The sequence below is a fragment of the Gymnodraco acuticeps genome, unplaced genomic scaffold (genome assembly GCF_902827175.1).
Source record: "Gymnodraco acuticeps unplaced genomic scaffold, fGymAcu1.1, whole genome shotgun sequence".
NCBI classification, from domain to species: Eukaryota; Metazoa; Chordata; class Actinopteri; order Perciformes; family Bathydraconidae; genus Gymnodraco; species Gymnodraco acuticeps.
The window spans coordinates 6,080,176-6,152,264 of NW_022990590.1; the positions used below are offsets into that span (position 1 = coordinate 6,080,176).

The window sequence follows — 72,089 nt, forward strand, 5'->3', positions numbered from 1 at the left end:
CTGAACATTGTTTTCCATAGAGCTGAAAATGTAGGGAGATTCCCTTTGTTTTTCATGACATGAAATGCTGTCAAAATATATCAAAAAAAGGCAGCAGTTCCACAATATGAATCTGAACAAATCTATTTTTAATTTCCCTTTTCATTGTTTGAACTTGAGCTGGCTGCAGTGGCTTGACTTTGGTTTCTCTGTTGGTTTGGACAGGCTGTAAAGGCGAGGCAGGTCGTAATCTGACCGCAGAGACTGCATTTCTGAAAGCATGCATGGAACTGCTCTCAAAATGTAATATGAGACTGAAATATACAGAAAAATACTGAAATCTGTGGAGCAAGCATGTTAAACGTTAAAGTGATATACTGCATTTTTTATGGTCATACAATTCAATAAAAAGAGCAAAGAGTATTCAATGATCCATGTGTGGTTGTGTGTACCCAAAACCTTATGTGTCTTATTCATCTGTGCAAGAAAGATCCAAGTACTAAACATATAAAAGGGTCAAACCATTTCATTCATAATGGTTCGTTCATAACTATAATGTTTGTAGTTATTTTGAGATATATTCCTTCTGTCCATTCAACAGTTTTTAATCGTTAGGCTGTCATCCTATGGAGTCTTATTTATATCACTTTTATCCTGGATAAAGCCTCCTTTATTTTGTAGATCTCAGCACAATGCTCCCGTCGTCATAATACCAAAAGTGTGTAAATAACTAAATAAATAAATAGATGTACTTGCTAGCACAATATTCTGCACCTGAAAAAACTTCCCATAAAATGATTTCTGTTTTAGTAACATTTGCTAGCAATCACATTTCCCAAGAGTGTAAGGAAATGATGGACAAAGAAACCTTTTATGAACAAATGTCAGTGCCACAAACATGGTAGGAAAGTCGTTAAATGAGAGTCAGACTAACACATGGTTGGTTTTGGTCTTTTAAAGGGATGTGTGCAACAACTAGTGAAGTTCCAGTTAACATTCATTTCTGATCTAAATGTCATTGCTTCATAATTTCATCCTATTTTACTTTGTTTGAAACTGCCATAATTAGTAATGAATTCTTAATCCAGGGCCAAAATGATGTTTTATGAGTTCATAGTCACCTTGACCTTTGAGTCAAAGTGGACATTTGTGCCCAATTTGAAGACATTTCCTCAAGGTGTTTCTGAGTCCTGGCATTCACTAGAATGGGACAGACGTGAGGAGACATTGACCTTTGACCACCGACATCTAATCAGATATTTCTTGAGTCCAAATTGACATTTTTGCCAAAGTAAAAGACAATTCCATCAAGGCGTTTCTGAGATACTGTGTTTATAAGAACGGGATAGAGACGAACCTGGAGGCATGATAACAAATGTCAGCCTTATCTCTTAAAGGGCAAAACAGCAGTGATTGAGTGCAAATAAGTACTTTTTTTTACACTCCACTACATGCAATACATTTTTATAAATACAAATGAACCAGAACAGTATGGTAGTTGGAAATTGACTCCAGCTAGAAGAGCTAAATGTGGATAATTATATATAAATGCACAACTTCTACATGTAATGGACTGTTATTACTGGTAAAACCGCTTTGTCTTGAGTGAAAAAAAAAAAAGTACATGTTTGAAGTGTAGGCTGTTTCTTCCTGAAGCTCACTTAACCTATTTTATTCGACCCCAACCTCCTTTTTACACAGCTACTGTCTTCTGAAGCTGGCTGAAAGTAGTATCTTTTCACAACGCCTGATTCTGACTTGCATGAATATAAGACTAGAAAAAAAAGCATCCATAAAAGGGTAACAAAAAACTTGTGTCAATGTCAAGCTTTAGTGTGCATTGCAGAATTCCACATGTATGGGATAAGATTAATAACAATATAAAAATGTCTTCATCTGTATCTTTTTAAATAGCTTAAAGCAAATGTGTCATTGTTGAATAACTAGGGACTAACACAGCAGTTATTCTACTCTGAAATCCATTTCAGTTGTGGCATTATTTTCCTTTTGTCATATGTCGCCGTTTATTTTAACTTTATTCCAATTATAAGACTGAATGAATAAATGACTGGGACCAATTTGTAATTACATTTAGGTGTTTCATTGTTTATTAAGGTTAAGGTGTTTCGTAGTTTCTTATGGTTAGGTGTTTTGTAGTTTTTTAAGGGTTAGGGTTGGGTTGTTTTGCAGTTTCTTAAGGTTATGTGTTTTGTAGTTCTTTTGGGTTAGGTTTTTTGTAGTATTTAAGGATAAGAGGTTAGAGGTTTTGTAGTTTCTTAGGGTTGGGTGTTTTGTAGTTACTAAGGGTTAGAGTAAGGTGTTTTGTAGTTTTTGGGGTACAATGTTCTGTAGTTTCTAAGGGTTGAGGTTAAGTGATTTGTAGCTTCTACGGGGTTAGGGTTATGGTATCTGCTCAGTGTCTTGGCCCTTTTCTCAAGCATTAGATATCTTATCAGGGTGTCTTATTTCACATTCTGTCTTGTGATTGTATTTGTATATCTCACAGTTTGGGATGAAACTGAAATACATGGAATACTAACATCCAAAGAAGGACACAGTCCATTAATTTAGTGGGAATGCTGATACAGCATTCCAACTACTTGTTCTTCTACGGACTAATTCTTTATTCTTATTCCGCCTGGGTTATTTTGCCGCTCTTCTTCTCCCACATTCCACATCGCAGAAACTCCATTCAAACATCAAAACGTTCAGCTCGATCGGGAATCGATGGCTATTACTTTTCTCATTCATAACTTTCATAATTCCCGAGTTATATCCCATAATTCATCAAATTTTTAACATGGAAGTCAATGGAGAAACTCTTCAGACTTGAAAAATCTTCATGTGACTTCAACTGCTAACTGTTCCTTCACACTTTCACTCAGAAACCTCGTTACACATCTTTCTGACATTATTCATATTAAACAACTTTTAAATCAGATTCATACTTTTAGAAATATTAAACATTGTTCAGACCCTGGTAAAGAAGCCTTCTTCAGATTTGAACATTGGTGTGTATTGCGCAGCTCGTTAAGGCTAGAGTGCGTGATGTAACAGCTAGAATGGAGGACACCTTGAAATTCACCTTCATATATTTTTTTAAACCTGCCATAATTCCCAAACCCTACACCCCTGAGACATCATTTTTCATGAGAAACGTAGGAAAACATCTCGTAGCTTGAACAAAATAAATAAATCGAAATAATTAAACAAAATGCCTCTTGAGGGCATGAAGTGACACAAACTTTCAACATCAACAGCCTCAACAGCTCTACGTCAAATCTGAGATCTCACCATAGCCTGTTGACATGGAAACGCATCCCTCGCCATAAAACAAGATGTTGTCGTAATGCCTATGCAAATGGTCAAAACAGCACCAGACTTCAGATAACGGTTAATGGTCCGGCCCTCAACAGCTCTATGTCAATTATGGGGTGTCATCAATTGATGTCACTGTAACTCCAATGGACACGGTCCGATCGTCCCCCACACTTCGCTTGTATATCACCGGTCCATGCCTCAACAGCTCTACGCCAAATCTGAGATCTCACCATAGGCTGTTTTCATGGAAACGCATCCCTCGCCATAAAACACGATGTTGTTGTAACTCATGAAAATTGTCAAAACAGCACCAGACTTCAGATGATGGCTAATGGTCCAGCCTTCAACATGTCTATGTGCCATTAGTGAGTTTTCCTCAAAAGCTGTTGCCATGGCAACGCATCCCTCTGAAAATTGTCTAAAAAGTGCTGGAACTTCACGTGTGCTAACAGCAGAGGTGTGGACTCGAGTCACATGACTTGGACTTGAGTCAGACTCGAGTCACCAATTTGATGACTTTGGACTCGACTTGACAAAATCACAAAACACTTGCGACTCGACTTGGACTTGAACACCAATGACTCGGGACTTGACTTGGACTTGAGCCTTCTGACTTGAGGTGACTTGATCATTTAATTCAGGAGTCTCCAACACGCCGATCGCGAGATGCCGCTAGAAGGGCAGACTCCCGTCGGGGAGAGCAGCATCTTCAGCCGCTCCAACTCTTGCTGTGAATCCATGCAGGCAGGGGCGGGGCTTTATTTTGCTGAGCCACCATGCGGCCAATCATATGCGAGGACACACTAGGATCATACCATTATGTGAAAGAAGGGTGGGGGGCAGACGCTCCAAAGACAGCAAGTGCTGCACATTATCCCTTGCATAAAGATAGATTGTGGGTCCCTTATAACATGTTGTACAAAGTGGAAATAAACATTCTGGTTGCCTCAACATCAGGGATCTTATACATTAAACTCCTTCTGAATCAAACCGTCACGGTAGCCTTACCTTAATAATTAGAAAAAAGCACGTTACTTTACCAGCAGAGAGAAAATGGATTATTAAATTATTAATGTGACTAATAAAGAGCAGTTTGATTATTAAGTATTTTTCTGTTGATCGATGTCATTACATTTGTTGAAAAGCACCTAATGACTTGTTTAAGACTCGTTTTGTCAAAGTTTAGGACTTGGACTTGACTTGAACTTGCCCATCCTGACTTGAGACTTGACTTGGACTTGAGCGCAAAGACTTGAGACTTGACTCGGACTTGCAAAACAATGACTTGGTCCCACCTCTGGCTAACAGTCCAGCCGTGACGACATCTACATGACAGTTTTGAGATTTATTCGAATGCCGTTGCCATGGTAACACAAGGCTCGCCATGAAACACGGTTTTCTCATAACTTCAGTGAAAATGCTCCAAACGGCCCAAACCTTCACAGGTTTAGTAACGATGCAGCCATCAACATATCTAAGCGTATTATGGGGTGTCATCAAACACCGTTGCCACAGCGACAGATCATTCGCCATCAAGTTAGTTCAAAAGTTTGCAGTTCAAATATTCTGCTGCTTTTCCAAGCCTTTTCATTTTTTTCACACATTCAAGTTCCCAGTGTTCATGTATCATTTCAATCTAAATTCTTCACTTTCTTCTTACACACTACATTTCAGCATAGTAGTTTGGCGTCACCTTTTCAGCATAAAGCATTCCCACTAGAAATGTCTTCAGGAATTGCATTCTCTAGTTTCCCCTGTTAGTCGATTCAAGAGGCTCTTAACATCGCCTGCATGTTATCTTAACAGTACCACCCTGTGCAACCTTAGACCCTGCCTCTCCATAATTCACTGTCCTCCCCATACGAGCCCTGTGATTGCCTCCCTGAGACGCCATGCTGCGTGTGTATCATGTCTGACAGCATGTTCTCCCACAGCAGCTCAGTTGTCGCGGCGTGTAGAGGAGGACGCTTCACAAATGATGCACCCTCAACAGGAGCGTCCTGAGGATCTCTACAGTGGCAATGGAAGAGTGTTCTGTGACTGCTGACTCTTTATACAGTGGTTCCCAACCTGGGGGGCTTGCAACTAAAGTCTTATTTAAGAGTTGATTATATTTACATATATATATATACACATCATTAATCCTGATCTGTAAAGTAACTAAAGGTATTAAATACATGTAGTGGAGTAAAAGTACACCATTTACCTCTGGACTGTAGTGGAGCAGAATTACAAAGAAGCAAAAGTAGAAATACTTAAGTAACTCAAAATAAGTTCAGTGCTTGAGTAAATCTACTTAGTTACTACTACCACTGCAGGTATGGTATGTGTGCTAGCAGCCCATAATCCACACAATACATAAAATAAATCAATGTTAATTTTGTTTTCAATTTGTTTAGTTTTTCCTTTAAAAAAAAAAAAAAAAAAACCTACAAAAATACTGTTAAAGTACCGGATTGATAAGCAGTATTTGCAATTGTTTCAATTAGGCCTCATTATTTCACAGTGGCACAGGATCATCTGCCAATACAAGCACTTTCGTTCATGTTCAATCCATAATAACATATTAAATTATATTTTTGTCTTGTTATTATTAGCAGAGAAAATGTAATGTTTGTACAACTATATACAATTAATTCTACCAATCTCGGTGGGAACAGGGTTAGGGGGGTCTCGACAATATTTCCAATTACCCAAAGGGGGCCTGACTGAAAAAGGTTGGAAACCACTGCTTTAATGTATCCATCTGCCATGCGGCAATATGCCATCCACTCAGCAATCATTCAATCACTCGCCCTGGAACGCCAGATGGCATCACCTCTGATAAGGCTGATACACTTCTTGGCCCTGCAAAAAGTTTGGAGCTTTACGAGGATCTGTAAACAAACTTAAAGTGCCATTTCCAAGCCGGAATAAAGATATCAATGTGCCATTGCTTGCGAGCCAACACTCAGCGTTGGTCTGAAGCGTAGCCAAAGCAACAGAAATATGTCCGTCTCTCGCTCCTAATTGAAGTTTCGCGAAACAGACGCCCATTGTCGTGCTGAGGGCGATAATGAATTGAAACTCCGTGGTCTCTCCTGCAGGTTAATTATGCTGATTTGAGGGGAACATTTTTTTGCGGGAGAGCTCGCACCGCTTTTTTATTACGGCTATATTTTCCAGAACATTAATTCTGTAGGTTCTCTTGTTACAGTATGAAGTGAAACCGGAGAGGATACAGTATACTGGCTTGTGTGAAAGTAATTTGCTAATGAGAGCTCGTAAATAACTGAGATGGCAAGGGCCAAAGCGATTTTGGCTGTGGATACATTTACATAGCTCTGTGGCTGGAAATCTTTAGCACCACAAATTCATTTAGATTCTATGACTTCTACTGCTGCCTGTGTGTTTTATATTATTAGTTTTTAGAGGGTACATTTCATAATGGCCTGTAACTTACAGGCTGAAAGAATAAGTGGTAACATTGCCATTGGGTACTACTTGAGCAAATGTGGTGTATTAACAGTGTGTGATTTATATCAGGAGAAAAAAAACATGGTGAAAAGATTAAAGTACAGCGAGTTATGTGTGTTTCACAAACACTTGTTTCCAAGGGAGATCTCTGAAGGGCATCCGAGACAAATGTTCTCTCTGGTATCTGTCATGTAATAGTCAACTCCAAGACTTTGAAAAACAAAAAGCTGTAAAAACAAACAGCAGCTTACACGGTGTCACATCTGACAGTGATCCAGCGGCCCCTGTGGAGTATCCGCAAAATCTAATTATTTGCAGAGAAAAAAGGGGCAATTTTTGAAGACATCCGGTACCAAAACAAACTCTGACGATGCTAAAGACACTTGGCTAACCCAATGTCAATATCATTACAGCCTTTCAGTCTCTATACATTATGCAGGAGTCATATTTCCTTTCCCGTTGGACCCGGGCCAAGCACATATTTGAGATGTACCAATGTACACCTTGGGTCATTTAGTATTCATGGTTGAGATGATTTCCTTTAGCACCCCTGCTGGAATCGCTTAAACACTTTCCTCTCAGCTCTCTGTGAACAGTCGGGCCACACCTGCAAGTCGTGTTGTGTTTGGCATCAAGGAGGATCTGAAAGTGGCAATCACGGGGTAAGGTAATCCCTCAGGAGGTAATTTAATTCACACATATGCAGTCCTATTTAGAAGGAGCTGCCAGTGAAAGGTATCCAAGACGTAAGGACTAAAAAAGAGCTCGTTTTGGACAACAACTCTCAACTCACACAAGAAATGTCTTTTATGTTTCAGAGTTCTTTTGTGACATCAAGTGCCCGTGCATTTAATCCATTTATATTCCCCTCATTCCAAGGCTACACAGGATGTCAGTGCCGGTTATATTTGGACACACTTTTTTCTGTCCGAAGCACACATTCAGGTACTGTTGTGGAAATCAGTTAGACAGTACAAAGAACGGCTTGCATCTGGTTGCATTAATGCAGAATTTCAAACAAAAGCTACGGTGGCTGTGAGAGCACCATAACTGAAGAAAACACGTGCAAAAATACAATCACATAACGGAAACATTTTCATGAAATTTGATAACGCACATGCAGCGTAACAAAATGTATGCAGTAAGGCACTGCAAAGTCATCCCAAGCAAATATAGAACACCCAAGGAAAAATGATTTGTTGCACAGGAAAATGGAACTCTTAAATACTGACTGTGTTATATACACTATATACTCTTTATTTAGCCCAAATCAGGTTTTTCTCAAAGATGTGCTCAACAAGGGATACATGGACAAGAATAGCAGCAACACAGTTTCAACAAATAACATTAGCGCAAAGACATTAAAACAATCTCAATACATTTACCGTAGTTTTATACCTGTTTATCATTATTATGTTTGAAGTTTAAGATCGGTCTGTAGGTTCTTTCATGACAGACAGAACATCTTAAAGGTTTCTTTCCCAGTTCATTTCTGCCTTTGATAACAAAACAAAAAAACTGATTGAGGAGGCATGTACATCCATCCATCCATCCATCTTCTCCCGCTTATCCGTGGTCGGGTCGCGGGGGGTAGCAGTTCCAGCAGAGAGCCCCAAACTTTCTTTTCCCTGGCGACATCAACCAGCTCTGACTGGGGGATCCCAAGGCGCTCCCAGGCCAGCGAAGAGATATAATCCCTCCACCTGGTCCTAGGTCTACCCCTTGGTCTCTTCCCAGCTGGACGTGCCTGGAACACCTCCCTAGGGAGGCGCCCAGGTGGCATCCTAACTAGGTGCCCGAACCACCTCAACTGGCTCCTTTCGACGCGAAGGAGGAGCGGCTCAACTCAGAGTCCCTCCCTGATGACCGAACTTCTCACCTTATCCCTAAGGGAGACACCAGCCACCTAGCGGAGAAAACCCATCTCGGCCGCTTGTATCCGCGATCTCGTTCTTTCGGTCATGACCCATCCTTCATGACCATAGGTGAGGGTAGGAACGAAAATGGCCCGGTAGACAGAGAGCTTTGCCTTCTGGCTCAGCTCCCTTTTCGTCACAACGGTGCGGTAAAGCGACTGCAGTACCGCTCCCGCTGCTCCGATTCTCCGGCCCATCTCACGCTCCATTGTTCCCTCACTCGAGAACAAGACCCCGAGATACTTGAACTCCTTCACTTGGGGTAAGGACTCATTCCCTACTTGGAGTGGACAGGCATGTACATAATGCAGGTTAATTCACTTTGGAGTATAAAACACAATGGTCTGTAATGAATGTCAGAGCCCTGTGATACATCTGGGGGCCGTGAGCAGAAGCATACATGTTCAATACATCTTCATCTTCTTGGCAACACTCAAGATTGAGGATAGAGATATTCCACCCATTAAGACAAGTGGTTTATTAGAAATCCCTAGATTTAAAAAAATTGAAAACATCTTTTTGGGGGGAATTTGTCGTCCATTTCTGGGAACTATTTTCTTGCACGATGCTAATCTCAATGTAGAAAAAAACCCATTTCGAAACAAGTTGCAACCGACGAAGCTGTTCTTGTACTTTTTCAAGTAGATTCTCAAACTCTCATTTAACAGTAGCCCTATATGTTATTTACACTACTGGTGCATTACTTTTTTTGCGATAATATCAAAATCAAAAATCATTGGCACATTTTCTAACACATCATCGTAGGGGTGTAACGGTTCGCAGAATTCACGGTTCAGTATGTACCTCGGTTTGGGGGTCACGGTTCGGTACGGGTTCGGTACAACAAGAAAAAGCAAAAAAAAATCCCAAATACATAATTCCAGGTTTGTTGTTATTTATTTTGAACAGTAGTGCAAGTTTCAGTATACAAAATAAGTAACTCTAACATTTTGAATAATTAACTGTATTACACAGTTAAAAACAAACCACAAACAGTACCACACACTGAGTGTGTGATGGCCGTATTATCTGTAATGGCTGATGTCAAACAAAAAGGTTTCATCAAGCTGTAAAACTAAAAAGAATGTCTTGAAAATATTACAAAATAAATAATAAGAAAGTGTTTCAAGGGCGCATAGTCATTGAAAATCATATGCCAAAAGCTTCCGTTATTTATTTTGGTCTCTCGGCTCTCATGTCTATTGGCTTCTTAAAATCAGCGGGGATAAGCTGTTGAACTGCTGTTGTCTTTTGCCGGGCTCCGGTGATTTGCAAATCTGGGTGATGCCTTCTGATATGATTTAGCATGTTTGGCATGTCTTACCATTAGCATACCGCACCGCTATCGAACAACGCCGACACACCGTCCTCGTCCGATCCACAACTCGCACTCCATCGTTATTGTAGTCCATAGGGAACCCGATATTTTCCCACACAGCTGATTTAAAAGAAGCAGGTGGGTCTTCTAGCTCCTGTGTGTTATTTGAACTCGCAATACTAACTTTTCTTCTTCTTGTATTTTGTTCGTTTTGTTGTGTTTTCTTCTTGTTCTTCATTTGTTGTTTAAGGGCGGCAGGCAAACAGCTTTTAGGCACTGCATGTGCCGAACCGTGACGTCCGAACCGCGACGTCCGAACCGTGACGAATACGGATACCGTTACACCCCTACATCATCGTAATACGTTATGTTGTGTTTATATTTTGTTAAGTTGTCTGAATTTGTATTAATTTTACTTATGTTTTACTTGTCACCAGCACTTTTTGTTAATGCTAAATTAGCTCATAAGCTACTTTCCCTCCACCAGCTTGTGTTCTGCTGGTTGCCATGTCTGTGTCCCTGCAGTGTGTTGAGTTTTCAGGGCCACAGTAAACGGTAGATATATGTGGAGGCATAGACCTTCTCACCTCAGCTGTATAGAAATTGATTGATGTCAACACAAAAAACACATCCAAATGACAAAACCGATCCAGTCCCACGTTGTTTACCCTATTATCTTTCAAGGTTGCGACATAAGATCTGGCAACTTGAGTGACGCCTGTAGAAATTCTTCATGTCTCCTGTTTAGATAGACACGGACGAGACTGTAACCTTGTAAAAACTGACATACAAGTAAGGCAAGGCAAGGCAATTTATTTGTATAGCACAATTCATACAGTAATGCAATTCAAAGTGCTTTACAGGATCAAACAGAGCAAACACAATACATTGAGAAGAAATACAAAACACACAAAATAATTAATTAAAAGAAAGAAAACCATGTTTAACAGTTCGGAAATTAGAACATTTAAATTTGAAAAGCCATATTAAAAAGAAATGTTTTTAGATCTGATTTAAATGATTCTAGAGTGCTAGCCATTCTCAGATGTTCTGGGAGTTTGTTCCATGCATTAGGAGCATCTATGCAGAAGGCTGCTTTCCCACGCTTTGATCTCACAAATGGAACAGTGAGCTGGCCTGCGCCTGAAGACCTAAGGGGTCTGCTGGGTTCGTACCACTGAAGGAGGTCCTTGATATATTTGGGTCCTAGCCCGTTTAGTTCTTTATATGTGTGCATTAAAATCTTAAAATCAATTCTCTCACTAACTGGAAGCCAATGCAGCGATGTCAGCACTGGAGTGATGTGATCTGTTTTCTTTGTCCGGGTTAAGATTCTGGCAGCAGCATTTTGAATTAGTTGGAGTTTACGGAGTGATTTTTTTGTGAGGCCTGTAAAGATGCTGTTGCAGTAGTCAAGCTTGCTAAAAACAAATGCATGTTTTTCAAGGTCTTGCTTGGACATAAGGTCTTTAATACGCGAGATATTTTTTAGATGGTAGTAGGCTGATCTGTTGATTGCCCTGATGTGGCTGTTAAAATTGAGGTCAGAGTCTAAAATTATACCTACGTTTCTTGCTTGACCTTTCGGTTCGAGTAATAGTGATTCCAGGTGTGCAGAGACTTTAATTATTTCTTCTTTGGTTCCAAAAACAATTACTTCGGGTTTTTTTGTGTTGAGCTGTAAGAAATTACGGCACATCCAGTCATGTATTTGTTTTAGACATGTGATCAATAAATCAGTAGGACCGTATTCATCTATGGAAAGTGATATGTAGATTTGGGTGTCATCCGCTTGATTATGATAAGAAATGTTGTTATTTCTAATTATTTGAGCAAGTGGCAGCATGTACAAATTGAATAGAAGGGGCCCGAGGATCGACCCCTGGGGAACTCCCCAAGTAATTTTGGTTCTGTCCGATGTACAGCTACCAATTGAAACAAAATACTCTCGGTTTTCAACATAGGATGTAAACCATTTTAGGACAGTGCCAGACAGACCCACCCATTTCTCTAGTCTTTCTATTAAAATGTTGTGATCTACGGTGTCAAACGCCGCACTGAGGTCTAATAGAACTAGAACTGTGGATTTCCCACAGTCGGTATTACAATGAATGTCATTTAAAATCTTTAATAAAACCAGATTGGAAGGGGTCTAAAATGTTATTGGAGGTAAAAAAACTGTTAAGTTGAAGGTAGACAACCTTTTCAATTATTTTGCTTAAAAATGGTAAATTTGAAATTGGCCCGTAATTACTGATTGTCAGTGTATCGAGGGTGTTCTTTTTTAGCAGTGGCTTAATAACTGCAGTTTTCAAGCCCTTAGGGAAGTACATCTGAGGCAATAGACATTTTTAAAGAAGTTTGTCGGTAGGAGCATTATAATTCATAAAAGCGTCACAGGCATGAACAGAAATGTACCGCTGTTAGGCCATAAACCCGTCCACAAAGAGGCATGTTTGAAAGTCTGAAAAAAATTCATAAAAACCAAAATAATAACACAACCTGGCTAAATCACGTCCCACCGAGATAGGCTTTTAAGTGACAGGGAATGGAGGTCTCAGTGGGATACGCCATTTGGACGTTTTGCAATAACCCAGCGAGGCAGTGGCTTATTATCTACCCGCAGACAGTGTTTCTCCCCACTGGTTGCCCCCAATGACCACAGCTGTTTGTGTGTCACCTCGCTGTCTGCCTCATATCTCGTCTGCTCAGCCGCAGCAAAGATACCAACCCCCCCTCCCCCCTCGCTGTGTGTCTGTGCACATCTCTTTGAAAAAGGTAGGGGGGTGGGATAGTGCTTCGTCCCAGTGAGCTATATCACACTTTAAGTGGCATTTTAGCTTGATAGTTGATCAGGCAAATATCAGGATGAGCTTTTCATCTCATCCATAATTCACCTGCGGGGGAGTCAGCTAAGAATAGCCGGCTTTTTGTGCGTTTGGCAGACACAGAGAGACAGCAAAGAGGGATGACATGACGTGGATGGGAAATGGGTAGCAGTGTTTGGCTGATTTATGGTAGGCTGCGTATCCCATTTTTCTTATTCATCAAAACCAAGAGTAGGTCATGTTCCGTTTTCTTAAAGGAGAGACTATAGGTGAATAGGGTACAAATATAGCCAATAGATATCACATTGCAACTTCCCCAATCTAGCTTTAAGTGCACCAGATGTACGCATACAAAAAATCAACATTAAGGTTGAAATGTTCTGTAATTATTCCTGTGATATTGTAATACATATTGCTTGCAGCTCTAATGTATGCATGAACCGGATTATAGTTCAGTGTGAATTGAAAGCAGTGCTCTGTTTGTTTATGTCAAAGTGCAATACATTATATTTTGTCACAAATATTAAGCTTGATAAATAATTGTGCAGGATAATGTTTATTCAGTGAGTACAAATACTGTGGCTTTTCCATCTTCTTTAGCGAGATTGCAAGTGAAACTAGCAGTTTAAAAAGTCATGGAAAAGATTTGATATTTGAGTTATGTTATTGTTCAAGAAACAATTTAATTACAGTTTATTGTAACTCCCCCTTTCTGTCAACACAGAACTACCGTAAACAGCTCCAATAATGTTGTTGCATTTTGTTGACATAATAGAGTCACATTAATGGTTTTGACGACGGATTTTGGATATCTCTTTATATCACTGCATAAATCAGAAAGTACTGTCAATAGCCATAAAAAAAGTTCATTTTCAGCCAGGTTTATTTGTGTTATATAAATCTGGCTATGAATAATATATGATCAATAACATTCGGAATAAAGATAGGAAGGAATCAGTCGGGTTTGTTGTCATGAGAAAGTGGAGATTCATGGCAAGGTGTCTGAGAAAAAAATAATTCTCTTAAAGAAATGCATTGTAAAATACTGGAAGGTGAATATGGTGACAAAATACTGATACATATTGCCAAGAAACGAAAGAAAGATTTACTAAGAATTTCTTATAGAGTAAGTGTTCTCAAATGTTATGTTTAAATATGCAATTGAGGTCCTATCTAATGCTAACTCTTGGTGAATTTAGGAGAAATCCACAGGCGCATTAGATAATGTATAGAAATTAGCCCCAAACTCTCAAAATTGACTAATGCATGAACAAAAACAATTTATTTGCCAGTAGTGTGTTATAAAGTGAACCCATCTCCACCCTCTTTCCTGTCTCATTGTGATTTGTCAGTCAGGAAACAAACAATTAGACAGATGACTAACATTTATTTTGAGTCTCATGACATTGTTCTGCCCTTCCCCTCTTGCCCCTCGGTCAGCCAAAGTCCCGTCGCTCACTTCAGCCAATCTCATATCTCGTACACACATTGCTCTGCAGGATGTGAGTTTGTGAACTCTGGAATATACAGAGGGGTTGTTTGTCTACCCAGAAGAGTTGACTTCATCAGAAGCCAAGTCTGCATACATAAGGGACGGCAGACAATGAGACTGGGTTGGACAGCTCTGTCCCTGGGGGCCGTTCTGCTTTTGTCCACTCAGACGCTCCCTTTCCAGGGTGACGATTTGGACATATCTTACCATTAATATGTTTGGATGAGATGTCAGTCTTTGCATGCCACATCACTCCACTTTGTGGCTGTGGGGGGGGGGGGGGAGTCTGACAAGACAAGAGCACTTTCTTGCCAGAGGAAGACAAAACAAACTCCCAAATGTCTTTGGCCTTTTTCTCTCCCAGCCAGGGGACATGGTGACCTTTTTTTGAGCCACACGCCCTATTCTTAGCCAGCAAAAGGCTGGCATTTGACCTGAATAAAAATGCACATATCTGCTCTTAGTGCTGCAGTGTTGGCTGAAGAGTCACTCTGACTGTAGAACCCTCTCATCATCTTGCAATGTCTGAATCAGCACAGAAAAGCCAATCGACTAACCGCACTGCTCTCACAGAGCAATTCTCACATTCCAGCCGCGGAGCAGTGAAAGTGTGATATTGTACCGAATGCAAATAGGGCGGACAGAGGGAAAAAAGTCAGTGAATGGGCCTGTCTCTCCACCCTGATGGAAAATAATGATAAGAAAATCGGGGAAGGGTTTGGGAGGAAGTTAGTCAGGGAGGGCTGAGAGCTACCACAGACAGTGCTTAATTCATGCATACCGGGGCCATAATGTGACAGTAATGCAATGTGTTCTGGGCCAAAAGCCCAGTCGCACTAATCTAACTGTAAAAGGCTTGATTTGTCTTTTTACCCCTCCTCTCAGGCCACCATGCATTAAAGAGGCCTCTCTACTATCCTCGCCAGGTTGGAGGACAGCGCCCTTATTAGATGTGACTGCATGATAATGAAACGGCGTAATGCAATGTCAGAGCAGTTGACACGACACAAAAGGCTAAGGCTGGTGAAATTCCTAATCAGCTCAAAATGTCACAGAGCTCACCTTGGGTCTGAATCACAGCCGCGAGCAGATTAGTTCTCCACATCGATGTCAACCTCAAGGATGCTTCTCCTCTTTGGTCTGTCTCAGAAAGTCTCTCTGACTTTTCACTCACTCCCCTCTTTTCTCCTCTGTCTCCTTGAAGTCAAAGAACAGTACATTTAATAAGTGAAATAGTCGCTGAAAGGCAAATTACTGCTATAGTTCTGTTTTTAAATATGTATGCCCATATTTTAGTTAGCAAGGTTAACTGCTTGAATTGTTAACTGTACTTGGCAGATTTACAGGGCTACGACATTCTTTGAAAATGAAATAAATGGTGTGTTTTAGAAAGATAGACAAAAGCAGACATGTTATTGTTAGCCCGCAACTGGACATTTCTATCTCTAAAAGGCGAATGTTGTTAGCATATTTCAGTTAGCCAGCTGGTTAAGCTAACATTAGCTTAATGAATTGGATAAAAAAAACACTCCCCAGCTGCTAAATAATATAGCTAAATTACACATCCTGCATAAAAATGTACAGTTTCATAAATACATAAAACATAAAAATACTTCTTTCACCACTGGCAATTCCATAGTTAGCTCAGCATGCTAACGACGAGAGCTTAGTTATAGCAGATCGACAGACTGGTTAATTAGTACCTTCCAGAAAAGCTAAAAAAAATAAACACTTAAGATACAGAATATTTGTCTTACTAAAGTGCTATGCAGATTGTTGAAACATTTTTAAAAAGTCTGCAGGCCTGCGATACCTTCATTTTGGTTGCTAAGCTGAGTTTGGATGAACACTATACCGGAAAGAGGTTTCACAAATGGTCAGTTCTAGCAGTTATTTATAAATCTATAAAGTTAAATATTTTCCACTCTATTTAGTAGGGAGACCAGGGACAGTTGTAACGCCTTCAATATCTCCAATCACAAACAAGCTAGAGTGATGAAACTCACTCTGCACATGCACAGTTAGATGGAAAGATCGCTGTGAAAAAAAGGAGCCACATTTAAATCTCTCGCGAAAGATATCAGCAAAAGTGTGTTTCTGAGGAAATTAACAAAAATTATATGATGTATTTTTTGGATACTTTCTTGAGGTCAAATGTCTAGGAATCCAAACTAGTATTATTAGAATCACTGTTTTGTAAGCTAAAAATATAACTAGCTAAATATGGGTCAAGCTAGCAATCAGGCAGGTTCACAGGGGGTGAAAACATGACTGGTGGTCCTGGGACGGTTGTGACACGGACCACCTGGGACGGTAACATGGCACATTTACAATGATGGCTCATTTGCTCGAATGATCAATATTGTTGATTGGTGTGCATTGTCCCTGTAAAAAGAAACAGAATAAAATACTGTACGTAAAGTGTGAACGAATTTGACAGCTTTCCCTCTTTTTTGTCATGTAGTGTGAACAAATGTAACCGTTATTAACATGTTACAACCGTCCCTGGCATGTGTTACAACCGTCCCTGGCATGCGTTACAACCGTCCCTGGCATGTGTTACAACCGTCCCTGGCATGTGTTACAACCGTCCCTGGCATGTGTTACAACCGTCCCTGGCATGTGTTACAACCGTCCCTGTACACTGGAATGGTTGTAACAGTTGAGTTTAAAAAAAAAAATACATTTTCCAACCTGTACTTATTTCATGAAAAACATCTAAAATACATTGTTTCAGTAGTTGACACATTGATAATGTATAATATAGCAAAATGGCTATCCTAGTGTAAATGGTTTTTTACTTAATGGGGAAAACCCAAAAAGTGTTACAACTGTCCCTGGTCTCCCTATGCACTTAAGAGTGGAGACCAAAGGCAGTGTTTCTGTAATGCAGTTAGAACTTTCTCTCTGTTCTATAGTTGAAAAGCTCTCAAAGGAACTAGTGCAGTGAGAGATGTAAGGCATTTGCAATAGTTCAACATCCCTTCTAGTGTATGACAAATATGTGTCTTCTTGACTTTGCCTCAGGGTTGAATTTACCATCAAATCAAATCAAGTTTTATTTATATAGCACATTTATAAACGATTTTTGGTCGAGCCAAAGTTCTGTACATATAATAAAAAAATAGCATCATACCATGTAGATCAGTGGTCCCCAAACTAAGGCCCGCGGGCCGGGTACGGCCCGCCTCCACATTTGGCCCGGCCCCCTGAACAATACCAGAGACGCATTATGATTTTTTTTTTTTTTTAATTTTTTTTTTTTTTCAGTCTGGCCACGCAAATCCTAGACTAGCCCCTGTCAAAATGTTGTGACCTGCTCTATTGAAATCAGTCGCATTGACCCGAAGACACCTTTTGAGTTGTATACACTGTTGGAAAGAGGATATTCCTAGCTTTCTAATGATATCAGGATTGTTTTTGTACTTCAAATATTAAGCGAAATATGTCACATTATATAATGACTGTCACCGAGTCATCATTTTGAGAAAAAGGCCTTCAAAGTTGTCTCTTCTCTGGAATCCATCGATCTGATTGATTATTAGCGGAGCAAATTATCAAAATACTACCGAGGGAAGATATTTTCGTTTGGAGGGGAAGCTCGTGAGTGTGTGTGTGTGTGTGTGTGTGTGTGTGTGTGTGTGTGTGTGAGTGAGTGTGTGTGCTTGTGTAATTTTGCATTTGTGTGTATTGTGTTTGTTTCCCGGGGAAAACACTCACGAGAAACACCGGCTGTTGTTATGCCTGCCGTTCTCCGCTTGTAATTATGCCGAAGCTTCAAAGTTGTATTTATCATCTGAATTTGCCGAAACAAGTTTAATATTCTGAAAGCCAAGACTTTGTTTAATTGAAATCAGATGAAAACAAACTGTAACGGACCCTGCAGTGTTATCTATGATTACTATACTCTTACATTCATAATTTCAGCGGAGTGAGGGGGGGGGGGCGGCGCTGCGGAAGAGCAGATTGCGAGTGAGAAATAAATAGGAAATACAAGTTTCATATTCTGAAAGCCAAGACTTTGTTTGTTTAAAATCAAACAAAACACCCGAACCCCGAAAAAATAGGTTTTTTTACGTAAATCCACGTTTATTTTGAGAGATTCTGCTCTGACAACTAAGCTAAACTTTTACCTGTTAAGATTGTGCACGGCACAACAGAAAGTTACAGTAATTTTCAATGGACTTTTTTCTGTGAAGAACCCAGAGAGGGTTATTTGGTTATTATTTATTTCATTAATAGTGTTATTATTTATTTCCTGACTTTTTTTCTGTGAAGATCCCGGAAAGGGTTATTAATATTTGGTTATGTGTGGCTTTCTAGAAAACAATAAATGTTTACGTTTAGACACCCATGCGATCGTCACACTTTTTCTGTTACAAACTGACCCGGCCCCCATCAGAGAAGGGAAAAGTTATGTGGCCCTCACAGGAAAAAGTTTGGGGACCCCTGATGTAGATACTCAACGTCTCCCCACTTCCCAATGAAACCCCCTGTGGAGAACAATATGTAATATGCTAATATGAGATCTTCGGTAACCAGACTGTTCACCATGAGCACTTCTGTAGAATCTAGTCTGCTTTTGACTGCTCTGATATAACAGAAGATCATGGTATTACATCATGCTCTGTTTATTTTATTTCACCCTCAGTCACAATCCATATCTGCAGTCCTGCCATCACACCTCATTAAATACCAAATCTGGATATGGTTATTTGTCTGGCTACAGTTCTCTGCCCGCTTTGGTCACACTGAAGCAGGACAAAAGACAGATCACAAATCTACAGCTGAGCCTTCATCGGCCCACTGGTCGATGCAGAGGTAATTTAGGTAAGACTAGAGAGAACTATTTTTTTGCGTTGAACAGCACAAGTGATCCTGCTTTTCAAAAGCTGCATGTTATTTAAAGCTATTATGCTTCTGGGGTTTTCCCTTTCCTGTAGCGTGTCATATTGGTTTGTATGCATGTACATGGTGCGCCAAGGCTACTTCTAAAACAAAGAGTACATGATAGGCTGAAGGACGGGACATCTCTAAGCATTTGACTCATCACAACAGTGCCAGCAAGCTAACCAATCATATAGTAGCAGACTAGGCAGTATGAGAAAATAAATACCTTTTGAACCATGAAGATTAAAGCGTGTAATCATGTCACAGTAGAGACACAGAATACAGAAAATGGAAAATTATAATAATCATAATAGGGATATTAGATAATAGCAAAATAAGGCCCTCCTTATAATCAGCAGTGAAACCGTTTTCAAACTTTCTTGTTTGAAGGTATATTAATGCTATTATAAATGAGTGAGAGAGCAGTTTTACCACGTTCTGGACAAACTACAAAGCTAAAGCTTTTAAATATCTTTGTGTAACTATTATTGCTGGTAAAGAGAAAATGTATTAACATGCACCTCTTTAAATGAGGGTGATTGGTATTCAACGTCATATCTGAATGAAGAAAAAAAGAAAGCTTACAGACAGTCGGAGAGACTCATTTTAATTCAAAGAAGAAATGGACATTAAGCGAAAAACGGGGGCATTCATCACAACATGCAACAGACTACAAAGAGATACAAAATGACTACAAAGAGATTGCAAATGAGAACATATAGATGCAAACAATACATAGAAATGTAATACAGAGATATACTAAATAACTACAACAAGATAACAAAAGAGATACAAAATAAATTCAAATAAATACAAAGAGATGCAACATTTCTAAAAGAGACAGATGCCATTCAAAACAAATAAAGACGTAAAACAACTTCAAACAACAAAGCTTTATTAGAGAATGCATTACATTACACATATATTGTATACCTGAAAAATGATGACATTAGTGATACATTTACTTGAAGCTTCACTAGAAGAGAAGTGGAAGTGAGTCTCCTTCCCACTCACTGTAGTCATTAAATAAGGCATCAATGGAACAATAAGTTTAAAATCCACCTGTGATGTAGCTTCAGAGAAAAACAGGATACACTCTCCTCCCCTTCATATCGTTACAAGCTTCTACTAACGGATGTTAATGCTACCGCTTCCTACTGCGCACCTGGAGCCAAAACATCTCTTTAATGTTCTATCATATCTGAGCAAAGCTCTACGGAACAGTCATGTGAAAGTCACATTTGCCTGGATGACAAACTCCAAGATAAAATAAGTAAAACAAATGTATATCAATGACCAAAGGGCAGTATTGAATGGTATGAAAATTAAGAATAATAGGTCATCCCCATTTATAATTTAGATTATGGTTTAATAATTCTTAATCTCCTGAAATATAAGAGATGCCCCAAAAGAAGGAAAAAGATTTCTAACTTAAAAGATTCCTGAACCTTCATAACAAAAAAAAGAAAACAAAAACACAAGCCTCTGACCAGAGATCATGTAACTTTAAACAGGGAGAACAAGGCTAACCCAGTTAACCAAAAAGGGCTTCTCACTCTATAGTGTCCACAATAACACATTTGCCAAAAAGGCACACACAGCTCTCAAAACATAGACCCAAAATGCTGTCTCTGTTGGGAGCAGGCAGCTGGAAGAGGGGACAGTGTTGTCTTGCTGCTGTTGAACTAGAACTGATGTCAGCTAGTCGACCAATCAGCAAAACAGGCACCACCTGCATACTCTCTCTCTCACACAAACAAACACACGCACGCTGTGTTTCTCAATGTCGAGGACGCTTCCTTGGTAGCACATGTCTTCCGAGTCACTTCCTTCAGAAGGGAGGCAAGAATCCTTCCTAGCCTCGGAAAACGAAGAATGGTGGAACAGGCTAACAGGTGGGCAGGTGTGCGTCATATGCGAGGCCCCGCCTTAAATGGAGCGCGATTTCCGCCAAAGATTTGGGAAATTGGTCCGTGCGCAAAGCATTGTGGGGATTTTAAGGCCGCGGAGGATACACATGTGCAGCCTCGACATTTCCGGGCTTGGTGGAATTCCAAGGAGCATGGACATTGGAACAGTCCTTCGGCGGGACTCGATGACGTAGCATCCTTGAAATAGTGGCTCTGGAGCATCCTTCCTTGACATTGAGAAACACCCACACACTCATAAGCGGAGGAAAGAAAAACAGAATGACCTACGGCATCTCGAGGGTACACATACTCATGCAAGGCATTTATTTGTAGTTTTCCCCTCAGATTTTGATATAATAAAACCACACATTTTAGCTAGAAAACTTCTCTCCGCCTTCTGGACTTTTTACAACTTAGGCCCCAGGCACTTAGGGTTTACAGTGATCTTTTCCAAAAGCCATTGACATCCACAGGCTCACCCCAGGGGTGTGTCCTGTCCCCATTATTGTAATCTATATACTCAGTCAGCTCCAGGACAAACCAATCGATCATGGGCCAGTTGTGAAAGACTAAGTGGTGAAACAACCACTTCCTGAAGTTAAATGCTCACAAAACTAAAGATGCTGCCATCAACTTCGGAAAAAACCTCCCACTCAACCTTCCCAACTATAATCAAGGGCTCACTTGTGAAGAGAGAGTAGAGTTCTACAAGTATGGAAGGAGTGATCGACAAGATCTAAACCATGACCTCCACACATCTGCAATGTGCAAAGTGGGCCTACAGAGACTTTAATACTTTCAATGTGGACAAGACAATAAAAGGATTTGTAAAATAATACTGTGATTGAGTCCTTTTTTTGTATTTGTCAGTAAGAGAACCTTGTAGTTCAAAGCAAGTTTTTTTCAACATGTTTAAAATTGACAGCAAAAGTGATTGGCACGCAGCCCCTTTCTATAGCAGATGTGTTTGTCGGAAAAGGTAGATCGTAGCCGGCTCGGACCACCCACTCTTGGAGGAATTCATTCTTCTTCATTCAGGGCGGAGATGCATATCCCCCAGGGGAAAAAGCAATAGGTTTAAATTGTTCTTCGTTCCAAGTGCAATACATGCATTATATTTGCACTGAACCTTGACTGCACTGCAAGTACTTCATCGCCACTAGTCCAATGGTTTGATACTTTAAACGTTGATATATATTTTGTAAAAGATTGTTTGTTCTGGTAATTGCCTCTTAAAGAGGACAGATTCAAATGTTCAGGATAATATTTGTATTTAGCTCCTGTGACATGTCTCCATGCTTTAATGTTCAAAAAGCTCTTTATTTTTCTCATACGGCCTGTGCTGCAGCACCTCTTTTTACCCTCTGTCTGAAACCAGAGCCCAGTCTGCTCTGATTGGTCAGCTGGCCAGCTCTGTTTGGATTGGTCAACGTAGCATGTAAATAAAATGTCCCACCCCTTAGTCTATTGTACAATGTGTTGGAGGGCTAGCCAATAGAAGCGCAAATGTTACATAGTGATGTCATTATGTTACGGAAGAAAACAAAGGAGTTAAATAGGGGTGTTTCAGGCAGTGTGTTGGAGAGAAACTCCCTCTTAAGAGAACTTGGGGATTTTTGCATATTCAGACCATTTACATGCACAAAAAGCTATTTGACACACTACAGGAAAGGGAAAACCCCCAAAAGCACAATAGGGCCTTTTTAACAGCTTGATGAAGCCAGCAATGTTACATTTCACTATTATTTTATCAAAAAAAACGTTCAACACACTACCCACATTAACAATTTCACAGAACCTGGGCACATTCACTCTGTATGTAGCAGAGATATTCAGAGACAATTGAATTAATAGTAAAAAGAAAAACAGTGTTACATGCTTCCTCCGTTACTGAAATAGATTTTTCAAATGCTAATGTTATTGGTGCAGAGAGTTTGTCCCAAACATAATGGCAGAGGCAGAGCTAACAGAATGGCTGTGGTGTGATTGCAGCTGTACACTGGGGAGCTGTGCAGCCAGGAGTGGGGTCTTAATTCCTTAAAGCACTGGCCTTGCAGCAGTTGCCTCCCTGATTGATACTGCTATTGGACCTCTCTGGTTAGCCAGGGGAAACCTCCATAAATTCCAGGCCCATTTTATCGTTAAGCTCAATAGCCCAGGAAATAAAATTAGCTGTGTCCGGCTAGCTTTGGAAAGGGCTGTATAACACTATAAATAACAATTTACGGTAGGTGATAAAGGAACACAAATGGAATTAAAAAAATAAATACAACTTGGTCGGGTAAGTTTGTGTGCATTTTGAGTAGCTTTCACTCATATAACCCACCATTGAGATATAATAATTAAACTCTTATTGCTTGTGCATCATCCAGGCAATTTGCTTTTGTTGTCAGCACATAAAGCCGGACTGTAAGCACGGCCTTAACAGTGTACCACATGCCAAAGGGCCCATCACAAGGGGAATGACTGATGACCAGGCGTTTTTTTGCCATGTTTCTCCTGCCTGTATATATAGCACAGGCCCGCGGTTTGTACAGCGAGGCAGAAACAGCAACTATTCTTAATGTCAAATGAACATGTTAGTGTACTTTATCATTTCTGACTGCTTCTTATTGCTAAATCTTGCCGGTTTTGCTCTGCCTTCAGAGTGTGTTCGGATTGAAAGCGAAATCCTGCTGAGGAGGGAGCAGAACTGACACGAAATAAATGTCCCAAATCTCCCTGTTTAGGTATGTTTTCACAAAGCCCTTTGTGTGTGTGTGTGTGTGTGTGTGTGTGTGTGTGTGTGTGTGTGTGTGTGTGTGTGTGTGTGTGTGTGTGTGTGTGTGTGTGTGTGTGTGTGTGTGTGTGTGTGTGTGTGTGTGTGTGTGTGTGTGTGTGTGTCCAAGTGTAGAGCTATGTTTGTCTCATGGTATCCTCCCTCAGCGGACAGGGTTCTCTCACTCACCAGCATATGTTTCTGATTACCATCCTGCATTCCTCTCTTCTTCTCCGCCTGGCTGCCGGAGCGTCGCGTCTCTGCAACTGCTGCCGATGGAGCTGCGTCCCATGAAGCCGATGATGAAGCTTCCCATGGCCGTACAGCATGTCTATTTGTCCGTCGTGGGAAGCTCTATTGTTAAAAGATGGTAATGTAATAAGCTAAACTTTTGACCCCAAAGTAGCTGAGATGCAACCCCCTTTTCATACTGGATGATATGTTAAGTGTGTCCAGGACAGCTTGTCAACAAACACATAGGGGAAGCCAATAAATGGCGCGCGCTGTGGTTGTCTTAACCCCAGCAGGGCAAAGCACATTAATCACAGTTAAGGCAGTGACGATGATGAGGTGTTTGGTGGTCGGCTTGAAATAGCTGGTAATGGAGCTGCAGTGTGAAGAGGTGTCTCGTTATTGGGTCCTCCTTGAATGCAAATAGTTGACTGGCAGATGCAGCAAAGGCCTTCAAGAGGCTACTGCCATGCTAGCAGCTGTGTGAGTTGCACAAAGGGACAGTGGGGCTTTGAGCTAGATGCTAACAACATGCTAAAAATGGCAATCCTAATATGCCGATTTTGGTTGAAAGGTATTCAACCAAGTATTATACAGTAAATTACATTTTATTCTTGGTTTGATAAGAATAGTATAAGCTTAACTGTGGCTCTGGAGAAGATTTCTAAAGTCTTGAAACTGTTATTCTCAACCTATGCTTGGGACTTTTCAAGAGAAAGCCTGCATTACAAACTGGAGGTGTTGAGTTAAAAAATAATTGCATTTAGGAGACAGGAAATCTAGTGAAATATGCTACATAGCTGCATGGGAATGGTGGGATTCTGAATTGTTGTTGTTTGAGCCATACTAAGGAATACATTTCAGCACATAGTGCCCTTCTTCTGGTTTAAAATAAATAAATAAATACAAATATTTCTGGAATATTTTTGGAGACACATCTGCATACTTAGTGGTGGGGACCGAATCTCTGCATTTTGCCATTTTGAGTTATCCGGCGGCCTGCTTCAGTTTTGACAAACTTTTTTTTTGTTAGCCACCTAAATTATTGGAAGGGTAATACAGAATAGCCCTTCAAGCAGGAAATTGGACACATTGTAGTTGAGGCTCCAGCTTTAGCAGGCTAACATATGCTAAGTAGTGCCAAAGAATCGGACACATTTTTATCAAGATTTTGATAGTAGTGCAATATGAAAGTTTAAAACATTAATTACGATTCTTCCTGAGTTGGAAGTGAATAACTTAAGTACTCCGTTCCAAGGCAGTTTATAGCAATATTTGGTATGGAGATATTTCACTCAAAACCACAGATTTTGGAGCTAGAGAAGGAGCCAGTGGATAACTTAAGTTGCTAAGTTCTAGGGACCATAAATAATCGTGCTTAAAGGTAGGGTAGGTAAGAATGGAGAATCCAGCTCGCGTAAGCTAGAATTTGAAAGTACACAACCAAAAAAAATCTGCCCCTTCCTTCAGACTTCCTTACAGAGCCCCTCCTCCAACACACACGAACGCGCACATGACCAATGAGGGCACGGGATACATTTCTGCACGAGATGGAAGGCTGACAGGCAGGTAGGCCATCCAGTTATCCGGGGCAGATAATTGGTCTTGCTTTTTACAGCGCCACGGCTTCCACAGATGAAATATTTGTATATATTTATTGTCAAAGTATTTAATTTATTCATTGCTATCGGGATGTTAAGAGCATTCCATGGAATATAACAAAAAGTGTTTCTGACGTGAATCACCTACCCTACCTTTAACTTTCCTGGTAATCTTTACAACAGTGCTTGAGGTATTTTAGTCTGGACAGAAGTGAAGAAATGATAAACTGACTGACAACATTACCTCCCTAGAGCCACATCAGACAGACAAAGAGGCTACAGCAGTGCTTGTAGCTCTGTGAGGTTGTAGCCTACTAAGCAACAACAGTGCTAAGGGCTAAATACTACCATCAACATGCTACCAAGCTCCCAATGACAACGCTGATGTTAAGCAGTAACATATTTCCCAGGTACCTTATTTCATGGCTATCCCTTACTCGAGGCATGCTTCAAGCTAAACTGACAAAAAATGAAAAGTGTGCATGCAGTAATTTCATGTGTGCAGAGGAATGATTAAGTGCTGTATCGGTCTTGGAGAATCCTTGGAGTGTTATTGACCCATTACATCACTCAGCAAACTGCATAACACCACAGCGGGCGCATATTTCCACACTGTAGAATTTAATATCAGATTATTTATATTGAACTGAGGAATAGGTTACCTAGTTCATTCAATTATGATACTACAACCGCAGTGACATTTAGAAAGAGCAATTATTTTCAGATCTGCTGTTACCGACTGCGGCTGCGATGCAAATAAGCTGATCGAAATCTGAGCGCTGTCCAATATTTAATATTTAAGACGTGCCAAAATGATGAACCGTGGCGAACGGTTCAATGACAGAGGCACTTGGGCAGGCAAATACAAAAAACATGCAGATTTTGCTTCTTGCTTTCCTCTAAAAACAAAACACCTCCCAGGGTCATACGTTGCCGGCAGCATTTGGCATTCCAGGCGAGGGCAAGCTGCCTTACCACGCAGAGCAGGTCCTGCTGCAAGGTCGGCACACGTGGGCGATCGGTTTCACGGTGAATACCAAATGTAGGAGCTCGTCCAAACCCTGAGAGATGAGAGAGGACATTAAAGCTAAAGTCCCCCGAGGAGGGAGGAGGTTTAAGATGACGGGAAGGGAAGAGCACCGGGGCAGAGAAGAAAAAACAGGTGGCAGCACTTCAAAGCAGAAGAGTTTTGTGAATTATGGGAGTTAATGTGACTGGTGACTTCTAAAAGGGGGTCCCAGTGGTGCTGGGTATCTTTCCTTATGGACAGTAGAACACATGTTTGTCTTTTCTTTTTACAGAGCAATAAATAATATACATTTCCATGCTATCTGAGGAGTGAAAAAAAAAGCAGCCCTGTCTTCTTGGAATTATTCCGGCAATGATCTCAGTTCAGTTACGTGTCATATTTTAGATAATGAAATATTTTCCTCTTTCCGTGTTGGACGGAATGAAACGACCAGCAGCCAAAAATAATTAAGTGATTCATACATCACATCCATTAATGCTGTAGCACCAATCATTTTTCTTGGACAAGCTATTATTACATAGTTTATTTTAGAGAATCATATTTGAAAGGTTGAAAGACAAGGACATTCATGATGTGTCGGACACGATGATGTGTGTACATTTTTTATGAAGTGTTGACTACATTATGAGTTCTTATTGTTCTGTTAATGTCCATGTGAATGTCACTGATATGTGATTCCATGCACCTTTCAATTTTCACTTAGCTGACAGTCTCCGGGTAATGATTACTCACTGAAAGCACCACATTTTCCAAAGGAGGATTCAATCAAATTAAAGATAAAAAAGATGAATGAGTTTAGTCGAAAGGTCTAGACGACGTGTAACAGCCGGGTTTTCTTTGTACATTCATTGTTTGTATATTTAAATCACTCAATGACACATACAGCATATTATTACCTCAGCCAATAAGGTAATAATAATTTGAATGGCACGGTTCTCACAAACGATTGAAACAATTTTATGAAACATGAGGGAAAGGTTTAGCGAATGACAGGGCAGATAAAAAATTATAATTGATAACTTTGCGAAATGAGGTTTTTTGGTATTTGCATTTGTCTGGTCTCTATAATCGGCCATTTAAATATAATAATAAATCACAAGACAATTGGGGTAAAACACAAAGCTACCATCTTAAATATTTTATTTCACTAACGTAATAATAATCCACCGCCATGCCTGCAGCTATTTTGGACTGTACTGCAAGCTAAATGTTACCATGCTAACATGTTCAGAATGACAATGCTAACATGCTGACGTTCTTGTGCTCTCGGGCTAAATAGACATTGCGATCTTGACACAAATGTAAAAAGAGAGTTCCACTGATTCTAGCAGTGTATATTTGAATTTAACTGAGTTATGACCATGAGGCTCTGTGTCCAATGTGGAAGTGCCTTAAACTTGCTTTCCAGAAGGGGGCGACTCCAATAGGCGCTTTCACACCAAGTAAATTTCCCACGAATAGTTTGCGGAACTTTTCCCCGGAACTTTTATTTCCTGGAACTATCTAGTAAATCGCGTTCACACTGGAATAAGTCCCTGAGGGAGCCGCTGACGTCACTTCGGGTTTACTGGCAGGCCGCAAACGAATTCACGGTGTATACTGCCACCCGAAGTTGGGGACTGGCTTCAGTAGAAGCCTTCCGAGTAAATCGCCAGAAGCACCGACACCTCCTCATCACTCCACTGCTCCCATGTTTTCTTTTGTGTTGCCATAAGTTAGTCTCTCTCCGTTGGTGCGCTGGGCTAAGGCTAATAATGCTAATGCGAGCAAATAAAATGGCGGCTTCACAAAAACTGTTCAGAATTTTACGGGTCGTGGTTTGCAATTCGCCCAACCAATCAGAAATTGGAACCTTTTTCTCCCCAGGAAAGTCCCTGCTCTCTAGCAGGGACTAAAAAGGGGTGAAAAGGTTCGCAAAATAAAAAGTTCTAGTTTTCCACTTTTTGGTGTGAACGCAAAATCCCATGAATTATCGTAACTATTCCTGGGAAAAGTGTGAAAGCACCTATTGGTTGCAAAAGAAGTCCATGGAAGTTTATGGTCTCAATTGTCAGTTTCAAGTCTTCTACAATACAGGATTCATTTTGTAAATGATGTTCCCATTTAGAGTAAATAAATGAATAAAGTAACATTAGCTTGAGGGTGTGGCTACCTTGTGACTGACATGTAGCTACTATTTAGTTTTTCAGACTTGGTGCTCTCTTTAAGTCTTACAACTTCAAATTGTGTTTTTTAATTGTAAAGTGTTGGTCGCCATAAATATCTTGTTAAGCATTCAGTTGTATTTTGCCCCGCCATCTTATGTTGCTTACAGAAAACCAAGATGGCAACGGCCAAATAAAGGAAACTTGAGTCTTCAAAGACAAACTTCACAAAGCAATTGGTTACGTCAAAGTGTCCACATCCACTTTTTATATAGTCTGTGATTATGACTATAAGAATAATTGGGTGACTTTTGTGGCACATTTTGTCAAATATTTGACAGGTAGAAAAAATATTGTAAAAATGTAGATGCTGATTATATATTTTGAGAGTGCAATCTCTGGTCTTGTGTAAATAATGCATTTGTATTCATTTATAGCCCTACTATATAATCTGGGTGCTTATAAACAATGACCCCACAAGCACTTGTTACTAGCCGATCATTAGCTTATAATTCCTAAATGCTAAGAGAATTATTAATGCATTTTCTGCTCTGAACTGCACTCCAGTTCCACGATAAAATGATTTGTTGGTGTATTTGTTTAGCATGTCTTGTGCTGTGGTTTATGATTACCCAGCCTGTGCTACAAAGTGCAAATTCTCCATCATGCACAAACATCCATTATGTTTTTCTACACCAGCTTCGAGCTTTAACTTTGAAGGATATTTCTAATCCTCTGTGCATGTGCTGCAAATGTATTCATAAATCTTCTGCTCACACTTGAAGCCCAACTCTAAAGTTGCAACAAATAATGGTCCTAAAATATTTACAGAGGCCAGTAAGCCATTTGTTGCAATGAGGAGGAATAGAAGATATAAATGATGAGGCATTGAGTGCATTTGGTTTTATTCCTTCTTGTGTAGTGTCATTTGTATTTCCAGCTATAGTTTGTCCGCCAATGATACCTTGGGTGGATAAATCAGGGTAATAGAAGATTGATGACAATATTGGATAATGATATACACAGTAGGCCTGCGGTACACTATGACTTCCATTTTTCTCCATTGGTCAGTTTTTGTTTCTATTTCAACAGTTTATAAGTATACCAAATTATAGATTGAACACATGAATCATAGAAAACAAATATGGCCGCCCAGTAAGTGAAATAAATAGCTGTCATTGTAATGGTTTCTATGTTTCTGATGGCAATAGAGGTCATACTATAGAATATGTTATACGACCATATGCATACATGAATTTGTTCTATGAATCCCTATATGTGTGTTTTTGTCATTGAGTGTATAACCGATAAAAAAGAAAGCCGTCATTTTCTTTCACACTATAAAGGTCTTACCATTATACTTAAATTCAGTTTTTTAGGGTAAATGTCAAAAATAAATGTAACCATTAATGTAACAAGATCACAAAATGTGGTAATGAAATAAATTAATAATTCGATTTGGGCTATATGGTCTCTAAAGAAAGAATGTATTTATTTTCACAGCTATTGCATATTGTGGCACACACCTAGCACTACTAGGTTTCCCTTGTTGCTGTAGATTGCAATTTTTTTTATAGATAACATTTAAAAAGGGTTTTATCATCAAAACTATTAATAAAACTAATAAAATACATGATTTGAAGATCAGTGGACAATAGCAATAAAGACTTGACCAATCAGATTAAACTATGTATATTGTTGTATCTTGGTCAGGGACACCCTGACAAAAAAACACTGAATTTCATTGATAAACCAAATATTTGACCAATTAATGTTTGGATTAGGGTTGGGCGAGTAGAATTCCAGTATCAACAAATACCTCAAAACAGATACTACGAGGATATACCTATTTAAACCTGACAATGACATAAGATAAATACATCAGGGAATCAAAAACGTTTACGAAAGACAACAAATGATTGTACGATATTACATGATAATATTAATCTGCTGGTGGCACTAAAGGAAAAGTCAGACGATCACTCAGTTATCAGGCTAGATTGTCCGGAACCCATGACTGTCCTTGGTGTCAATCTATCAAAATGTTGTCAAGACATGCATCCAATAACCAAAAATGTCATCCTCATTATGGCATTAAGTGAATAGTCAAAGGATCACCAGAATTTATTTTAACCTCTTAGGACCATGAATATCTGTAGTAAATGCAGTGCAAATCCATCAAGCAGATGGTGCTATTTTACTAGACTTCTAAGTAGATGTGCAGGTAGCTCTATAGGAAGTAGTTGAATCAACAATAACCAATGGGTATCATCTTATCTGCACAATAGATACACCATGGATAACGTTAAATGTAATGTCAATCAATCCAATAGCAGTGAAAACATTTCACTTAGGACTAAACTCAGTTGATTCCAGAGAAAGAGGAAAGGAATAGTTCTCCCGGTCCATAAATGTAGGACAACCTTTTGCACCAATTCATCCATTATATGCAACTGGTTGACCACCCACCCAACCAACCAACAGACAGACCATTGGGAACAAGTCATTTTCTTTAGTTCTAACTAGATCCTCTGTACAAAACTCCTCAAATCCCAGTAGCAAGCTAAAGCTCAATCACATTATGAAACCACAACACAGATTGTTCACTTGATTTCAATTTGGTCCTTTAAAAAGTGGCTACAAGGGTTTGGCAGCCCCGTTCCGGAGCAATTTTCCAGCACCGATTTGGCTGTAAGAACACAAGTGTCTCATCCATGTTTTTGGCACCCAGAGGCAAGTTCTCTGATAAAATGTGTCTATTTGGTTCCCTTAATTGTTACCCCTATCCTTACATGTCTCCCATTGCCTTCTGCTCCCCTCCACAGCATGACGCTGCCACCACCATGCTTCGCAGTAGGGGTGCTATTAAACGGGTAATGAGCTGTGCCCAGTTTCTGCCTATCGGAGAGCTTTTCTTTATGGCTGAGAGTACAGTTTCCATTTCATCAAAGAAGACTCTTTTGCCTCTTGCTTTCTTAGGGCTATTTTGCAGTACAGCATGGATTCAAGTGATATGCTCATTGTGGTTCTTCGAGAAACATCTCACATGGCAGCTAATCAGCTCATAGTCCTGGAAGTAAGCTCCTTGGATTATTGGGTTACGTCCCTGAACAAGGCCTTCCTAGGGCTGGCTGCTCAGGTTAAATGAACTACCAGAAACAGCCAGGCTAGAACCGTGTTTTTCATTTCCATTTCTAACTTTCAAACACCACTTTCTTTCTGAATACTTACACAGAAGCTAAAGTCCTTTCCCTATGTAGTCCATACCTCTTCACATCTCTATAATTTCTTACAATACCATTTATGGAAGTCAAGGTGGTCCACCATGTAGGTGTTGGGCAGCCAATACAGGTGTAAGTCTTTTTATCATGGTTTGGACTGACCACCCTATTTGGCAGAAGGTCAGCAAAAGATTTTCTGAGCCATCAACTTAACCCATTTACAGGGCAGAAGTTTCGACTGACTGATTATATTGGCGAAGATCATAGAAAACATACCATTACGTTCGGATGTATTGCACACTGAATTAGCCATTGCAGAAAGTAGTGCATAACACCCAAATAACACAATTCTTATACATTGTCGGATCAGCATTAAGAATGTAAAGCTGCTTTTGAAAATGTATGTAAATATTAGTGAATAAATAAACTGAAGTATGGTAACTAATGACACTGCTAGCTTGGTTGTTTCTCGTCTGCCATGATGCATTAATATTGTCCAATGGAATCGCATGGAGCTACTGCAGTCAACTCGAGCACCAATCATACATTAACATGTGACGCACCTCGTCCCTCTTACAACCAACCAAACACATTCTCCTAAACTTGCCGCTCTATTTAAGCTGCCAGGTCTTCCTGCCTCTGCCTCGCTATGCTGCTGCTGCCACTGCTGTGTTCACTTGCTATTGCTGCGTTCATGTTCCTGCTGCTGTGTTTCATGTTGCTCGCCTGCCCCCCCACCACCCCAGCTTCCACCTGTAGGCTCGGGGGATAGTTATCTAATCATCACTCAATTTTCTTTCTAAATCTGTGGAGTGATGAGGCCCGAGCCTCGACGCCAAACTCAAACTATATGCTGCTTATAATAAACATATTAAGAAACACGTGAGTTGTCTGACTGAACTCAAGCTTATGGTTGATATATGGTGTATACAGTATATGGTTGTATAGTATATATGTGTGTCGTTTTTTTATTAATGTGCTCACAGAGCAGACAAGGTTGTGCAAGAGGCCTAAACTGCACTTTTCCCACATTTATTACTTTTCCCTTGATGTTTCTTGAGAGACCTCAGACATGCACTCCCTCGGTCCCTCAGGAGTGAAGAGAATTTAAATTAATTACAAAAGCCAGAAGACCATGACCACCAGAAGACGTACATATGGTGTCTAATGCGTGTTGGTGTGAATGTGCAAGACATTTGGCAAGTGTACTTTGACGACTTTAAATTGTGTAAAAAGTCAGTATGTGCATGTGTGTGTGTGTGCGTGTGTGTGTGTGTGTGTGTGTGTGTGTGTGTGTGTGTGTGTGTGTGTGTGTGTGTGTGTGTGTGTGTGTGTGAACGCCTGACCAGTGGACAGGCTGTGCCAGGTGTGATTACATTCTTCCTGCAGTCATGGGTCTACAAGATCGCTTTAGACACAGCTTTTACCACCCACTGTTAGACTATAGCGTTCCCCACCCATCTCGACAAACTGTGTGTATGGATTGGTAGTAGTGTACAGTATATCATCTGTCATTAGGCATCATTGTCTCCTTGTATCATGTTATTTATAATTTAAACCTGCATTATATCTGCCTGTAGGGGGTTGTGTTAGTTTGCTTGTATGTGTACAAAGAAGTGTGTTTGTCAGAATCAGAAAGAAATCAGAATCAGAAACGGGTTTATTGCCAGGTAGGTTCACACATACGAGGAATTTGACTTGATGTCATGGTGCATACATAAAATATAAAACAAAAAATATAATATAAAACAATACATCTTTAAGGACACTGTAATAAAATATAGTTAAATAGCAATACAATAAAGCAGTAATATACAGCGAAATGGAATGCAATGAGTTATAGAATATAAAATATGAATATGAAATAAGAATATGTGCAGTAAGCAGTATTTGAACATTGTGTGCATTAATGTAATGCATAATACATAGAGTCTATGTTGTGGCTGAGGTAAAGTGTCAGTGGGGGGGCTGGGCCTTGTTTAAGAGGCCGGTAGCAGAGGGGAATAAACTGTTCAGGTGGCTAGAGGTTTTGGTCCTGATGGAGCGCAGCCTCCTGCCAGAGGGGAGGGGGGTGAACAGTTTGTGTCCAGGGTGGCAGGGGTCGGCCACTATCTTCCCTGCCCGCCTCAGGGTTCTGGAGGCGTGCAGGTTGTGGAGGGATGGTAGATTACAGCCGATCACCTTCTCTGCAGAGCGGATGACACGCTGCAGCCTGCCCTTATCCTTGGCTGTAGCTGCGGCGTACCAGATGGTGATGGAGGAGGTGAGGATAGACTTGATGATGGAGGTGTAGAAGTTCACCATCATTGTCTTTGGCAGGTTGAATTTATTTAGCTGCCTCAGGAAGAACATCCTCTGCTGTGCTTTTTTGATGAGGGAGCCGATGTTCTGCTCCCATTTGAGGTCCTGGGCGATGATGGTGCCCAGGAAGCGGAAAGACTTCACAGCAGTTACTGGGGCGTCACACAGAGTGATGGGGGCAGGTGGGGCTGCGTTCTTCCTAAAGTCCACAACTCCACTGTCTTGAGAGCATTGAGCTCCAGGTGGTTGTCCCTACACCAGGTCACCAGATGGTCCATCTCCCACCTGTAGGCAGACTCGTCCCCACCAGAGATGAGTCTGATGAGGGTGGTGTCGTCTGTGAACTTCAGGAGCTTGACAGACTGGTGACTGGAGGTGCAGCTGTTTGTGTACAGGGAGAGGAGCAGAGGTGAAAGAACGCAGCCTTGAGGGGAACCGGCGCTGATGGTCCGGGGGTCAGAGACGTGTTTCCCCAGCCTCACGTGCTTCTTCCTGTCAGACAGGAAGTCTGTGATCCACCTGCAGGTGGAGTCGGGCACGTGCAGCTGGGAGAGCTTGTCTTGCAGCAGAGGATGATCGTGTTGAAGGCGGAGCTGCAGTCCACAAACAGGATCCTGGTGTGGGTTCCTGGTGTGTCCAGGTGCTGGAGGAGGAAATGAAGGGCCATGTTGACAGCGTTATCCACAGACCTGTTGGCTCTGTGGGCGAACTGCAGGGGTTCCAGGATGGGGTCTGTGATGGATTTTAGGTGGGACAGGACAAGGCGCTCAAAGGACTTCATAACCACAGAGGTCAGGGCGACGGTTCTGTAGTAATTTAGTCCTGTGATCCTTATTTTCTTGGGAACCGGGATGATGGTGGAGGTTTTGAAGCATGCTGGGATGTGGCATGTTTCCAGTGAGGTGTTGAAGATGTCTGTAAACACAGGAGACATCTGATCAGCACAGAGCTTCAGGGTGGAGGGGGGGGGACATTGTCAGGGCCAGCCACTTTTCTGCTATTGAGTTTTCGGAAAAGTCTGTTTACATCCCTTTCATTGATTGAGAGAGAATTTGATGTGTCAGGGGAGGTCAGGGGTGTGGGAGAGTGGGACACTGAAGGGGAGGGGGACGTGGAGGTGTGAAACTGAAGCTATTGGGAGGTGGGAGGTGTTGGGACTGAACTCTTTGTCTTCAAATCTACAGTAGAACTGATTCAGATCGTTTGCAAGGCGTCGGTCGTTCATGGAGAGTGAGGCTTTTGGCTTGTCGTTTGTGATCTGTATAAGGCCAGACATCTATCGACATCTATCGACGCCGATTTTCGGCGTCGATAGATGTCGATAGATGTCTGGCCGTCGATGAGCGTCCTGTCACCCTACTCAGATTGGTGTGTCCTGCACCGTCGTGTCTTTTCGGCCGTGCCGACACCTTCCACCGCCGATTCAACATATTGAATCGGCAGGCTGTCGGCTAAAGGCCGTCGGCAAAATAAATCACTCTGATTGGCTGTTCAGCTAGCGAATCAGTGCATGAGAAGCGAAACGGAAGTGAGGGACCCAATCAAACGATTAAGAAGGCAAATCTGAGATTTAATTTAACTCCAGCTCTCGACACAGGTTCGGGAAAGCCCCATGAGCTTCTCGCTGTAGAGTGAAAATGGAACGCTATTTGTTGTTTGTTTGTATCACGCAGTCTGTTCTTCTTCTCTCGGTGTATCACGCAGTCTGTCTTCCGGTTATTGCCTCTTTTGAATGACGAATACACACTACCGCCGCCTGCTGGCTGGTAAGGATACAAACAACAAATAGCTACATGCTACAGCTCGAGCCAAGCAGCACAGGGATTAACTATGCCAGTAGTATCGGTGCAGTGCCTTTTCAGTGGGGCAAGATATATAGCAATATGTGTGCCTATCCTGCTATTTGTGTTTATTCTTTTAATCACACAGCGTTAAGAAAAAAAGAAATGTACCTAAATAACTGTCAGTTGCAGCCGTAGCATTATTATTGGTTTAACTACTAACAGTATATTTTTAAAACATTTTAAAATGACCATATTGAACAGCTACAACATTGAAATACTTTTAGGCAGATTGTGGACGGTAACAAAGTACATTTACTTAAGTACAAATAGTGTTTCGCTAAGCTGAACAGCCAATCAGAGGCCGATTCAACATGTTGAATCGGCGGCGGAAGGTGTTGGCACGGCTGAAAAAACACGACAGTGCAGGACACAACAATCCGAGTAGGGCGACAGGACGCTCATCGACGGCCAGACATCTATCGACACACAGTATATGGTCGGTGAGTGTGCGCTGCGCCTCCTGCACGTTTGCAAGTCCGGAAACGATCCACACAGCCAGGTCTCAGTGAAGTACAAAACACAAGATGAAGAAAAGTCTCTGTTTCTACTTACCAGTAGCTGAAGCTCGTCCAGTTTAATGCTTATGGCACGCATGTTGGAGAGAAATATTCCGGGTAGCGGCCCGTTCCCCTCGCCTGTGGCGTTTCAGTGCTCGGTACCTTTACAAGAATGTCCAATAATTCCATGGAAGAACAGAGAAAAGCGGGAAAGTAATCCGCTGAAGTTGTTTCTCTAATGTTTAGGAACTATTCCCTGGTGAAAGAGTTTGGTGTACTGTATGTAAACACTGAATTAACGCACTGTCTGCCTTTTTACCAGAACGAATGTGTTTGTGCACGTGTGTGTCTGTCCTTTAGCGTGGGGGGGACCAGAGGGAGGCCCCAAGGCTTTTACGAGGTCAGCTTCCTGGAGAGTGGAGCGGTTAGAGGGAGATAATAATAGCCAGGTCAAGATTCAATTATTTGCCTGGGGATTAAGCTTATGGGGTCTTTCAGGAAGGTCAATGGGTGGTGAGGGGTTTCATTCTTCTGAAACAGAAGCCACTTGCAAAGCTCTTTTATTATTGTTAAGTCCCCTGATCGTAAAGATCTGGAAGCTGCCACTGCAGGGCAGAGCTGCAGGTCAGTCAGATTGGTTGTACCCTAAATTTAACAATAGGAGGAACTGTGGAGGAATACTAGAACATTTTGTTCCACTGAAAAACAGACAAATAAAAGTCAAAGGATACATAAGATAACATTTCCTTCTGGGGTCCTAAGTTTCGTTAAAATGAAGGGACACTTGGCTTATGCATAAATGGTACAAATTGTTCAATATTCAACCAAAAAAAAAGTAAAACTATTAGCGATTAACAGACAACAATCATAACTTTCAATTTTCATGAAGATAAACAGAGGGAATTCATATTCTGGATATACATGTTTGCTATGGTTGCAGACCCGGCGCCAGAACAAATCTAAAGGGAGGGCATATGATTTTCATGGGAGGGCACACAAAACCGTCACGTGCTGCGGGCACAATATATATCAAACAGCAAGGCCAACAGCAAGGCCAACAGCATTGCGCAAAGACGCACACTTATCGTAAATACATACACAAATAAAGGGCAAGATAGAAACCACTTTTGAAACATTGTGTGCGTGGCAGCACAGAAATTGTTAAACCAAGAGCAAGGCACACTGGTTACGGATGGCAGCTTCCTCATCGTTGCACTCGGAAAGAAAGAGACGGAGACGATGAACTGTTCAGCCCGCCTTGGGCATGGTTCATTTTCCTATGCACTGCACTCGGACATGCTGTGGAGTGAATCGTGGTCACCTCTGAGAGGGAGTTGGTTGACAGCTAAAAAAGCTAGAGTATCAACGACAGCTGACACGTAATAACGGTTCCGTGCCAGCTGATCTGCACCAAAGTACTCATTTCCTTATTTGTTTCCTCGCGTATCTGTCTCCACAAACTCTCACATGAAATGTGTTCTTTTGATGCGGCATGCCTTAGCAGTCCTTTATCAGTCTGTAATGCGTGTTTCCAGTCGCAAAAGCCGCATCAGATGAAGACGTATTTACTTTAAACTGTCTACAGGGGAAATAAAAGGCTGCGTCTGCTTTTAACGAATCTTCAAGCCATAGTCTGTTGTTGTACCATGCAGCGGCAAAAGTGCACTTCTTTCCTGAAAACAATCTCCCTGGATAACGATCCAGTTTCACCTGGTTGGGTTTATTAACCCCAAGATCATCTGGGGCTGTTGGTCTTTGAGCGGTTACTGGCCCAATAGTACCTGTTGATGTGCTGCAAGGTAGCGTCTGTAGTGGAGGCACCGGCACGGAGGAGGAGGATGCTGGCGGGTGTGGTACAGGGTGTGGCAACGCAGGTGGTGATGGTAGGGGCACAAGGAGCTGTGCCTCGGAGGACAGCGTTGGTGGCGGCCGCCTTGATGAGTCAAGGCTTGGGCTCGCTAACTCAGCTCCGGGGTTTGCCGAGGTCAAGCTTGTGACATTAAGGCGTGCTGCTGTAACGGCAGGTGAGGGTCGCCAGCAGCACCATCGGCTGCAGTTCTTTCATTGCTATTTCGTTTTAATAAATCCTTAGACCTTTTGAGCCAATTTATGATGTCCATTTTGTAATACAAACAGAAATGGGAGTCTACAGAATGCACAATAAACAATAAATAAATCCAGAATAGGCGGCAGAGTGTGACGCTGTGATTGGTCTAAATGTGGACGAATCACAAATCACAACAGACACATGAATTTATTTGACGTAGCCTGCAATTTTTTGTTTTAGTTACTATCTGACATCACATACATCGTAGCATAAAAGTTCACAGTTTATTTATAATTAAAAAAATTAAAAATGTTAAATGTTATAAATAATAAAAAACGTGTATATTGGGGGAGGGCAGGAATGTCAAATGGGAGGGCCTGGCCCTCCCTGGCCCTATATATATATATTATTTTCCTCATTTACCTGCCAGATATCAATAGGGGCACATTGAAAGCTAGAGCATGGCTGGTACATACATTAATAAGTGCCTTGGAATAATCAGCAGGGGCCTCAAATACATACACACACACACACACACATACTTGGCACTTACAGTCTGTATCCATCACAGTACAGTGTTGCGAGATGAAAGACGAGAAGGAAACTTCACAAGAGAAGAACACTCATACAATCAGAGGCGGCCGATAGATGTGAGTGAATTAATCATCTGCAAGTCACTATCCAAAATACTTATGTATGAGCTAATTTCTCCCCTCCTGCATGAGGGGAGAAATTAATGAGTTGATGAGCAATGTCCCAGATATTTACAATCCATGACTGTGGGCTGTTCCACTACCTGCCTGTCAGCCACCCTGTCTGTTTTTCTACTTCTGTCTGTCTGTCTGTCTGTCCCTCCCTCTTTCGCCCGCTCAATGAAGTCTTGGCTGAGAGCTCGAGAGATGAAAAGAAAAGAAAATGCCTTTTGATCCGTCAGCCTTGTGTTACAGCTCTGTCAAAGAGCATTACCATGATAACTCAAGCAAAAAAATCATCCAAAGGGTATCAAAGCCAAATATGCAGAAGTTTAATGGACACACTATTAATGCACAGGCATAAAGTATGGACAGGCAGAATGAGAATTCAGCAGAATAGACATTGCATCCCTGCCAAGTGCCTTTTTTCATTCAGTCATTTGCTTTCTCTGCGTTTCCTATAGCCAGCATTACAAAGCCATCACAATTCAGCCTACAGAATGTTTCACTTAAGGTTGCTCTGATCAAATAACTTTGAAGTGCACGCAATGTTGCATTGTTGGGAGTTATTCTATTTCATGTCTGATATATTCACTCTGAGGGGAGAGTGATTGTAAAGTCAAACAGAGCCTAAGGCTTTAATAAATACAAGAGTAAAAACAGACTACAAGTAGTCAGAAAACAAGTCACCAATTAATAGGGATGGTCAACAGGTGTAAACGATCGCAGGCAGTCCTGCCTCCTCTAGCAAGCTGGGTGCAATCACCCTAATCAGAGAGCCCCAGCTGCAGTAGGAAGAAGGTATTTAAATAGTTGCTGTGTGCGATCCAGGGAGACGGAAGCATGCAGACGGGAGGCATTTTTCTACTAAGTCAGGACAGGCAGCCGGTAAGAGCAGATCAAAATGTTGTGTAAGAGTTCCGCGGAGCCGCTGATGTTATGTTCTGTTTGGATTGTTTGTGTGTGTGTCACGTGTCTTGTCAAAACTCTGCGCAGCATTTCTCAGAGAGTAGGTTTCAGTGTGGTGCGCTGGTTGTGGGGGGCATTCTGTGCTTGGACGCTCTGTTGGTTATCTTCGGAGGGATAGGTGGGAGAGAGAGGGATTTATATTTGGAAAGTTTAATTTTTGATTTACTTAGAATCCTGTTGTTTTGACCCACTGAAGAGTCCTGCTAAAAAGGGGAGAAAGTTATTCATTCATGTTCATTTTGTTTGTTAGAAGCATTTGATAGTGAGGTTTATTTACATGTTTTGTTTGTTTTGATCACTAAAATGCACCTTTCTTGTTTAAAGGTTTTTCACCTGAATGAAACTGCTGAATAAAGCTGCTGAATGAAGCTGCTGAATGAAGCTGAATGAAGCTGCTGAATGAAGCTGAATGAAGCTGATTAAAGCTGCTGCATAATCTACTAAATAAAAAGTCTAAAAGAAAAGCTACGGAGTGGAATCCTGCTATTAAGGTCCAGTAGATGCCTCGAGTCCCTTTCAAGTGGGGAGTCTGCAAAAAACCAGCGGAACTTGACAGTGATATTACCCTCCTGTTATGCAGGGAACACAAGGAAATAACAGAGAGACCTTTGAAACTGCCAGGAAGATGAATTTACTTCTCTCCTGTGAGAAACACGCCTTACATATAACCTTGCTTTAAACATTAGAATTCCCTCTCCGAGCTATCATCCTGAATATCTTTGGGTCAAAAAGGTTTAGGTCACCTTACTACATTTAAGCTATATACAATTGAGAAACAACATCTGATCATGTGTGACCCAAGAAAAATGCTAGTATTGACCAAGGACTTGAAGAGGTACACACTCCATGAGCACTAACTTATAGTATGCAGGATAGAAAACAATGTTACCCAATGTTGACAACATTTAGTTTTGGGGGCTTGTTGGGTATTTCTATATTACTTTGTAAGAGTAAACCCCAGCTCGGTTCAAATATACCAAAACCCAGTGAACAAAGATAACAGTACTCGAGTTTCAAGTTTACTTGCTGCAAGGAGAATCAGCGAGTGACAGGTTATGTCAACTCCAAAACCAACTCTGCTCCTCTTCTCTCAGTGCAGTCTCTTTATTACAAAAATACAGTTACAAATCATGCATGAGGAAGTGTATGTAACCAACGGCTTTATTTGTCAATGGGAGTCTTGTGACTCGCAATCATGTGTGTGTGTGTGTGTATGGTCCACAGAAAAGGGGAACAGACTATTCTCTGTTCCTCTTTTCTGACTATGGTCTCTTTACAACATAAAATGACAACATATTATGAAAACACGTTTATCCTTCAATAAACTCTAACATTCCCTCCTGTTTTTCATAATTACTAGCTGGTTACAGTGTCTTTATTACTTTCAGAATTAATTCACTTGTTTTTGACATTTTCGAACCATTCGTCATATGACAGACAGTAACCTAGCTTTAAGTCTTACACATTGGAGGTTAGGTGAGTATATTCGTCCTTCTGAGAGGGGTCTGTGTCAGTATAGTCATCGTTATCTGTCTGTTGCAACATCGTATATTGGACAAGAGTGTTGGTAACTATTTTACCAACCATAGCTTTAACACATGGTATAATACAAGCCATAGCACAGCACACAAGGATGACAACACATATGATTGCAACAAATCCCATCACGAGCTTTTGAACCCAGCTCCCTGAGAGTAGCCAATTGAACCATCCGGTCTCAAGAGAGGCATGTCTGTCTTGGCCCATAGCTGTCTGTAGGGCTTTGAGAGTAGCCATTGCATCTGTCATGTTTTGGGAGTGGACATTGTCGGTGATATATGTACAACAGATTGTGTTCAAAAGGATACACGTACCTCCTACTGAGGCAGTGAGTAGATCAAGGGCCATGCGGTGCTGTAGCACCATGGTTCTGAGTGAGTCTAGTTCGAGGTTCTGTTGTTCGTTTACAACGATGGAATTATTTACAAACATGCCGAACCGGTAATCAAGGGTTTCGAGTCTCAACATGTTCTTCACTACGCCTAAGGCAGGAGTCAATGCTAATATTACCTTTCCACTGGTGGACCAGTGTTTGAATTCATCAGGGACATCTTTTCCCCATACTGAATCATGTTTTTTGAAGGCAGGCATGGCATTTCTCCTCCTGCGGGTGTGGTTAAGGTGTGGTTCTATGTCTATCACGAAGGTGTGGTCGCTAACAAATATTGGTGCGCACGTGCCTGTCCAATTTATTGGCAGAACTGGATAAGCGTTGTTGCCACACAGCCACCATCCTCCTTGTACCCACCATGTACCATTAGATTGTTTGCTCAAATAGACTGGAGCCCCTTCGCCATTAACAAGTGTCTGGTTACAACCAGTGGTGTTTCCCATTGGTACAGAACCTTCTGTCTGACTGTAACACATAGGGTGTATAGCTTCATTATTTGGCATGACTACCTTTTGTCCTGTCATTTTACGTGGCACTGTCATGTTAAAGTTCACCCAAAATATCTTATTACAAGTGCCATTGCTTAAACCTGGGGCATATGGATTCACATCGTTGACTTTTATCCCTGAGTGCTGGTATCCTACACCTCCCATGGTAGCAAAACATTTAGCTTGTGATTTACTCATCCTTTTACCATACAGAGTTACTTGTCCAGTTGACCATGGCATGTGGGAACAAACATAACAATTTGAACGCCCTGTCTTTGTAACAAGTTGATGGACATAGGCATACCAGGCATTTGTCATCCTAGGTGAGCGTGCAGTTTTGTCGTTGTGGTTCCATGGGTCATCGTTGAGTAATGACCATTTTTTCTCTCGATGGACCTTTTTTTTTGTTGAGGATTCCTCACTCAATTGTCTTATAGTCATTAGCGTCAGACCCAGCAGGGTCACTACAAACAACACCTTTCCCAACATAGTCTATTTGTGATAGTGGTTCTGTTGTTTTCTTCACCGGGGTTGAGACCAGTATTTCCTAATGAAACACCGCCCTTTGTAGCCGGACTTCCACCACTTATCCATCGTTAAGTTGGAGAGGTATTATCTTTTTGCAGTGGCTCTGATGTATCCACGTAGTTCTTTCGGCGATTTTTAGTGCAGTCGGTGTTGTCAGCAGTACCGTGTAGGGACCGTCCCACCGTGGACAGTGCCAATGCTTCCTCTTAATCACCTTCACGAGGACCTGGTCACCAGTCTGCACGCGAGTGTCCTGCAAGGGAGTAGAAATGTCTGGCAGGTTATTTGTTCGAGCTATCTCATTGCTTCTGAAGAGTCTGCTCATCCATTCAGCTAATGTAGTCCCTGCCTCAGCATCATCCTCCTCCCTCACCTCGTCTGTGATTGGTAATCTGAATTGCCTTCCTGTTATGATCTCAAAGGGAGACAACCCTTTTGCCGTGGGCGTGATTCTCATGCATGTTTCTACCAGAGACACACATTCCACCCATGGTCTTCCTGTTTCCTCCATTGTTTTCCTTAGTCTTAACTTTACTGTTCCGTTTGTTCTTTCCACTAAGCCTGCACTCTGTGGATGATATGCACAATGGTTTTTTAATGTTATCCCCATATGTTCGGACAGTTTGGTAATAACCTGATTTACAAAATGAGACCCATTATCACTGTACAGTTTCTCTGGAATACCTCTGTTTGGTATTATTGTCTTGCATATGGCTTTTGCTACGGTAATAGCGTCTGCATGTTTTGCTGGGAATATTTCAACCCACTTTGAAAACGGACATATCATTACCAAACAGTATTTGTACCCTTGGCATGGTGTTAGTTCGATGAAGTCCATATGCATGTGTTGAAATGGGTATGTTGGTGGAGGGAACTTTCCTCTCTGTGGTCGCTCATTGCCTTGAGCATTGTGTCTGCAACATACTACACAGGCTCTACAAAAGTTTTTAGAAAATGTAATGTAGTTGTATGTATGGAAATGTTCATTTATTATTGTCACCATCCCTCCTGTTGAGACATGGCACGGCCCATGACTCAAATGAGCTGCTGTTTTGTAGAGACTAACAGGGAGTACTATCTTGTTGTTTATTCTGAATGTTCCCTCAGGGTCTGTGGTTGCTCCATCTGTCAACCATTTCTTCTTTTCTCTGTCGGGTGCGTTGTTCTGCATATCCCTTAATATCACAAGAGGTATTGGTTGTGAAACACTTTCCCCCTTCTGCAAGAGGATATGGAACCCATATTCGCCCATAGCTGCTAGCTTCGCTACCTTATCCGCGTGTGCATTGCCAAGTGTTACTGCATCCTTCCCACTGGTGTGCGCAGCGCATTTGCATATAGCAATGCTTTTCGGCAACAACACCGCTTTTAAAAGATCAGTCAGCAGCTGTGCATGGGTGACTGGTTTTCCTGTTGATGTTTTCATGCCCCTGCGGGCCCATTGGGCTGCAAATATATGTACTGTTGAGTGCGCATACTGGCTGTCTGTCCACATAGTCACATCTTTTCCAACCCCCGCTTTGCATGCTTCTGTAAGAGCTACTAATTCCGCTGCTTGTGCAGAATATGTGTGGGGGAGTCGGCCTGCTTTTATGACCTGTGAGTGTGATACAACTGCAAACCCTGTTTGATTTTGGCCTGTTATAGATTTAGAACAGGACCCATCCACAAACCATGTTTCGCCACTGAGTAGTTGTATGTCTTTCAAATCTGGTCTTGGTTTGCATGTTCTGTCAGTCTCTTCTTTACAACAGTGTGGTTCTCCATCTTCTGCTGTAGGTATTAATGTGGCTGGATTTAAGATATTACATCTTTTTATCACAATGTGTGGTTGTGACATTAGTGTAGCTGTCAGTGCCAAATAACGTGCAGGTGATAAGAAAGCCATTTTGGTGTCATGTAACAACATGGTGACTGCGTGTGGAACCATCAGTGTGAGTGGGTGGAACAAAACTATTTCTGCTGTACAATGTACCGCCATTGCTGCCGCACATACTGCTTGTACGCATACTGGTAATGCTTGTGCTACTGGGTCTAACCTTTTAGAGTAGTAAGCGACAGGCCTTAGTTTTGTGCCGTGTTTTTGTGCCAATACTGATGTCATAAACCCTTTTTTGCAGTCAACTGTTTGTACAAATGGTTTTTCATAGTCTGGTAATGCTAACACTGATGACCCTACGAGACACTGTTTAGTCCTTTCAAATGCAGCTTCTGCCTCTTGTGTCCATTCTATCTTGCCGGACATTTTCATGTCATTGTCTGAGTATATGCAATCTAGTAGGGGCTGAGTCATTCCTGCGTAGTCTGGAATCCATGCTCTGCAATAGTTAGTCAGCCCAAGGAATTGCATCATTTGTTTTTTTGTTGTTGGCTTTGGTGCGTTTAACACCGTCTGTTTCCTCTCTGAGTGTATGCGTCTCCCTTCTCGGTTTAAATTGTGGCCTAAAAAGATCACTTCCTCTTTCACAAACTGAAGTTTCTGTCTTGAAACCTTGTTTCCTGTTTTGGCCAAATGTGTCAATACTTGTAGTGTGACTTTTGTGCTTTCTTCCTGTGTGGGTGACGCAACAAGAATATCATCTACATATACCAACATCTGCGATGTGTCAGGTATCTGTAATGTAGCCAAACAATTTGCTATTTCTCGTGAAAAGATTGTTGGGCTATCCACATACCCCTGAGGTAATCTGGTGTATGTGTATTTTGTTCCTTCATGTGTGAACCCAAACCATCCTTGTGAGTCTTTTTCTACAGGAATGGAGAAAAAGGCATTGCTCAAGTCTATCACTGAGAACCATGCCATATTTGGCTTAAGGCCGTTCATTAACGTGTGTGGATCTGGTACTGTTGGGGCTGTGCTTTGTACAGCATCATTTACTGCTCTTAAGTCTTGAATCATTCTCCATGACTGCCCATCAGCCTTTTTTACTGGGAAGATGGGGGTATTGCATGATGCATCAGGGCACTCACGCAGGATCCCTGCTTTTAGCATTTCTTCAATTACAGGTTTGATGCCAACTTTTGCATCCTCTTTTAAGGGGTATTGTCTTATGTTAGGTCTGTAGTTAGTTTTTGGTCTAACGTGTACAGGTTTTGCGTTCACCATGCGACCTACATCACATTTTCCTTGTGACCATACGCATGGCGGCACCGTTTTCAGGACCTCTAAGGCCTCTTCACTTAGCATACATCATTGTTGTTCAGGGTCGTCTAGGTGGGCGCGTGGTGTCATCACTAGAGTAAACCCTAGAGTTTTGCGCTTTAACCCGCCTCCAGTTTGCCAACCGTTTTTGTCATCTGTCCATTTTGTTATCCTGTTACCTCTAGCCACTAATAAACCTAAGTCTCTCCATGAAGTCCCTGGGCCCCTAGCTACTGATATGTGTGGCGTGGAACCTGGTTCCATTATCAAGGCAGTGGTTGATGGGACCCTAGCGTCAATTACAACATCCCCGTGTTGGTTTGCATACATCGAGTGGAACACTACCCTCTGTGGTGTCAGTCGATGCACGAGCACATCATAGTCTTTGTCTGGGCCAGGGGTGTTCTTGTACTTTAGTGTAACGTGCAATGCGTCAGGTTTCATTACTTCTTGGCCATGTTGTGGGGTGAATAGTGTTAACAGGTGTTCACCTGTGTTTGTCACGTCAGGTTGTGGCATGTCTAGTGACCAGTAGTAGTTGGGGGTGTTTATGGATTTTTGAAGGAAGACCTGGTCTTCCACCTTTTCTCCGGGCCCTACTGCTCGCATTCCCCCTTTGACTGGTACTACACTGATTTTTAACATTTCCATGCCGTCTCTCCCTAGCAAATTGACAGGGCAGTTTGAGATGAACACAAATTTGAGGGATGCCTGGAGGCCTGACCTTCTATCTTCCATAAAAAGTGGCTTTGAAATCGACCTCTGATTTATGTGTCCATTTGCTGATTTTACAAACATAGTGCCAGTTGGTGGCCACATTCTTTGGACCTCTTTGTTCACTACTGATGAGTCTGCACCGCTGTCACATAAAAATTCAAATTTGTCCCCATTGATTTCGATTGTTCTGGTAGGTTTAATACTGTTGTCTGACAGATTCAGTAATACTTCAGAAAGGTCAATGTGATGTGTGTGGACGTCCTCTTCTTCCTTTTCTACGTCTAGTCAGTTGTCATAACTATGTAGGTTATGTGAAGGGGGGGGGCCATGTCTTTCGTCTTTGTACTGTCCCTTTTGTCCCCCTTCTTTTATCTGTGACATCTGTTCCTCACAGTCCCTCGCCATGTGCCCCTCCTTTCCGCACCTGTAGCAGAGGAATTTGCCTTCTGCGTTTCTGCCTCCTCCTCTGCCTCTGCCTGCTCCTTTTATGGGCTTGTTCAGCCCATAAAGCTGCGACTCGCAGTTGAGCTTCTAACTTCTTTCTTTTCTTGCCTTGTGTTGTTCCAGCTGTTTCTGCTCTCAATTTGTCGCTTAATTCTCTTACTGCTGTTTTCTCCAACTTTCCTCGGAAGCCGTACAGTTTATACCATTTGCTACAATAACTGGTGCTGCCATGACTATATATTTCCATATATCTCATGTCCCCTGTAGCGGCAGGCTTACTCCCATTGGACCCCATTATTCTAGCTTTGTGTTCCTACTGGACAACGTGCCGGTCAGAACCTAATTCCTAATTCACCACTAGTGTACTTCAACAGACCACAGAGTTTTTGTTATCACCGTTAGGTTTCCACTCTGTGCGCTGATTCCACCTGGTGACACTTTTACACACTACTTTCACTCAATCACTCATAAGTGTACCCAAAGGCACGTCAATTTCTACCTCCTTAAATGGTGGAGAAACCTTTCTCATAAGTGTACCCAAAGACACGTCAATCCTCCTTAAATGGCGGAGAAGCCTTTCTCTACCTCCTTAAATGGTGGAGAAACCATGTATATCAACTTTTATCTTACCCGTTATCTGTGGTCACTGGTCCGGTTGGATTCCGTCAATCGTGCCGAGGATGAGGGAGGTTGGACATATAAGCACCGGCCCGGCCACGAATTCTGCGTCCCGGGTCTTTCTCGGGGTCGGCTGATGATCCCGGCTGTCGACAGACTTGCGGCGTGTCTTTTCCCTCCTCCTTCCCGTCACGATGTGTTGGATTCCGGCTCCGAAGGACCAATTAATGTTGGGTATTTCTATATTACTTTGTAAGAGTAAACCCCAGCTCGGTTCAAATATACCAAAACCCAATGAACAAAGATAACAGTACTCGAGTTTCAAGTTTACTTGCTGCAAGGAGAATCAGCGAGTGACAGGTTATGTCAACTCCAAAACCAACTCTGCTCCTCTTCTCTCAGTGCAGTCTCTTTATTACAAAAATACAGTTACAAATCATGCATGAGGAAGTGTATGTAACCAACGGCTTTATTTGTCAATGGGAGTCTTGTGACTCGCAATCATGTGTGTGTGTGTGTGTATGGTCCACAGAAAAGGGGAACAGACTATTCTCTGTTCCTCTTTTCTGACTATGGTCTCTTTACAACATAAAATGACAACATATTATGAAAACACGTTTATCCTTCAATAAACTCTAACAGGGCTCTACAGTCCCAATCACGGATATGCTGTTGTAAATGTTACGACTTTTAGAGATACCATTAGGCGCTTTCACACCAAGTACTTTGCCGTTCTTAGTTCATCAAAACTCTTTAGTTCTGATTAACTAAAGAGCAGATCGCATTCACACCAGAATAAGTCCCTGAGGGAGGATTAGTCAAATGAAGCCGCTGACGTCACTTCTTCTTCTTCTGCTTCTTCTTCTTCTGCTTCTTCTTCTGCTTTGGGTTTACTGGCAGGCCGCAAACAACTTCACGGCGTATACTGCCGCCCAAAGTCCCCGGCCGGAAGTCCCCGGAGTTGGGGACTGGCTTCAGTAGAAGCTGCTGGGAGTCCCAGCAGCTTCAAGCCTTCCGAGTAAATCGCCAGAACGACGACACCTCCTCATCTCCACCGCTCCCATGTTTTATTGTGTGTTGCCATAAGTTAGTCTCTCTGCGTTTCTGCGCTGGGCTAATAATGCTAATGCGAGGATAATAAAATGGCGGCTTCACAAAACTTTTTGGGAGTTTTACGGGGCGTGGTTTGCAATCCGCCCAGCCCAGGGTCGGCGTCATGGGGGGTCATTCGCGGGCCATGCCCCCCCAAATGAGTCACTGTGCCCCCCCAACGCAGGGTGGGCAAGCCTAGCCACTTTGCCGTTTAAAAAAAAAAATCATAGGCCTATAAGTGAAAACGTTTCCACTAAAGGTTTTTTGTGTGAAATACGTCAGAAATAAAGAATACAAATATAAAACACGGCCTGAGCTGTGCTCACTGCTGCTCTCTGATTGGTGTGTTGCTTGACCAATGACCCCCGACCTTTGTTTTGTTATCATTACGTGGCTGTGTGTTTAGATGAAAGCCCGGTGGCGATCTGTTCATCTGTTACACTGATTATACAGTAAAGCCATCGAAAATAATATGATATACAGTACAGTACAAGTAGCCTACTTCTGGGTCTCTGTGTTTCATTCAGGCTCGGCTCTGTGTGTGTGTGGCACGAGCGCATTTTGTGAGTGCGCGAGCGGTAACGTGGAATGTTGATGTTAGCATCTGGTTAGCTAGCTATGCTAACGGATATAAAGAGCTGTTTCTAAACCAAGGTGGAGGACAGTCCTCTCCTGTCAGACTGAGAGGATCTTATAACGTCAGCTCAGTGAGGTAAGGACCCTCTCAGTGTTTAGATAGTTCACTTTGGTGTAAGTTATCTCAGTGGGTCTCAAACGGTTTGGTCACCATTTATGTAAACAAGTATTTGCGAGGAATACCTTTATACGATCATTATAGTTATTAAAGAATAAGAGAATAAATAAAAAACGGGAATGAAATACTATAGGACAGTAACACAAGAATACAGTTGAAAAGGGGAGTGGTTAGTAAAATATCCATAAAGAAAAAGTAAATCTGTGTACAGTTCTGTTTCATATGGATGCTGAGAGATGTAGGCTATCCATAGATCTCTTCATGTTGCTCTCAAAGTGCACCAGATTGATGCATTGAACTTCAATATTTTTAAAATAATCTTCCCGGGGGAGCATGCCCCCGGACCCTCCTAGAGAAGGTTAGGTCCACACCCACCTAAAACATGTTCACATGGATAGGATACTAAATACATTTGCACCCTTTTTATATGGTGGCCTATGTCCTTATATGTTTCTGTTTTGGTGGTCGTGCCACAACCGTGCATGTATGCACAGGTCATAGGTGCGCTATTCAATAGCACTACACCCTGCAATGTGTGTGAAAGACAATAGACTTTACAGCATGTTTTTTGAAGTTGCGTTGGTGTTTGTGTGTTGGTTGTTGACGGCAGTGTGTGCCCCCCCCTTTGTAAATGATTGCCCCCCCATTCGATTTGTTCTAGAGCCGACCCTGGCCCAGCCAATCAGACATATAGCTCTTTTCTCACAAGAGAGCCGCACGAAAGTCCCTGCTCTCTAGCAGCTCTCTAGCAGGGACTTTCGTGGGGGTAAAAAGGTTCTCATGAACTCATTTGAGTACCGGCTCTTTTTGGTGTGAACGTGATAAAAGAGGCTAACGTCCACGCTAGCTTCCACGCTAGCTACTCTATGTTTTGCATTGAGGTGATACTTGAGGCTTGATGTGCTGCGGTGATATGCGAATTCGTTTTTGCATAATTTGCACACAACCGTGCTCTTATCGACGCTTCCATCCGTCCGTTTTTTTAAACATTTCCCACTGTTGTTCACTGTGGTTTGTTGTTGTCTGAAGTCATGAACGTTAGTTGGTGCTCCAGTATAATCGGTACGCCTGAAACTCATCCAGTGAGAAACGTTCCGCGGTGCAAAAATAAGTGCGATTAAAATGCGTTAATTTTTTTAACGCGTTAATTTTTGTGTAATTAATTAATCTTAATTAACGCGTTAAAGTCCCGGCCCTAATATATATATGGCGCGCGTTGCATTGTGGGTAGCTCGTGACGTCACTGTGTGAAATAATTGCTTTGCTTATGGAAATCACATGGACTGAATGATAACTCATTAATTGGAAATGTTGGTGATGTCGTCCTGAATCCTCGATGCTACATGAAACCACATTGGGACATTTAATTCTGCTGTGTTATCTTGCATTGTTGCAACCTAATCAGACGAATTTTAAGTAACTCAATTTAAAGTGGTGTACTCTCAAATTAGAGGAAATTGCAGCAAAACAAGACACCCATAAGGCTCTGTTCACAATTCACAACTAACCCATATAGCAGATATTGTTCAATTTCTGACATTTGCTCAGGTCATTTGGAGCCCGAAAGGAAATTCTCAATATATTCTTATGCTCAATAATACAAAGAGTTATGCAGCACAAACACTCTGTCTGGATCAGTGGTCATACTGTTCAACTGAAAGCCAGCGTTCAGTTACTGGGGATTTGCGCCAAGGTGGTGGGTCACCATGTGGAAAATACCTTTATTGAAAGCTGAATTAGGTTTACTGTCAGAATGGACGACAGGACTTTTGTTTGAACTTAAAAGCAGATGGGAAATAAAGGATTAAAAACACCCTTTTTGTGGATTGTCTTATTGTTTCTCACTGGATTTTGAAGGTTAGTTAAACAAAATGTAAGGTTGTACTCCATCCATATGTGGAAGTATACAAAACTGGTCACAGCTGTGACATAACACTACCATATGGATATGGGGAAATATTTCAGCTACTACTGAGGCAGTTAATTTGATGTAACATAAGCAAAAATTACTTGCAGATATAACATTACTAAATTGCAAAATTGTACTTACATCCAACAAGTTAAGAGAATCAGAAAATAATTTGTGATCTCCATCTTTTGTACTATCGCAACACATTTTCTCATCATTTTCAAGGACTCATGCAGTGGTAGTCTCGATTGACAGTCCACACATACACTTCACTGTAGTTTTTGTTGATGAAAATATGACACATAGTAAATGGTGGAGCCTGTCATTTTCCCACAGAGTCCGATTCCCTGTGATGAAGTTGCCTGGTAGCAAATCAGCCTTGTTCATGTTCCGGTGTTCTGGATCCTCTGTTATACAAAATCTACAGCTGGCAAAATTGTCACAAGTAGTAAACGTCAATCAGACCTCAATATAATTCCCTGCTGCGTCTGTTATTGGCGGTGTATAATTTAATCTTTGGACATTTTTTCCACCAACAGCCAGAGTTGGAGTTTTCTCAGCGACTCTGGGGTCATGCTATAGGAAGTGTTGGAATAGTGTGAGCAGAGATGTCATTACTGCCTCTTGCTGCTGTTCCCATTATAAAAGATCAAGTGAAACAGCAGCTGCTTTCCTGCCTCTGGAAAGCTGTGATAATAATTGTGTGTGGTTTCACTCAGTGTGTGTGCGTTTGTTTCTGTCTGTGTGGTTGGCAGGACGCTGCATAAGTCTGAGAAATAGAAGAGAGAACCATAAAAACAGGGCTTTACTACTTATGTCAGTAGAACAGTATCATTTCGCCTAAATGCTAGTCCATAAAAGGAAATAAATGTTTTCCAACATTCGCAGAAGCGGTAAAATGTTGGACACACTATACCATCCACTGCCTATCGGCCAATCCCAGATCATGTCAAGGTCAAAGGGATTTTTTTAGTGTAAGGCAATACACTCCACCAAGCTGTTCCAGGGTCTGTTTAATGTGGCGGTCATATCATGCTGAGTTAGCCTTTAAAGTTGACCGCCATTACTTTCTGAGAGTGAGTGATGAGAGACCACAGTCAGAAGCGTATGTAATGGCGTAGTCAGCTGAAGTCAGTTCTTCCTGTTATTGCTTCATATACTCTATAATATAAATTACAATCATTATCCCCACCCAGACACATTTCCCTGCTTCTGTGAACCCCGAAAGGATCGAATCCCACCACAGCTTTCTCTCCATTTCGTACCTCACACTCTTCTTTTGCATCGTCTAAATAAACAATAAGAAACTAATGAAAAGCTCATTGGATTTCCGATAAAGAAGGGTGTCGGATTGAATTTGTGTCTGTTAAATGCATTTTTAACATACATTAAGACCGACACAGGATAATTTTAAGTTTTTCCTTGCTCTGTCCGAAGGTAATCAACTTACCAAGTAACATTGGGTTATGTGGGGGAATATTTGTTGGCCAATGGTAGTGACAAGATCTCCAGAAAAAGCATTGCATCTAGGCAATAAGTAGTTGTGCACACATTTCCAATGAAACCACAAAATATTGTTTTTAGACAGTTTCAATCAAAGAGTTGGGTACCATTTTACAATAAGACTACCCTTATAAAGGATTCATAAAGGGTTTATAATTAGGTTATGAATTAGTGTAAACGCTTTATTAATCATTAAGTACCATTTATAAACAAGTTCTAACATAGTTTTCATACATCAACACAGGCTCACTATTTGGCAAGATGACTAAGCCTTATATTGGCTACCTACATGTAGCGAGAATCAACTCAGTGATCAACAGATACCAATGCTGGCTTATGAAGAAGACGAAGTAAGCTAAGTAGCCAATATAAGACTTAGCAGTAAAGATAAATGTGGGCTCACTATTTGGCAAGCAACCGGTCACAGTTGCCCTGTTTATCTCATGTCTTATACAAGCTTATTAATGATTTATAAAATGTTCACAACCTATTTAATTAATTACAAACTATTTGTAAACCCTTTATAACAACAAGTCCTCCAACTCATACGACCAAATAGGTTGATTGTTCATGTGCTTATTACGACCTATAATCCAACACAGTCTCACTCCCTGATAGTCCAATAGCGACGTTGGTCAGGGTCCGAGGCTCCTTCAGCTTCATAAACGGACGCACAGAGCTTTCAACTGATTGCAATGTATTCCCATCGGCGGCGGTATTTGACGCTTAGGGAAGCACCGCCTCGGTCCATGTCGGCTGCAGTTAAAGGCAATGTGAGCGTCCATTCCCATTGGATAACGGAGGATTTTACACCCGGAAGTAAGTATTCTATTTACTGTCGATTGATTTTACAGTGATATCTGCACTACTCATCAACTCAAAAACACCAGATTATCCTTGTTAATTACATAACATTGATTGGTTTAAATTGTGTACAATGCTTTTGTATTTTCCCCCTTCGATTCGGAGTTTAGGATGGCAGAAGACACTACACTACCCAGAATCCTCAGCTATCGTTTGGGACTACACCATGTGCTTTGCTTGACAAACCCCCTGATTAGTCCTCAAGCTCTGTGATTGGATGTTGCAGTGGCAGTGCGCAAAGTTTACGCCGAGCGTCAAACAGCACTTTGAAATGGAATGAAACCCATCGACGGCACACTAACCAAAACAGGAATCTAACGTTGCCTACCCCCCACCCCCATTAGGTCACAGGCTCCTCCAACAGTGCAACACAGCATCTAGCAGCATCTAGCTCTCCTGCTTACAAACTTTTAGCCATCCCTGCTTATACAAGTAGTAGTTTTAGTTGTCTGCGAACTGTGGAGGCCTACTCCCACCTGTCAAGTGCGGCTGTACTGAGGTGTTTTTCCTCCGGAGACGTCGCGAAGAGACGGAGCGGCTCCACCTGTTGCTGCATGCGATCTGCAATTTACGGAGGCCTGCTCGTCGCGAAGAGACGGAGCGGCTCCACCTGTTTGCTGCCTGCGATCTGCGATCTACGGAGGCCTGTTCCCACCTGTAGAATACGGCTGTACTGGAGAGGTTTTTACCCCGGAGTCGTCGCGGAGAGACGGAGTGGATCCACGCTTCGGGCTTGGCCTGCTTCCACCGGGCGTGTGCTGCTGTGCGGAGGAGGATTTGACCACCGCTGGGGCCTGCTTTCCACCTGTCCTGGTTCTGCTGTTGCAGAGGCCTGCTTTCACCCCGGGGATACCACGGAGGGACCGGAGCGCTTCCACGCTGCTGTTTTCGCCTGTCCTTTGCTGCTGTGCTGATTTTGCTCCAGGAACATCGCGGATACTGTGTGCTGGTCTGGGAAAATGGCCCATATCGGGATTCTGCTGTGCCTGTTAACTGTTTTGGACTATGAGAAGATCTCTAGTCATTCTGAGAAGACTACTGGATTCAGGTCTGTTCTGCCACCCGCAGTGGGCATCCCCTGCAAAGGTTCGGATGTGTTGCTCAAACAATTACCGGTTGCCTTGTCACAGTCAATCTGCTTGACAAAATATGTTTGTCTTTTTTATTTTCCTGCGATGATGGTTCTTCAGGACTGCTTCTTGAGCTCTAATCACACTCTCGCAGACTTTTCCGGTGTTTCTAAATTAGATGACAATGTATTTGTGTCGTTTAAGAGGAAAATATGCCTGTTTTTTTTGTTGTTATTACTGTCAGGAAATGTACAACCTAACCCTGGTCCGCCCAGTAGTAGTAGTCAGATCGCTACTCCTGCTGATTTTAAAGCTAGGTCTGGGTTGGGTTTCATCCACTTGAATGTGCGCAGTCTGTTAGGTAAACTAGATTTTGTCCGTATCTGGGCAAAATCGACTAACGCTGACGTCATTGTCTTATCAGAAACATGGCTAAATAAATCTATTTTGGCCTCTGACATTGCCTTAAATGGTTTTAATGTGTATCGTACCGACCGGCCTAATAAAGGTGGTGGCGTTCCCATTTATGTTAAGAATACGTTCAGTGTAACCACATTAGTTTCCAAATCGATCAGTAAGCAATTTGAATTTTTAGCCATAAATATAGAAGTGGCAAAGTGTCAACAGGTCATGGTAGTGAGTTGTTACAGACCCCCCTCAGCTGTCAAAGACTCCTTGTCTTCACTAGCAAATCTTTTATCACAACTAGACTACAAGGAAATAGTGCTACTTGGAGATATTAACTGGGACTGGTTAACTGCAGTGTCAGAGGATTTTAAAAACCTTTGCATCTCTTTGAATGTTACTCAGATTGTTGACAGTCCTACTCGCCCAAATATTAAGTCCCCTAATAAATCCTCCCTAATTGATCTAATTTTAACTAATGTTCCCCATAAATATTCATCTGTGGGAGTATTTGCAAATGATCTGAGTGATCACTGTGTTGTAGCCACAATTAGGGACACTAAGGTCCAAAAGGTTAAACCTCGCATTATCATTAAGAGAGACAAAAAACATTTTGTTGAGCAGGGTTTTGTGCATGATCTGTTTGATTTTGATTGGGGTAAAATCGATCTGTGTGCTGATGTGGAAACCGCATGGTCTTATTTTTATCTTGGTTTTATGGAGATCATTGATAGACATGCACCCCTGCGTAAATTTAGAGTAAAGGGACGAGACAATCCTTGGTTTTCTGCTGAGCTGTCTGGTCTCCTTCATGAGAGAAACAAGGCCTGGGCAAGGGCTAGGCAATCAGGCTCAGAGGTAGAGTGGCTGCGTTTTAGGCAGCTAAGGAATAGCTTCACTTCAAATGTCAAAAGTGCTAAATCAAAGTACTATCTGTCAGTTACCACAGAAAACCTAAATAATCCTAGGAAATTTTGGAAAGCAATAAAATCGATATCCACCGGTGAGATCCGTAATGAGCTACCTCCGTGCTTCACCACAGCATCTGGCACTATATCGGACAGGGCCACCATGTTAAATTGTTTTAATGAGCATTTTGTGTCCTGCGGTTCTATGTTTGATTCTCTTTCTAACTCTGCTTCTGTGAACACCCCAATCCGTGACTCTGAACAATGTGTTCTGGAAAACCCTTTCAGTTTTACTCCTTTTACTGTCAATGTTGTTCATGAAGCCTTATCTAAGCTAGATCCTAAGAAACCGGCTGGCCCGGACAACGTAGAACCTTTCTTTTTAAAGATAGCTGCAGATTTTATTGCTCTTCCTCTTACTACTCTTTTTAACCTCTCCCTCAGCACTAATGCAATTCCAAAAGTATGGAAGTCAGCTTATGTCTTGCCTTTGCTAAAAGGAGGGGAGGCAACTATTTTAAATAACTATAGGCCAATCTCTAAATTGTCAGTTCTGGCCAAGGTGCTCGAACGCCTAGTGAGTGAACAGGTAAAGGAGTTTTTATGTAAAAATGATATCCTGTCTAAACATCAGTCAGGCTTCAGAAAGCAACACAGCACCATCACTGCCACAATGAAAGTAGTGAATGACATTACGAGTATTTTAGACAATAAGCAGAGTTGTGCAGCTCTATTTATTGACCTTTCCAAAGCGTTTGATACCGTCGATCATCGCATCTTAAAGCAGAGGCTACTCAGTATCGGCATATCCAGCCATGCAGTGGGTTGGTTTGTGAACTACCTCTCTCAAAGGTCCCAATGTGTTCACTTTGATGGGCTGTCTTCTGAGTGGTTAAACATTGCTAATGGTGTTCCTCAAGGTTCTGTTTTAGGTCCACTTTTATTCTCCATATATATCAACAGTTTAGGTGAAAATGTGAATGAAGCTACTTTACATTTTTATGCTGATGATACCGTGATGTATTGTGCAGGTCCCTCCATTAAGGAGGCTGGTGTTAAATTACAGGCTGTTTTTAACATTATTCTGACTCAGCTTGCTGAACTTAAGCTTATTTTAAATGTTGATAAAACCAAGGTAATGCTATTTTCAAAAGCTAAAAAGACACCAGAGCCTGTTTTGGATATTGTTACTATGCAAGGACAAGTACTTGAAGTGGTTACCAGTTATAAATACCTAGGTATCTGGCTTGATGATTGTCTTACTTTTAAACTTCATATCAATAACCTGCTTAAAAAGCTGAGGGTTAGACTAGGTTTCTTTTTCAGAAACAAGTCCTGTTTCTCTTTTGAAGCCAGGAAAAGGCTAGTCACTGTGACCTTTTTACCTGTGCTGGACTATGGTGATTTGATCTATATGAATGCACCTGCCTATTGCCTGAACAAGTTAGATCTATCACAGCACACTGAGATTTGTCACACATTGTAAAGCACTTACTCATCACTGTACCCTGTATGCCAAGGCAGGTTTGCCATCACTTACTGTAAAGAGGCTCAGTCATTGGTACACGTTTATTTATAAAGCTTTGTTGGGTAAACTCCCATATTATATCTGCTCTCTGATAACACAGAGAGTTGCAAGCAGCTATTGTCTGAGATCGCATGATGTAGTATTGTTAGATGTGCCAAGAGCAAGGACTGTCTCAGGTAAGACAGCTTTTATGTGCGCAGCGCCACTTGCTTGGAACAATCTTCAGCAAGAATTGAAACTGAGCAATCTCATTCCTCTGCATGTTTTTAAAGCTAGGCTAAATGAAATGCTCGTTGATACTATGGCCACTTGTAAATGTCTATAACTATGTAAATGTATCCTGTAAATATAATGTATAATGTCCTTTATTGTTTTATGTTTCATGTGGAACCTATATGCTGCAGGTTTCCCTTGAAAAAGAGATCTATGATCTCAATGGGACCAATCTGGTTAAATAAAGGTTTGAAATGAAATGAAAACACAATAAAACAGATACACAGAAAAAATAGTGCAAGTAACTACAAAAAGAAAAATAGTAAAATAGTAAAAAGTGAGTCTACAGTATATGGGCCATTCTACCGAATTGGACCAACGTTGGACATTTTTTGAAATTGTGTATGTTTATTTCCCAAAACGTTGTCCATATATATTTTGTACCATATCTAAATTGCACATATCTAGTAAAATAACCGTACATTTTCATATCGTATTTTCAGACTGTTTTGGAATGTTCTTCCTCTACCAAAAATGGTCATTACCGAAACATAGTACATACACTGTAGTAAAAAAGTATTATATTAACCCGTTAAGATTGTTTTACCTTCCCTTCTCTAAATAGTATTTTAACAAATATTTCTTGAGGGTTTTCACAATTAAATGAATAAAAGTGATTTTTTAATCAAATTTCAAAGTTCAATTTACACAATTCATAAAAATCATAATGCAAACTTTATTTGTAAAATGCATAATACTGATCATATTGATTCCAGAGTTGACATAATTCAATATACTTAATTTTTTACAAAACATCCACTGTTTCGGTAGTGACCACAGTGTGTTGTTCTCAAGGTTGTATCATAGTCCCTCAACCTTATTGCTTAATCTTTACTCATAACATGCCTTATGTTGAAGTGTGAATGTTTGAAGCTACTGACCCAGAATCAGCATTTTAGTAACATGCTGAAATAGAGGGGGATGAGGCTAGAATGGGTGATCTGTTTGGTATTTTAAGCAAAACACTTCATAGACATGTTTTTTTATATATCTGAGACCTATAATATATGCCTAACAATAGTATAATAGTAGACCTTTAAAGTAACATACTGATTTTCAGACTTTAAAAACACATTTATTTCAAAATGGTGGGATTTACCTGTTTACCATTCCATTTTGTCACTACCGAAACGATCAAGTAGTGACTATTTCGGTAGTGATGATTCCAGCTAAAATTGAGCATAACTAAAGAATGCTAGCAAGTACATGGCTAGCATACACGTTTTTGAAGAGGTTTACACACATAAAAACATAATACTTAATACATAATACATACAAAGTTTACTTAATTGAAGATAATATGTACAATTCTTAAGGTTACACGCCCATTTTCAGATTTTGGAACAGATTTATATCAAAAGTATGGGATATAGCTACTGGCTATTCAGCCATGAGGGACAGGGATGCAGTGTCACTGCCTAGTCAAAAATGCAGGGGTGTGGCTACAAACCAGGCTCAGCCATTGGACTAAAACCCCTTGTGTTTCGGTAGTGACATGAAAACTGGGGACATGATTTTTTTGAGTATAGTTTTTTTATTAAAAAATGATACCCACAATAAATCTAAATATTCCAACTTCTGTTTGAATGTAATCATAAAGATCTTCTAAATACACCATTGAACTACATTTAAAAAAAATGTTTTAAGTGTTATTTACAGAAATTGAAATGTAGATGTCAGGGTTGGGGACAGCTACTTCCCAATAGAAAGTACCTTTATAGATGATGTTTTTGTATATATTAAGCTTATCACTATATCATTTATTGCATTGTGTTTGAATAGACCATAACATATTCTTAGTAAATATCTATGTCTGAATACTTAATTGTTTTGTTAAATAGTTTCTTGTTGTGGGACCGCACTTTGCATCAATTCGGTAGAATTCCCCATATACAGTTAATTGGAATATGATATATTAGATACATAATTTCTAAGTAGCAGCCAGATGAATGTTATGGATGTTGTTTCTAAGTTCAGGTGTTTAATAGTCTTATGGCCTGTGGGATCTTCCTAGCCGCAGCCCACACGCGTCGACAACGCCTGACCAAAGCGTGGGCAGACGGGACCGTGACCCGCCTCTCCGTGGCTGGGAACAGTGGCGGCTGGTAGCCATAAACACAGTGAAACGGGGACAGGCCCGTGGCAGAAGTAGGGAGGATGTTGTGCGCATACTCAACCCAGGTGAGGTGCTCGCTCCAGGAGGATGGATTCTGGGACGCCAGGCAGCGCAGACAGGTCTCCAGTTCTTGATTTAGGCGCTCTGTCTGGCCGTTAGACTCCGGATGGTATACAGACGAGAGACTGACCGTGGCACCGATGAGGCTGCAGAACTCCTTCCAGAAGCGTGACACAAACTGGGGGCCCCGGTCGGAGACAATATCCTTTGGGAAACCATGAAGCCGAAACACATTATGCATCATGACCTCAGCCGTTTCCTTAGCTGAGGGCATCTTGAGGGGCAGGCCAGTGACGAAGTCCATGGAGATCTCTGACCAGGGTCTGTTGGGAATAGGGAGTGGTTGTAATAGTCCTATTCGCGCCCTGGAAGAGGTCTTGTTTCGAGCGCAGACAGGGCACGCCTCCACATACTCCTTCTCCATGGATGTCCACCAGAAACATTGTTTTATAATGAACATAGTTCTCTTGACTCCGGGGTGACAGGTGAGCAGCGAAGTGTGAGCCCAGTGGATCACCTGTGGTCGCTCGGCCTCCTGAACGAAAAGCCGGTTAGGCGGGCAACCCCTTGGTGCAGGAGCTCCAGCATTGGCTCGTATTACCTCCTTCTCTACTGACCAAGTCAGCGCTCCTACCACCCGGTTTAATGGGATGATGGGTTCCGGCTCCTTGACTGCAGGCACAGGGTCAAACAGACGGGACAGAGCGTCAGGCTTGACATTCTGAGACCCCGGCCTGAAGGAAAGAACAAAGTCAAAACGGTTAAAAAATAAGGTCCACCTAGCCTGGTGGGAGTTCAGTCTTTTGGCTTTTCTTATATACTCCAGGTTTTTGTGATCGGTCCAGACCACAAAAGGATGCTCGGCTCCCTCCAACCAATGCCTCCACTCTTCCAGTGCCAGCTTCACGGCCAGCAACTCACGGTTTCCCACGTCGTAATTTCTCTCTGCTGGGGAGAGCTTCCTGGACAGGAAAGCGCAGGGGTGAAGTTTGTTGTCCTTCTGTAGTCGCTGGGAGAGGACCGCTCCCACCCCCTCGTTGGAGGCATCCACTTCTACCACAAACTGACAAGTGGTGTCCGGCAAGGTGAGTATGGGAGCAGAGGTGAACATTCCTTTAAGCCGAGAAAAAGCCTCCTCAGCCTGAGGAGACCACAAAAAAAGCACTTGAGGGGACGTGAGGACATGAAGAGGGGCTGCAATAACACTGAAACTACGCACAAAACGTCTGTAAAAATTTGCAAAGCCTAAAAACTGCTGCACTTTCTTACGAGAGTCAGGGGTAGGCCAACGCGCTAACCTTCTCTGGGTCCATCCTAACCTGATCTGGAGAAATTATGAAGCCCAAAAAGGTGACTGTCTCTGCATGGAATTCACATTTTTCTGCCTTGACAAACAACCTATTATTGAGCAGCTCTTGTAGGACCTGGCGGACATGTTGTGTATGGGTGTCAAGGTCAGGGGAGTAGATCAGAATGTCGTCAAGATATACAAAAACGAAACGGTTCAGAAACTCCCTCAACACGTCGTTGATCATAGCCTGGAAAACAGCAGGAGCGTTTGATAATCCAAATGGCATTACAAGGTATTCATAGTGGCCTGAAGGGGTGTTGAAACCCGTCTTCCATTCATCGCCCTCCCTGATCCTGACTAAATGATAAGCGTTACGCAGGTCTAACTTGGTGAAAACCTTGGCATCCTGAAGCTGCTCGAAGGCTGACGAGATGAGAGGAAGGGGGTACCGGTTTTTAACCGTAATGTCATTGAGAGGTGAGTAGTCAATACATGGCCTAAGAGACCCATCCTTTTTGCCAACAAAAAAAAAAACCCCGCTCCTGCTGGTGATGAGGAAGGGCGAATAAGGCCTGTTTTGAGGGAGGCATCAATATAGTCCTTCATGGCCTCTTTCTCAGGTCCTGAAATAGCATATAGTCGACCCTTAGGAATTGGAGACCCATCAGGTCGATAGCACAGTCATAGGGGCGGTGAGGAGGAAGAGTCAGAGCCTTGGATTTACTGAATACTTCACTTAAATCGTGGTAGCAGGAAGGGACTGAAAGTACATCAGGAAAATATATTTCTGGGATAGTTCCCTGCCTAACACTCCCAGTGTTACATCTTCTGTCAATCTCCGCTATCTGCTTAACACAGTGATCTATGCAATTCTTTCCCCACCCCTCCACCCTCCCAGATTGCCAATCTATGTGAGGGTTATGAAGTTTCAACCAGGGAAACCCCAAAATGAGTAGATGTTGGGCTGAGTTAAATAAGTGAAATGACATTGTCTCGTGATGGTTATCATTACATCTTATTTCTAAAGGCTCTGTTTGGTGAGTCACTTTAAACAACAGCCGCCCACCGAGAGCACTCGCTTCAAGAGGCTGGGGTAGAGGTTTAGTTTTTATGTCCAATTTGTAAACTAAACCCCAATCCATAAGACTTTCGTCTGCCCCTGAGTCAATGAGAGCACCATGAGTAACCACATTGTCTCTGATTTTTACCTGGATGCGGGTCAGGGTGCGAGGAGGAAAGTCAGAGGAAGAGATCCGGCTCACCAAAGTACTCCTCTTTATTGGTGAGCCTCCTCTTTTACCGGACAAGCCGCTTGTGGATGTCCGCGCTGCCCGCAGTAGAAGCACAGACCCTCCTTTAATCGACGCTGACGTTCTGCCATCGAAAGCTTGGCGCGGCCCAACTGCATTGGCTCCTCCACGGAGCCAGGGGGCGCTGTTGTCCGGAACGCAGGTGGTGAGGGGTGACGGGGCCTCCAAGAAGAAGTAGTATCCAGCGGCGAGCGTCTCCTCTGGAGAGGTGGATCAACCGCATCCTTGGATTTATTCCTTCTCATCTCCGTCAAACGATTGTCTATCCTTATTGCCATGGATATGACAGAGTCCAAGTCAGCGGGCAGATCGAGAGGCGCCAGCTGGTCTTGTAGGGAATCCGAGAGACCGCTGACGAAAGCGTCAAACAATGCAGCGGAGTTCCAGCCGCTGTCGGCTGCCATAGTCCGGAACTCGATGGCGTAGTCAGCCACACTCCGCTGATGTTGTCGCAGCTTAATCAGAGCCCGAGCTGCTTCCCTGCCCAGCGTGGTTTGATCGAAGATCTTTCTCATAGTGTCTATGAAGTTTTACAGAGACCCGCAGATGGGGGAGCCTCGGGACCACTCTGCCGTAGCCCACGCTGCTGCTCGGCCGGAGAGGTGGGAGATCATGAAAGCCACTTTGGAATTGTCCGTGGGAAAAGCAGCCGGTTGGTGGTGATAGTGTAGCTCACACTGCACGATGAACGTCCGGCAGCCTTCCGAGTCTCCGGAGTATTTTTCGGGTGGAGCCAGACGCATGGAAGTACTGTGCGGCTCAGTAGCCCGGTTGGGATCGGAACCGGTCGCCGCTGGAACCGGAGGAGTCGTAGGAGGAGAAACAGCCTGCAGGTGAGTGAGCATACGCTGAACCTCTGCTGCCAATAGATTTACTTGGGTCGTCACGGATGTTTGTAGTTCCCCATGGCTGTTGGTTAGATTCTGCACTCCCTGCTGCATGGTGGCCATATGCTCCTCTTGTTGCCCAAGATGTTGGCACTGAGAGCGGATGGCGTTCTTTATCTGATCTGAGTCGGCTGAGTTCATTTTTCTGGTCAGTTCGTACTGTCAAGGAGTGCACTCTGAGGCATAAACTCAATTGCACGGCTCAAACTCAGACTCAGATAGTGTTTCAAAATAAAGACTTTACTGGGATTTGCACAGTAATGAAAACAAGGAAAACACTCTTTCGAGGAAAACTAGAACAGTGATCAATAACATAGATCCGTGAGAAGTCCGTGAGGTAAGCAGGAACGTAGGTCATAGAGAGACAACGAACTGACAATGAACAGGAGGGAGCTACCACAATATATACACAGGTAAAGGAGACACAGGTGGAAACAATCAGGGCGGGGAAAACAATCAAGGACGCAGGAGACAGAAGGGAGCGTGGAGGCCTGAAATGAGAGGGATAATTAATTAAGGGAATAAACTGTCAAGTTTACAGTGTTAACACAGTAAATTATACTTTCCAGTATCATTTATTTATCCGCACCGCCTAGTGGTTAAAGCACTATATTTAATTTAGTTGTTGAATAAGTTATATTTGATGAAAACATTTAAATAGTAAGAGTAGCCTACATACAAAATAGGAGAAAAGTAGAAGGTCAATGATAGAAAATAGAATAGAAAATATCAAGAAGATACTGTAGTGATCTCTACAATAAAACAGTTTAGTGCAGGACGTCCAAATATATTAACAGGAGGATGTGCAAAACAGACAAACTAATAAGGCTTTATTCAAACATTAAAGAATACTTTAAGTTAAGGTCTTCTTTTGAATAAGAACAAAACTTTGGGGCTATCAACAGATAAATATTAAGTCTGACAAAGTACTTAACGTCTAATATATTGCATAGTTTATTTTGGCACTTGACAATCACCTTTCCTGAATTTTACTCAGGTGTAACTAACGTCTGATTTAAGGGTTGTTTATATTTCACATCATTAATCAGAATCTGCAAAGTAACTAAAATAAATGTAGTGGAGTAAAAATACCAGGTTAACCTCTGAACTGTAGTGGAGTAGAACAAAGTAGTACATGCTGCTGTAACAAAAACATTTCCCAACTTGGGATCAATAAAGTATATCTTATCTTATCTTAAGATGATCAATGGCTACTGCCATATTTGCAAAATGTGCAACTGAACCTTGACAAGTGTATGTTTCAAGGCTTATCAATTAACAACAGGAGGGGTCACAGACATAAGACCAGCTGTTAAAGATCCCATGTCATGGTCATTTCTACTGATCATAATTCCATTGTTGAGGTATACTAAAATAGATTTATACTGTGCAATTTTCCAAACTCACATTGGTTTCTCATACAGCATCTCTGTAAAGTATGTGTATTCACCGGTATTCACTCTGTCCTAAACGACTTGTTGGAGTATGGCGGCGAACCGCGAGGGCATATGAGATCCACGCGAGCACAAGTCAAGCAGCCGCAGACATATATTATTTTCGCGATCACTAAAACGGCACTCGCGCAGTGGCGCCAGCAGGGGGGGGCCATGGCCACCCTGATATATTTGTTGGCCCCCCCACCAAACACACCGCCTCGCCAGTCACGTATGCTAGTAGTTTATCTGATATTTAACAACAAATACACAGCCAGCGAGTCGCTTGATTTGAGCTTCCAACGCTCATACTGCAGCCCCTCCCTCTCCCTCTGCTACCATGGTAACTCTCTGATACTCGGCGCACCACTCTGATACTCGGCGGACCACTCTGATACTCGCGCGCACCACTCTGACACTCGCACAGACAGCAGCAGGTTGCAGCAAAACGTTTCTTTCTACTGACTTTTCTACTGACTTGACAAAAATCCACCAGACTTCTAGAAAGTAAGTCGTATACGTTCGTTGCCTGTTAAGCCCCACAACACTTAGGCTTTAGTGCAGGCATCCTCAAAGTCCGGACTCTGGTCCGGATCCGGACCGAACCACAACTGTCTCTGGACTCTGAGCAAATTATACTTTTCATATGTATTATCTGTGTTATCTGCGAGACATCGCCACAACGCAACGAGTCAAAATGATCCGCTATGTCCATAGACTGCAAACAGCGCTCTGCATGTCCTGTTCCACTGTCTGTGTGTGTCTGTCAACGCATTGGTCCAATCACATTCAGCATCCCGTCAGCATTTTTTCCCCCCAAACAATCTGCGAATCAGAGGCACAGTAGGGCGGGTCTTCGCGGAATGCGGGTGGGAAAAATGTGTGTGTCTCTTTCAACCTGTCTGAGTCAGAGCAAGAGTTTAAAAAAAAAAAATTCAGAGCGAGAGTTAACAGCTCATCTAGTTCCATCTGTACTGTAGCTAGTAGCCTAGTTTCACCTACCGGGGTGGCAACTGACACACTAAAAATAGGCCTTGCCACCCCAGCTGCCACCCCATTTGGCAGCTTTGTTTTGAAAGAAAAGTTGTGGCTCATCGGACATTTATGAGAGAAAGTCTCTAATGTCCGAGTACAAGTGAATGCAGCACAAGATGCACGTCATGTAACCCCTCCCCCGGTCCTGGCGCGAGCGTGGACATATGATTGGCGGCGATTTCATTTGAACAGGACGGTGCAAAACGAGAAGCATTCGGACCCAAGCACTGAAGGAATGAGGTATTTGCGGTCTACACTAGTGATGGGAATTCCGGCTCTTCTTGGTGAGCCGGATCATTTGGCTCGGCTCACCAAGAAGAGCCGGCTCTTTCGGCTCCCAAACGGCTCTTCAGTTTACCACATATTATACCTTTTAATTAAATCAAATGTAGCCCTGTTTTGACTAATGATTTATATGTGTACACACATATATCACTTAAATTATTCAATACATCCTTTGTACTGAAGTATTCAAAAGTAAAAATGACATGTTTAATATAAATGATTTGCTGTGGCCAATTGTTTTCATTGCATTTACAGACCCGTGTAACTCTGATACCACCCAATGAATGCACTGACTTGCTTGTCGAACCACGCTACACAAAACAGATAGCAACACCTATAAAAACTATTTAAAAAAAGGGGCTACTGTATCGACATTTTAAAATTATATTTAAAGAAAAGGCCCTGACAAAACAGCAGGGCTCTATTTCAGTAACTATTAGCTATAGAAAAAAAGACAGCAACAGCTGACATCAAATCTTTGCTGAGCCTAAGGATAATCATAAATAAATAACATAGTGAAAATAAATATATTGCAATGCTCAAAACAGCAGCATCCAACCGTCTCTAATCCTTGGATATTACATGTCACCTGCATGCATGCACGGAGCAGCTGTAGCGCGGAGATCATCATCATCATTCTGTCTTGTATTACTTAAAGTGGACCTATCATGCTATATTTGAACAATATATTGTAGGGCCATATCTATATAAAGTATATATATGATTCTGTGAGCTGCAGCTGACCACGCCCCCCTGCAGGAGAGGGCAGCGTGCTCTGAGATCAGCTGCTGGGCTGTCAGAAGAGGGGGAGAAAAAGAGATCTCCCTCCTCCGTGTTTTATTCTTATTGAAGTAAGAAGAGAAGTAATGGGGCAGAAACCCTCCTTTTTACGCAGCGGTCCAGACATAGACATTAAACGGCGACACATATTCAGTTGCCAGTTACTTTGGCATTAGGGCAGGGATATCTAGATACTTTCCAAAGTTTGACATAATGAATTGTGCTACTTTTAATGCAAGCAACAATGTTTTCAAATCTGTAATCAAAAAGCTCCTCAAAAACACTCTCGAAGTAGTTCCTGCCGTTGCTACGTTAGTTCAAACAGTAACAACGGACTATTTTTCTTAGCGGATGCATGTCAATTTAAATACATACAACTCAATAAATCAATAAAATCATTTTCTAAATCCATAAAAGCATTTCAATTAATATTGGGAGTCATGTCGTTAATTTGTTGAGAATGTGGCCATGTAATAAGCGGGATAATGTGCACATTGCATAATGTGCCTTCATGCCGATCTAGATCCCTCCGCAAAAAAAAACAAAAAACCGGCTCGTTCGCGGGCGCGAGCCGGCTCCCGTCGTTCACTTAAAAGAGCCGGCTCTTTGACCGACACATCACTAGTCTACACTGACAGAGAAGAGACTGTCAGTTTGGCTGTACTCGGCATTGAATCAAAACGCACTAAAGAAAGCTGTTGATCTTATGATGAGGCGTTTTGCTGAACAAAATGGTAATCGCCGCATTCAGCTGTAATAGACATGTCAACTTGATGCTCTGCTCACGGATGAGCATGCAAAACTATTAAGATGATGACCTTACGTGTGTAAATATATTTTTTCTTTGAGGGGGTCTGCCCCCAAAAAACAGTTTTAAGTCCTGAGAAAGTCAAATAAGACGGTGTGTAAAACTACACTGCCCAGCCAAAAAAAAGTAACCACTTTGATTTAACTAGGCCAGTAGGTAAGGACTTTCCACTGGATAATAACTGAAGTATAAAATAATGCATAACTGAAGTGATGGAGACCATGTTGAAGGCAAACAAAAAGAGAAAATAACAGGTCAAATCAAGCAAATCCCCCTCTCAGATTCCACAGCAACCAGAAGAACATAAATACTGGCTGGTGATTTGATTAATCCGCTTTGTGATGGAATACAAAATGCACAGTGCATTTCCTTAGCTGTGGATGCGTCCACTGACACCACTGACAATGCTCAGTTGCTTGTGTTTGTGAGTTTTTATGATGAGGCAAAGGGGGAGTTTGTTGAAGATGTGTTGGGCCTGACGAACCTCAGTGGACACACAAGAGGGAATACATTTATAAAGCAATAATGGGAATGCTGAATGAAAGAGGGTGCAGCTGCCTTTATTCATAACTGTGCAGTTCTTACACTGCGACTCTGAGGGGTCAAACACAGACACAATAACAATGAAAACGGCTGCATACAGATTATTTTTGTTTTTGAAACCTCGTGTTAAGAATCTTGTTGCAATTGTTTAAAAGTTTGAATGACCGTAATAAACGGACCTTTGTCTTATTGAAACATTTATTTTGGACCTTTAAGATTTGTATTTGAGTACCCCTGCTTTAGTGTGTTAGCTTTAGGTAGCAAAAAACAGAGATATGCTTACCTTTAGCTGTTATTCTGATCAAAATGTGTGTTCAATGGCATTAAAATGAGAAAAACGCTGGAAGACCTGGAAAACAGGCTCGGGGCTCAGTAAAGGCTGAATTTACTTCTTATTTGAAGAAGAAGATGAGTAAAGGAGAGACAGAGCTGGCAGGGGAGCAGCAGCATAGGGCTAGTGAGGAGATGGCCATACATGCTAGAAAGTACATGTGGAACTCTGTTTTGTAAAAGTGAAACTAAAACCTAAGTACAGTTTTATTAATGTGATTGTGACCTTTGTAATCATTGAAGTCTTCTACACACTTTAGGTCTGCAGCTCCTTCAAAATGACACGAGAATCTATGCAGCTTTTCCTCTTCTGTGTTCTGAGGTTATGAGCCGACCATTAGTCCAGTTTGTTTTCATAATATTCTGTATGCTAATTTTAAAAAGGGTAACCAGTTTGTTTATAAAGTATAAATATACATATACAAAACAAATGGAATACAAGCTATAGTATTACTCTCACCACAGTGGACTAATCTAAAGAAAATTGAAATATGTCTCGTCACCTATTTTCTTTCTAATACTAAAAGGTGGTGTTTTGTATCATTTATAATGTTTTGAATTTGCTATAAAGGTCAATAATAGATGGTGTTTTTGTGTTCAATCACAGTATGTATTTACCATTTTATACCCCTTGTGTTTTTGGGTCCTGTTGAAATAAAAGTCATGTTTTAAAACTTGATTTAATAAAGTCATGTCAATCATCTTTGATCCCAGTGTGACACAAACAGCTTTGTTCAGTCTAAAACAATTTATAACCTAGAGACATAATATAACTGAAGAACATGTTGTGTTGCTGTTGTGTATTGTATGTGTTGAGAATGCTGAACATTTTGTGCCTTACAATAAAGGAACTTATTTTAATTAAGCTGTATTTGTCTTTTTAAAAGGAAAGAACAACTAGCATGTATAAAAACAAAACAATAAATCACCAACACATGTATACATAACACAAAACAAGGTTTTTTTTAAATGTTGTTTGAAGTCAAATGTTAACTATCCGTATTATATTCACTTCAGATGAATAGTATTAGAAAATGTAAAATAAGAAACCAAAGTATATCAGTAGGTGATTCTCTTTGCCATTGTTTTAATCTAGTCTATACCTTTACAACAATTACATTCTTGGTTTTGGTGGGCCACCCCAAGATTTTCAGTGGCCCCATTTGGCCACCCCTATGAAAGATTTCTGGAGGCGCCACTGCACTCGCGCGAGAGCAATATTGAAGCCTGCAGGGGAGAAACATGCCTTGAGCATGTGCAGCATCTACATGAGCTCTCCTTGGTCTCCTGCACTCTGTTTGGAAGTGGGCGTACCGTGTCCCAGTAACGCCAAATCTAATTGGTTACACCCCTCCTCTTTTATGATTGGCCGTTGTCTGGATTTAAACCAATAAGTACTTTTTGTCATAAAAGAGGAGGGGTGTAACCAATTAGATTTGGCATTACTGGGACACCACCCACTTCCAAAAATGTCTCCGCGAGTGAGAGCAGGCCAGAGTTTCACAAGCAGAAGAGCAGGAATTGCTTACGAGAGCGCAGGAGACCAAGGAGAGCTCATGTAGATGCTGCACATGCTCAAGGCATGTTTCTCCCCTGCAGGCTTCAATATTGCTCTCGCGCGAGTGCCGTTTTAGTGCTCGCGAAAATAATATACGTCCGCGGCTGCTTGACTTGTGCTTGCGTGGATCTCATATGTCCTCGCGATTTACGACAGAGATTTGCCGCCATATTGGAGCTCCTGCCCCCCCCCCCCCCCCCCTCCCTCCCTGTGAGCCCAATGTGCTCTGATTGGTCGCGACGTGAGAGGCTCGTTGCTGCTCGCAACTGCTGCGAGGAGCAGACAGGCTTCCGTGTCGGCGATACAGCTAGAACAAGCGAAACTCATCCTGAGCAGTGCACACACAAACACTCACAGCCAAAGTAAAAACAATAAGTGTGGCTTGATATTGAGCAAGAAAAAGGTTTATAACGCTGTGAGAATGGGCCTGCGGAGAGCATTTCAACATAGTAGTCCGAAAAACGTTTACCCATTTAAACAGTTGTGGTAGATACCTTGTTTGTTTTAAACATCATAAATACACAAACAACAATAAATACTTACAGGTTGTGTCCCGAATCTCCCGCTGGTCCAAACAAAGTAGGAACAGCATTGTTCTTCAGTGCCCGTATACGCTGTACATATCCGGCATGAATCGCTAAAAGGTTTGTCAAGCTTTGTTTCGTGAAAGGCTGGCAGAGGGTGTGGCCTCTGGGTATCCCCACGTCAGAGTGCCCAGGAAGCAAACAATGGAAAATGAGAAATCTCCAACGAGGCGTTTTGGGGAGGTATTTTCTGTGTTAGAGTTGTACTCCCTACAGGGTGTACGTTGAGGGTTTGCAGACCGTTTACATGCATAAAAACCTTCATAACACACAAGGGGACGGGTAATAACCGGAAAAGCATGAGATGGGACCTTTAAATAAAGCTCTTCTGACCTTAGCTGTCATGTGGGTATATTAATGCTGCCCATTATGGACACAAGCAATTTTCACCCATTTACTAATTATATGTTTTAAATTTGCACCAGTGTACACAGTTTAATACTAGCAACTT

The 72,089-nt window shown here is 41.8% G+C and overlaps 1 protein-coding gene across 2 annotated transcripts; it reads right to left on the minus strand.

Moving 5' to 3' along the window:
* Positions 1-41,456: 41,456 nt before the first annotated feature.
* LOC117554222 (protein NYNRIN-like) lies at positions 41,457-48,947 on the minus strand. Of its 2 annotated transcripts, none has more exons than XM_034228544.1 (2): positions 47,477-48,947; positions 41,457-44,488 (listed from the first exon to the last, which is right to left on the minus strand). In XM_034228544.1, the coding sequence occupies exon 2, from the start codon at positions 44,392-44,394 to the stop codon at positions 43,450-43,452; it is 945 nt and encodes a 314-aa protein (XP_034084435.1). In that variant the 5' UTR covers positions 44,395-44,488; positions 47,477-48,947; the 3' UTR covers positions 41,457-43,449. The 2 variants fall into 2 exon arrangements, with proteins under 2 accessions (XP_034084435.1, XP_034084434.1); XM_034228543.1 differs by having other exon boundaries at positions 41,457-43,726; positions 43,904-48,947.
* Between the last annotated feature and the right edge of the window lie 23,142 nt (positions 48,948-72,089).

Coding starts and splice junctions, on each gene's coding strand:
- LOC117554222 (XM_034228543.1), bottom strand. CDS start 46,578: ATGCTAAGTGAAGAGGCCTTAGAGGTCCTGAAAACGGTGCCGCCATGC. Junction 43,727..43,903: donor AAGTTAAGACTAAGGAAAAC/AATGGAGGAAAC, acceptor AGGGACTACATT/AGCTGAATGGATGAGCAGAC.